The sequence below is a fragment of the Impatiens glandulifera genome, chromosome 1 (genome assembly GCF_907164915.1).
Source record: "Impatiens glandulifera chromosome 1, dImpGla2.1, whole genome shotgun sequence".
Classification (NCBI taxonomy): Eukaryota; Viridiplantae; Streptophyta; class Magnoliopsida; order Ericales; family Balsaminaceae; genus Impatiens; species Impatiens glandulifera.
Window position 1 is genome coordinate 135,281,898 of NC_061862.1, and position 64,121 is coordinate 135,346,018.

The 64,121-nt window shown below is 36.1% G+C and overlaps 1 protein-coding gene and 1 non-coding gene across 3 annotated transcripts; both read left to right on the forward strand.

Moving 5' to 3' along the window:
• The first annotated feature begins 36,375 nt into the window (after positions 1-36,375).
• On the forward strand, positions 36,376-42,233 carry LOC124919854 (bZIP transcription factor 18). Of its 2 annotated transcripts, XM_047460212.1 has the most exons (5): positions 36,376-36,966; positions 37,936-38,068; positions 40,786-40,870; positions 41,394-41,814; positions 41,970-42,233. In XM_047460212.1, exons 1-4 carry the CDS (start codon positions 36,515-36,517, stop codon positions 41,801-41,803), a joined length of 1,080 nt encoding a protein of 359 aa, XP_047316168.1. In that variant the 5' UTR covers positions 36,376-36,514; the 3' UTR covers positions 41,804-41,814; positions 41,970-42,233. The 2 variants fall into 2 exon arrangements, with proteins under 2 accessions (XP_047316168.1, XP_047316167.1); XM_047460211.1 differs by having other exon boundaries at positions 41,394-42,233.
• A 549-nt stretch (positions 42,234-42,782) lies between these two features.
• TRNAN-GUU lies at positions 42,783-42,856 on the forward strand. Its single transcript has one exon. It is a non-coding gene; the product is annotated as a tRNA-Asn (tRNA).
• The last annotated feature ends 21,265 nt before the right edge of the window (positions 42,857-64,121 follow it).

The window sequence follows — 64,121 nt, forward strand, 5'->3', positions numbered from 1 at the left end:
GGAAGAAATAAAGTGTTCACATTAGGAATCGCTATTCAATGAACATTGCTTCGCTCACTTAACTCCCTATTCACTGTAAATATATAATGTCTTTAACTAACATGTAAATCCACTTACTAATTCATTTAAACCATTTATTCCTTCTTTAAAACTATTTATATATAATATAAATGATAAAATAATACAGAATAAAATATATTAATTATTTTACTGTCTATATAATTATATATTATATAAATATATATAACAACATATTTATAAATTTATTTGTGATATATTTAAATTAATTTGTATGAATAATTTTATAATTTATATAATTATATATATATATATATATATATATATATATATATATATATAACCACGTATTAAAAAAATTCTGTGTAAGATATTTAAATAAATTTATAAAATAAAATATTTTAAAATTTATTTGTAAGATATTTAAAGGAATTTATTTCAATTGTTTTATATAATTATACATTAAATATATATATATATATATATATATATATATATATATATATATATATATATATATATATATATAACAATATATTCAAAAATATCTGTAATATATTTAAATGAATTGGTAAAACAAAATATTTTAAAATTTATTTGTAAGATATTTAAATAAATTTATTTTAATTATTTTATATTTTATATAATTATATATTAAATATATATAAACGTTAATGTAAAACTATTAACACATTTATGTAAAAATATTTATATGTTTATGTAAAAGTATTTATGCCTTCATGTAAGCCTGTAAGAGAATAAAAAATGAAACAAGCTACCCAGTGAGACTTGTTTCACTAAATATTTACAACACTCAAAGAGTTTAATTATTTTATATTTATATAATTATATATTAAATATATATAAACGTTCATGTAAAATCACTAACACATTTATGTAAAAACATTTATACCTTAATGTAAACATTGCAAGAGAATAAAAAAAAGATGAAACAAACGCTACCTTGTGAGACTTGTTTCACTAGGTATTTACAGTACTTAAAGAAGTGAAACAAACGCTACCTGATAAGGTTTGCTTCACTAGGTATTTACATCGCTCAAATGAGTGAAACAAGCGCTACCTGATGATATTTGCTTAACTAGATATTTACAACGCTCAAATGAGTTAAACAAACGCTTCCTGATGAGACTTGCTTCACTAAGTATTTACAATACCGATAGGAGTGAAGCAAACTTCACTAAGTATTTACATTAATCAATCATTCATTTGTGCTTCCTTCACTTTTATTTACATTGTTATTAAAAGTGAAACTAGATTCACTGAAGTAATAATTTAAATAAATAGAAAATTTTATATTGCACTCCCACTATTACTTTCTCTCTCATCGATTTTTCAAACCCTAACATGAATTTTCTCCGCTACAATCTTCTCACAAAAATGACATTTAATGGGGGTGACGTCAAAGGTTCTTTGTTGTATTTGGGATGATGTTAATGCTACATTGGATCTCTTAAAGTGTGTTGCGATTTGTTGTTATACATATACAATTTCTTTGTTATAAATAGTCTGTCGAGTTTTTATTTTCTTTTTGCAGATTCGTGTTAACTAGATCTGCAAAAGAGTGTTCATCTTCTTTTCTGTTTTTAATCGTCTTCTCAAAGTTTCCGGATAAAGCCGTCTGTTAACTAAGTACAACCCTAAACGATCTTCTCGTATTTCTTAACATATACATTGTCGATTTTCTTTAACAACTATTGTGAGATCAGAGTATGCAGATTTTGTTCTTTAACAAGTGTGCAGTTTACAGCGATGATAAAGCTAGGTAATCAAACCCTCTTATGGCCACATTTTAAAAAACATGCACATTCTCATATTCAACAAGAATCGTGTTAGAATCAAGATCGTCGGCATGTCTAACACATTCGACACAATCAGTACGGTCGCGTGATTTGGTTAATTTAATATTTAGTTACGGGAAATATGGTCGAAGTAAAGATCGTCGGCACGTTTGGCATGTTCAGCACGACCAGCACATCTGACACGTTCGGCACATCGGGGAAAATACTCTAGTGCGGTCGAATGACATCCTGCTGTACCCCCATCCCCGTTCGTTGTCTTGCCTTCGTCTTGCCCTTAGTGTTATGTAAGTGCATGTACAAATCTTTGGGGTGCAGGCCTGAACTCCGACTGCCCTTCCTAGAGACACGAATCTCGCCTGCTGCAGTTGGTCGAGTTCCGTTTCAGGTGTTGACATCTTGGTGCAGGTGCTAGAGTAGTCCCTCGTTGAATAGGTGCATGCGCAGTTCATTCCTGATGTTTGTTGTTTGCTACAGGTTGTAGGTTATGCGGCTATTGTGTATTGTACAGGTTGTAGGCTTTGTTGTGCAGTCGCAGTTCACCCTTGCTGTTTGTGGTCCGTTGTAGGTGCTAGTTATTCGTCTGCTTGTGGAAGCGCCTGTTATTGTACTGTGTAAGACTGTGCAGGTGTAGTTGCTAGTTCTTGTGCAGGTTACAGGTCATGCGGCTGTTGGTATTGTGCAGGCCGCAGACTTTCTGGTGCAGGTGCAAGTCTACTCGTAATCTGATTTTATCTGTAATTTGTGGTCGGTTGCCTCACTGTCGTGTTGGTACCTTTTTTTTTGTAAATCACACACTTATATGATTTAAATCAATGTTTTTTAATCAAGAAATTGTCACACAATTCTTTTACAAATTTTTTTTGTTATACTTATCATACAATGAATAAGATAATTATATTATAAATATTTAATTGAATAAAACATAATTTCTATACAAGAGATTATAATGTTTATTCATTTATAAATCACTCTTCACATAATCTCTACATAAGAAATTAAAAATATTTAATCAATTAAAATATTTATTTCGACACTTCATTTCTATAAAAGAAATTAAAATATTTAATTAAATAAATATTCACCGTATCACATGATTTCTACAAAAGAAATCATAATGTTTCAAGCATCTTTAACCGAAGTCGCTTAAACATTTATTTTCGGTTGCACATTTGTATCCCATAATATCAGCACGTTTGCTACATTATTCTCAAATCAAACAAGACTTTTCTTGTAATTATTTGATTTCAAAATATCAAATTAAGTAAGTCTTAATGATACAGTTGAACAATGTATATCAAATATATTATATTAAACCAAAATTAATATATATCCATATATATTATATATTATTGCTTCTTTAATTTTAGTCACCACTACAAAACAACTATATATATAATATATATAGTGAATAGCTTGAAAACATAATCAAATAAATAATATGTCATATATTATTAAACAAATATATATATAATTTCATTTATCATTAAAAATACGTTTAAAAAATACATGATAATTAATTAGAATATTAATTATTACACTTAATTAGAATTTTGACCATTTATCTTTAATCAAATGGAAAACTAACTAATTATATAAATAAGTATTCATGTCATCAATTATTAGTTTCTTAATTAATTAGATGATCTTTAACATCCTATAACAAATCTTTTAAAATAAAATAGATAGAAGATAAATCTTTATTTATATATGTATATAAATTTTTAAATGATCATACTTATTATGAATGAACATGAATCATCCTATTATTAGCTAATATGCATGATTTATATTAATAATCACTTAGCTACATAATCAAATTAAATATAACTACAAATATATTTCATGTCTTAATCGAAGCACTTACATTGCCATGTTTTGAACAATAATCGACGTGAAGCGATTATGCATGCTCAAAATAAATCTGGGTAGATTGTTCTCACCGAGATAATTCTCGCGAAGACAATTTCAACTAACATAGTCGTGTCTCTTTAAATGTATGATTAGAATAAGTTCTAACACAAATAACTTATTTAATCTCATTATATAGATGACTTCATTTTCTGTCATGATTAATCACATAATTTTATAGAAGAAATTAAAATGTTTCAAAATATTAATACAACATCATTTTGACAAATTAAATTTCTATATAAGAAATCGTTAGGATCCCCAATTCATTTCATAATTTTTTTTTACATAAAATTTATAATGATGTCAACAATAATGATTAATGTCATTTTGACAAATCAGATTTCTTAAAAGAAGTCGTTATCGATCTCATTAATCTCATAATTTTCTACACAAGAATTAGAATGATTTTCACATCAATGACTTCATTTTAAGGAGTCTAATTTCTATAAAGAAATTATTGACTACCCCATTCATCTCCAACATCAATGACTAAAGTCATTTTAACTAGTCTAATTTCTATCAAAAAATTATTGACTATCCATTCATCTCATAATTTCTACATAAGAAATTGGAATGGTTTCAACATTCATAATGACTAAAGTCATTTTTAACTAGTATGATTTATACCAAAAAATCATTGACTATCCATTCATCTTATAATTTCTACACAAGAAATTAGAATAGTTTAACGTAAATGACTAATGTCATTTTATCACGTCTGAATTCTACAAAAGAAATCAACGTAAATGACTAATTTTATTTTATCACGTCCGATTTTTACAAAAGAAAACATCTCATCAACTAGATTCAAACAATGGATCTCCCTTCCGCCACGCACCATTACATCTGAACTTTGAACCACTGCGCCAATGCGCCATTTCATTGTTGTACCGTTTTTATGACCTTTTGTTTTCTTTTCGAAAACAACATATACTTCATATTTGACTAGACTCTATCAACAAATGAATATATACACATTTAAAACGATAACTTATTACCAGAATAAAATGGAATATATAAAATAATGTATAAATAAATATATCAATCTTTTTATTTATTAAATCATCATACCATATTCTTATTAATTATATCGCTTAATTAATTTAAAAAGATATATATTATAATTAAAATTGAAACCATATGTTTCAATTATAATTAATTTTAACACCATAAATTTTATAAAAATTGAAAGCTAACATATTAGTTACTTTCTTATTTTCATTCATTATTATTAATAATTTTAATAACCAAACAAATATTTAAATAATACTAGAACAAATTAAATTATTGTGTTCTAATTTATTTTCTATAAAACATTTGTATAATGAATATACAAATTAATGTTTCTTGAGAAAAATTTTATATCGAAATATATTAGCTTATAAAACTAAGCTTTAGCAGCATAAGAACATATGTGTTAATAATCAAACATATTTATATGCAATAAAGACTTATCTTTATTTGTTGATTCCTTAAGATGAATCTTTTTCATTTTTCGAAATGAACATCATCTCTTTCGCAACACCGCGACACGTATTTCTGAAACATCAAAGACAAAAAAAATATTCGATGGCCCAAGCTCTTAAATAGCTTAGCACAAAGAAAATCTGTTTTAAGATTGTTAGTATTCTTGTCTTGAAATAATAGAAAATATGTATAAAATGGTGTTACAAATAAATAAAAATAAAATAAGATATACAAAGAACGAAATCACCGATTGAGATGTTGATTCGAGGCATGTGCTTAGAAAATTTCCCTTAAAACAGTTCCACCGTCTCCCGTTTGTACTGAAGCTTATCGTAAATGGCTGTCTCTCAGGATACAACGAATCTAGTAGTGATTCAGCACCAGAATCACTACACAACGAACTTGACCAACGTACCTAAACTATCATCGGGATCAAAGCAAAATTGTGTAAAACCACAATTAAAATGATCAATGGAAGGTTTTTCTGAAAAACTAAGAAGTAGCTAGCTTCTTGTGATGTTGAAAATAAAAACTAATAAAGTTCATTTAGGGTGATTGAATGATAAAAAGCTATGTAATTCTGCAATTGTTATTGTCTCTTCGACAACATTTGATCAATTGAGATATTATATAAAGATAAATTAGTCAATCAACATAATGACAAATTTTTTAACGTAGGAATAAAATCATTTAATGCAATCAATTACATATAATTTAACGTAGGAATAAAATCATTTAATTCAATCAATTGCATTTACATTAATTATATTTGAAAGGTTTCAACGTATACATAATGACAACTCATTCAATTAATATTTAATCCAAATATATTAATTTATTTTTATGCAATAAAATGTATTTTACAAATAAATTAAACCCCACTTGGATTAATGGAAAAATTATTTTGTTATTTTTCCATTGTGGACAAATACACTAACTCGATTTTATTCACCCTTTCAATTTTATATTTGAATTATCATTTCCATTCATATAATGGAAATCATCTACATAGTCTAAATTCCAACAACTCCGACTGCCCTTCCTAGAGACACGAATCTCGCCTGTTGTAGTTGGTCGAGTTCCGTTTCAGGTGTTGACATCTTGGTGCAAGTGCTAGAGTAGTTCCTCGTTGAATAGGTGCATGCGTAGTTCATTCCTGATGTTTGTTGTTTGCTGCATGTTGTAGGTTATGCGGCTATTGTATATTGTGCAGGTTGTAGGCTTTGCTGGTGTAGTCGTAGTTCACCCTTACTGTTTATGGTCCGTTGCAGGTGCTTGTTATTCATCTGCTTGTGGAAGCACCTGTTGTTGTACTGTATAAGACTGTGCTAGAGTAGTCCCTCGTTGATTGAATACTGTAGTCAGAGGTTGTGCGGTTGCTAGCATTTTATGCAAGCTGTAAGTTCCTACTAGTGCAGGTGCAGGTTTACTAGTCTTCTAAGTATAGTTAGTTGTGCAGGTCCGGTATCATCCTTGTTGGACATAGTCTATACTTCGATGTTGGTAAAACAAAATGGCCGTCGACTTGACATGGGTTACTCCTCCGAGTCTGACATAGCTCTTGCGTAACGTCCTGAAACTAGGTCACGTACAAAGTAGCGACATGTGATTGGATCACGTGAAGTGACCATAGATAAATATTTGTGTTCTATGGAATACGATAAGCTTGAAACCTTTAACAAGATAAGACAAGAAATGTTTTGTTTGTATGCACATAATCCCTAATCCGCACTAGATGCTCAATTTACCCATTCATAATATATAAGATGTAAACAAAGATGAGTAACATAGGAATGAGTTATTTATTAAAATCCTAAATTTTTGGATAAAGTCACAAACACCCCTCTTACTCTCAGTACAAGTTTTGCTCTCAAGTACGATAAGGTTTAAATAGAGAGATATATTCTTGCATTGTTCCGAGTGGGTAGGATCTCCTCATGCCTTTTTCATCTTTCTTGGCGTTCTTCCGAGCAAGTCTCATATCTCTTTTTCATGTCTCGAGATTTTCCATTGCTATTGTTAATTTTTTGGCTTTCATGGTCTCGAGTTTCCCCTAGATGCTCAAATTCCGTCTACGTTCTTTGATGGTACTTTTCTTGATCATTATTACGTAAAGAATTTGAGTAATAAAGACACAAAGAAAAAAACTAGTTAGAATAGATTCTTCTTTTAGCTTCTCAAGGTTTACTCGATTTTCCTCCTTTAAAATTCCTGAATTTTAGCCTGAACATTTTAAAATTGTATACCTGTTCATATCCTTTTTTTTTAATTTTGAGTGTATAAACTAAGCGCCTAGATATATCTATGGCCCAATTATCATAAATTAGGGAGGCTCGAACTTTGGACATTTTTATTATATGGGGCTCGAACTTTGATTTGAGCAATTTGGGGCTTGTGGCTTTTTATTAAACGTCCGTTTTATCTGTATTTTTATTTGAAGTGGCATTTTGTTTTTTAAATTATATGACAACGGTCATTTTTTAATAACAAATGTGAAAATTTAGCAATCTTTCTACCCAAACTAAGAAATAAGAAATTTGAGAAGATTTGATGCTGTAAGCCATCGATTTTACATATGTAGAATGAGAGGGGTAATGAAGAAAGGGAATGTGAAATCATCTAACCTTGACAAAAAGATAAAGTTGTTAAAGCCTAGGTGATCATCATGAAAACTTATACTGATCGGATGAATAAAAACCATATGAAGGAGATGAGTAATTTAGATGATAAGATATCTTGAACGTATATGTGAGGAAAGGGAGAAAGAAGTAGGCAATTATAAGTGCCTCTGTAAGAGATAAACAATAATAGTTGCCTTTTCATCTTTCGGCGAACTTTTCGTCGGCCCTCCGGCGAATTTTCCTACGTTGACATCAAAATATTTTCTGACAGAAATGTAGATCTCCTCTCCATCTTCATCCTCCCAAAAAATCAGCCAATTCCGACCTTTGCTCGAATCTGTTTTTTAGCCATTTCATAGTGAGAGAGAAAAACAAAAATAGTTGTCTTTTCATCTTCCGACGAAAAGCTCGTCAGCCCTCCGACGACTTTTCCTACGTTGACATCAAAATATTTTCCTACAAAAATGTAGATCTCTTCTCCATCTTCATCCTCCCAAAAAATCAGCAAATTCCGACATTTGCTTGAATATACTTTTTATCCATTTCTATCATTATTGTTGTCGCTCACGGCTAGTCACCACGGATCATCCCAGTCGCCTTGTCTACGTTCCTGCTTCTCTTATGGTTGGCACTCGTCAACCCAATATCCCAATCCGGACAAGGGGAAGCTCAAAGACTCTCTCGGCTGAATTTGCGAAAACCACTAAAGATGGGAAGGATAAACATGCTGAAAAACCAAAATTCAGCGCAGCAGCACAAGAAATTTTGGATCCTGTTAGTATGGATCATCTCTCTACCATTAGAGCCCAAGGTGTTGATACCTTAGGTAACGATTCCGCTGAACAAGGTACCGACAGGGTTGGTAACTCTCTAGATAACTCTAATTTACATAGTACCAAACAAAACAATGATGGGCTTGATACAATTCCGTGTAGGGATGACTCGTCCAGAGAAAGACATTAATAAGGTTCATGATAAGCAAAATTTAGAGGAAGAAAAGGATGCTGGAATCGGCCTCATGGCTGAAGTGCTTACTAACTTAATGAATCTTGTTTAATCAGCCAACGCAAACCAAAACCTAACTGATGATAGGTTGAATTCGGACCCCCTTCAAACTGTTACCCATGTCACAACACTTGGTGGTAAACTTGATCCTATTGGCACCCGAAGATTAGAAATTAGCAATCCCAGTCATGCTAAAGCTGACAGCAATGCACCAGAGCCAATGGTTGAGACGCGTTCTAAACAGCCAATAATTGGATCATGGATCGCAACTTAATTGCTAATCTTCCAGGCCTTAGAAACCAAATAAAAATTCCTCATCCAATTCCAAAAACAAGATCTCGTAATGAGCAAGGAGAGAAGCTCACAAATCACCGTCCAGTTTAATGTTCACTATCTCCAAGATTGGAACCTCCTCATTAAGAGAGAATATGACGAGATTGTCTCATAGTCCGTCAAGATCATGAAAGAATTAGGAAAATGCGCAACAACCAAGGTCTACCCCATTCGTGCAACCCCTATCCATACTTGGCAAAAAGGCAATGTGTGGCAAGGACTCTCCAACCCTAACAAGGGTAAACTCTACATTGACAACTCCCTTTCCAAAGTTACCACCCTTAGCCACCATTTCCATTTCGAACTCCCCTCTGAGATCGAAGAAGAATGCATCCGGGCATGGGATTCTGTTGTGGTGGGTCACTTCGTCGAGGGTACTACAACTCCATTTAAAGCGGTTAAAGACCATCTCTTTGGCCTTTGGGAGAAGGAAGGACTCGAACGGCTCATGCTCAACGACTTTGGATACTATTTCCTCCACTTCCATAATGGCAACGAAACTAAGAAGATCCTTGATAGCGGTTTCTGCTTCATAGCTAACCAATGCTTCAAAATGTGTAAGTGGAAGGAAGATATGGTCCTAAATAAGAAGCCCCAAAAACTTGAGCAAATTTGGTTAATTCTTCAGAACATACCCCCACACTTATGCAACGCTAAGGCAATTAGCTACTTCGCAAGCCTCATTGGAAAACCTCTCAGACTCGACACCGATATCGAAGGAGACAATAGAGCATCTACTGCTAGAGTCAACATTGAGATCCACCCATAATGCACCCTTCCTAAGGAATTGGAACTCGTGGATAGATTGGGAAACATCTATCTTATTGGAGTCAGCTACGAGTGGTTGCCTCTTAGATGCATCAACTGCAAAACCTTCATGCACTCAATCCTCAAATGCCCAAAAAAAACATTCCACAAATCTCAATGCTGACACAACTAAGTTGGATAATGTCGAAGTCATAAAACAGAACAACCAGGAGGAAGATGATACTCTAAGTAAAGGAACCAAAAAACAAATATTTATCTTGAAAAGGTTCGATCGAGATAGTAATGACATTGGGGCTACTAAAGTAGGAAACAAAGAAGCGATAATGATAGTCTGGACAATGACGCTACCCAATTATCCGAAACTCAAAAGGAACATGATAAGACAGGAATGACCCTTGGGGTGGGCGTGAATGCTAATGAGAAAATCGACAAGACCCAACATGAGCTAATTGAACCAAGGAGTGACAAAGGTAGTGACAATATTGATGATACAATGGAAACCACGGTAGTCAAGCATGTTACTAACTCTCACGACAAGAATAATGGTAGTGGATTGGATAATGAGTCAAACAAAAGAGCCGATGATCAAACTAACAACCTCAATGAACATAATGACGAGTAGGACAATGAATGCGGTGAAGCTCACCCTAAAAACCCAACAGTTAAAGAAGAAAGCACTGAGGACGATGAGCCATCACCGCATCTCGGAGAACCACGCAACACCACCGACACAACAGCCTCAAAATCCAATGGTCCTAAAATAGAGGGTTGTAGTACTGATCCCCTACCATTACCGAAGCAAACTCATCATAATAGAAAACATCACGGGTTGAGAAGAAGGACAAAAGGAAGAAAACTTGAAGCAAGAAATGAGAGGATAGTTAGAAACCTGACTTAAACAACCTTTAATGATCATCACAACCTGGAACATTAGAGGTTTCAACGACCCGCTCAAGAGCAAAGAAATCAGGAGAGTCATTGAAAAAGAGCAAATCACAATTATTGGAATTTTGAGACCAAAGTCAAGATTAGTAATGTTCAGAACATTGGTTCACGATGCTTCGCGGACGGTTGGAAATTCATTCACAGCTCCAACAATAGATTTAGTCGAATTTGGGTCAGCTGGGATTCCAACATGGTAGATGTAAAAGAAACCTATAACAGTCCCCAAGTCATCATGGTCGAAGTCAAACGCAAGAAAACGCTCAGCCTTCTCAACATTGCGGTCGTATACGGTGACAATTCAGATAGTAGTAGAAGAGCGCTCTAGAACAGCCTTAAAACCACATCGATGACAACAAACCTTAGACTATTTTGGGCGATTTCAAAGTCACTAGACATGTCAACAAAAGACTCCTGATTTCTGAGCTCTCTCGGAGTATGCTCGACTTTAACAACTATATTCGCGATTTAGGTTGCATAGAACCAGCCTGCTCTAGAAATTTCTTCAACTGGTCATCCATGTGTGGTAACAACCACGTGAGAAAGAGCCGAATCGATAGGGGGATAATCAATAAAAATTGGGCCATCAAATTCCCACATTCAAGTTCTCAGTCCTGGTATCTCCGACCACTGCCCCATCATGCTTTCCTGAGATAGAAAGGAAAGAACCAAACGTCCCTTCAAGTTCTTCAATTTCTGGATGAAAAATAACGATTTGAGTGATATTATCAAAAACGTTTGGACCGAACTGATTCAGGGTACAAAAATGTACCAAGTCATCCAAAAGCTTGCCCTCCTAAAAACTAAACTCCAAAAACTTGACAGGAAACAGTACAGTAATATCTCACGCCGAGTCCTTAAATCCAAGTCAAAGTTGGAAGCCATCCAGAACAGCCACCTCCGCCACAACAGTACGAGCCAAGGGTACGACGAATAAAAAGAGGCCCTCACATAATTCCGCAATCTCAGCTCCTATGAGGAAAGTTTTGTCTACCAAAAATCTAGGTAAATTGGCTCACGCTTGGCGACAAGAACACAACCTTCTTCTACCGGAAATGCTCTACTAGAAACTTCTGTAACAGTGCCATTTGTCTCGAGCGGAGTGACGGAAGCACAACCTAGGGGCAGAAACAAGTGCACTTGGAGGCAATCAACTTTTATCGTGGCCTCATCGGTATCATAAAGGATCCCTCAAATTACTTGAGCTTCCTTTACTAGTTTTTGACTCAATCAATTTGAGCACCATTCACGATTTCTTAACCGCCTCTGGTTTCCCTTGTATCTTTATTGAATGGATTATGCAGTGTGTCTTGACCCCCCCACTTCATTGTGAGCGTGAACGATATCCATGATGAGTTTTTCAAAGGGGAAAACAGGGTTAGACAAGGGGATTCTCTTTCTTCCTATATTTTCATTCTTATTATGGAGGTCTTTGAGTGCATTGTTAAAATGCTCCTAAAGTACCGACCTTTCACTCACCACCCTTATTACAAACAAAAATCTATCACTCATATATGTTTTACAGACGATCTCTTCATCCTAGCTGACGATGACTTTGTTAGAACTATCAAGAAGGCTCTCACCATTTTTTCAAGTGTTACAGGTCTCAGAATTAATTAGGGAAAAAGCCTTGCTTTCTATGGCAGCGTCAAGGAGGAAACCAAAGCCAGCATATTTGGGATCATGGGCATTGAAGAAGGATCGTTCCCCGTCCGATACTTAGGCATCCCGCTCTCCTCTAAACAACTCCAGATCTCGCATTGTCGACCTCTAATTAAAAAGGTAAAAAATGTTATTCTAGGATGGGCTACTAAAAGACTTTCTTATGCAGGTCGCATTGAGCTGGTCACTAGAGTCGTTATGGGTATTATCGGATATTGAGCGCAGCAGATCGTCCTCCCGAAAAAAGTCATGAAAGAATTGGATCAGCTTATGAGGAATTTCATTTGGGGGACTCAAGGGCATGGTGGGAAAAAGATCAAATGGACGGACACATGCAAGCCCAAAAATGAAGGAGGAATCAACATCAAGGATAGTGTCTCCTAGAACAAAACTCTCATCTACATGCACTTTTGGTCGTTGGAAAAGAAATAGGATTCGCTTTGGGTCAGATGGGTACACTTGAGGTTCATCAGAAAAGACATCAGCATTTGGACATGCAAGATCAGAATGGATATGGCGTGGTCCCTTAAAAAATTCTAAAGCTTAGACACAACGTGGGCAAGATGATCAACATTCAAATTAGAAACGGTAATGACACTCTGTTCTGGCATGACCCCTGGTTCGAAAACAGACCCATCCTTCATAACAGTGTCTTCTCCATTACTCATATCAAGTGAGAATGTCAATTGGCCACAGTTCAACAAGTCAAAAGCGGCGATTGGAGCAACCTTCTAAGCACTATTTAGAAGGTGCGAGAATCATTGACACACTTTCATCTTATTATCTGAATAACCATGAGGGTTCTCGTGTTTGGAGTGTCGAGAACAATGGTAGGTTCAACTCAGGGTCTGCTTGAGATTGTGTTCGTGATCATGGGGATATTGTCCCATGGTCCCACTTAGTGTGGTCTACCAAAGTGTTCCCAAACAACAATTCATTTTATGGCTCACCTTCCATGAGAGACTCAATACCCGTGATCGGATAAAGAAGTACATGAGCATCCCAGATCCTAATTGCCTTCTTTGTTCGGAAAATGAGGAGTCCATTGAACACCTCCTTGGGAACTGCCCTTTTGCCTTATTACTTTTGCGCAGATTCTCCGCATCAATGAGCCTTCTCAGCTTCCCAAACGAATGGACCGACATCAAGGACCTCACCATCATCAATACCAAGAGAAATGACTTCAACTCTAATACCTTCAAGTGCCTTTTCATCAACATTGTTTATCACATTTGGATGGAGAGGAATGCTAGAGCCTTCTCAGGTGTCCGCAACAATGCGAATACAGTCTGGAACAATATTATCACTAATGGCAACTCTCTCATCCAAACATGGAGACGTATTCCCACAGACGAGAAGAATTGGTTAATTTGTAAAAACTGGAACATCGCTTAAGAGAAAGTCACCATGACCACTGATTTCATTGCACTTTAGTTCTCAATTCTCATTTGTCATCTTCTATATCTCTTTTTTTGTACCTCATTCAGTTTGTTTTTACTCTGATTTCCTTTAAACTCATGTAACTCCTTTTCCTTTTTATGGATTTTATTATATTGGCGCTACATCGTCTTTTAAAAAAAAAAAAAAAAAAAAAGTGTCTATGTAATGGAGTATTATCTAAAGAGAGAGTATACAAGATAGCGGTGCGCTTGTATCATCTTGTGTTGCTACTACTGATGGTGAGAGAGATTCAATTGCGCGCTATAAGAAGGAGGAGGTGAATGAATGGAAATAGGCTTTCTTTCATCGCCATAAATGACGGGATTTTCAGAGATTTTGAAGGAGCAGATTCTAGAGGTTCTCTACCGTTTTGTGTTCTAGGGTTTATGCTTATGATTGAGTTTAATTAAGTTTATCTCATGGGATTAACTATATATTCAAAAATAGAAAGTTATGGTACAATCGCTGAAGAATTTTTTTTAATATTATCCTCCAAGCAAACGGGCTAGATTTAATTCATTGATGACCTTCAAACGAGAGAGAATATCAGATTAAGAGAGAAGAAGAGAGGATTCTTGAAAATTTCTTTTTCCTTTCCACCTGTATTATTAAAAAATTATAGTTGTCAAATTCTCGGTCGCAGCATGCAGAAACGTCGATCCTTGGTCTTCAGCAGCGGTACTAAGTGGAATAGACAACATCGGTCCCAACTGCACATTAGGTTCAAATTCTCAGTCGTAGGTGAACATCAGCGTCGGTCTTCGGACCCTAGCGTGCATCAGCATCGGTCCTTGGCTCATTGAGCGCAGCAGATGTCGGTCTCAATCTTCAGCAATAGTAGGTGCGAGTTCTCGGTCTTAGGGTGCAAGAATCTTTGATCCTCGATCCTCGTGTGCAACAAGCTTTGGACCTCGAGTTCAACAAGCTTCGGTTCTCAGGTGCAGAAAAGCATTGGTCCTTGATCCACGGGTGTAGTAAGAGTCAGTCCTCGGGTACAACAAGCTTCGGCCCTCGAGTACAGCAAGTTTCGGTCCTCGATCCTCGGGACCGAAACTTGCTGTACTCGAGGGCCGAAGCTTGTTGTGGTGTGGTTCTCCTAAGAGTTATCAGTGGTATCTGATAACTCTTAGGAGAACCACACCTTAAAAGCTAGCTGATAAGGTGGGAGAGCCTAAGAGTTATTAAACCAAACCCAGAATCACTCTACATTGCCGCCCGACATCCACGCGGCCAAGGTCACGGCAATCTTCCCCGATTCCGCCCTCCCCGCGCTTCGTCGCACCAACGGTTCAATGTAGAGACCTGCTCTGATACCACTGATAACTCTTAGGAGAACCACACCTTAAAAGCTAGCTGATAAGGTGGGAGAGCCTAAGAGTTATTAAACCAAACCCAGAATCACTCTACATTGCCGATGTTGTGAATCTAATATTCACAACAATGATGATTCTATTTCCAAAGATGAGGATGCTATTTCCAAACAGGAGGATTCTATTTCCAAAGATGAGGATGCTATTTCCAAACAGGAGGATTCTATTTCCAAAATTACTGAGGGTTGAAATAGACGTAGTTATATCTTTTAAGGGTTATTTTATAATTTGTTAGTCTATAAATAAGGATAGAATTGTAAGGAGAGGGATATATTTTGGTATTCTAAATTGTTATACTTTCTCTTTCTAATTACCAGAGCCGTCGCTCCTGGTAACCCTAACCCTAATAAACTCCCAATTTCTATTCAGTCTGTTCTTCTATTCATTCTGTTCCTTTTATCAATCTATTCTTCTATTCAATCTGTTCTTCTACCTATTCTGTTCTCATTCTGTTCTTTTACTCGTTCTGTTCTTCTTTATCTATTCTACGAAACTATTATTGTGAGATTTATATCGTGATTGACAGTAAGGTCACGACAAGTGGTATCAGAGCTTACGATCCTCGGACTTCCGCTGAGAATGGTGAATTCACGTAACAAAAGTAATGAAGAGATGATCCAGAATCTGACTGAACGCATCGAGACGATGGAATCACAGATTAATGATAAGTTCCAGTTACTGCAGTTGGAGAATCTCAAAATTAATCAGAATATTGAAGCGAATCAGATAGAAACTGCTCGTAACTTTGAGATTATGCAGAAAGATAACGCTGAAAAATTTGAATATATGATAAGGCTGTTGGAATCCAAGAATTCCAACACAAATAATAAATCAACCGAAGACCAAGGAGGAGGTTCAAATACACCTCCACTACAGCCGAGATCTGGATATGGAACAACCCCGTATGAGAGAGATGGGATTTACAGAAGGCCAGACAAACAGCCGGTCGGACAAAATTTCAGAACAACTGGGACCCCTATCAGTAATCAGAAGCAAACGACAGGTCCTAATTCGATACGGACGGCGGGGGGTATGTCTATTAAGCAACCACGGATGGATCTGGACAAATTTGATGGTTCAAACCCTAGGGGATGGATCAGAAGAGTCAATAAGTTTTTTGATCACTTCACCATGCCTGAAGAAGAAAAGGTAAGCTACGTGTCTTATTTTCTTTCTGGTGAGGCTGATGTATGGTTCTACGATTATCTGATAGATCATCCATTACCAAATTGGGAAGAATTCTCTGAAGAGGTGTTATTAGCATTTCAAGAAGAGGGACACCAAGATGTGATAATAGAATTTAATCAGTTGAGACAGATAGGGACTTTGAAAGACTATATCTATCAATGGCGAGAGCTAAGAGCATTAGTTGCAGCTAAATGTTTTCCACAGAACGACGAATACTATGTGAAGAGTTTCATGGGAGGCTTACGACCTGAATTGAGAGAGGTTTTAAAGATGGCAGGACCAGTGACATTAGATCAGGCAATAAAACTAGTTAAGGTGAAGGACGAATTTCTCGAACCTCTTGGTAAGGAAAAGAAAATGTTCTCCAAATTGTCAACTCAGACCTCAGATGAAACACAACCAAAACCACCATGGAGTAATAACCAACAAGAAATGAGAGAAAAACGTGCTAAAGGTATTTGTTTCAAGTGTGACGGAAAATATTCTAAAGATCACGTTTGCCCCAATCGTCATCAGTTATTCAATATTGAAGTAATGGAAGACGAGATAGATGACTGGTTTAAAGCTAAAGAGGAGTCCAAAGCCAAATATATTTATGATGACTGTCTTAAGGCTAAAGAGGGGGCTAGAGTCGAAGGAGTTAACGACGGGGGTTCGATTTCAATGCACGCTCTTAATGGGAGTGCTAATAATGCTACGCTCAAGATTCTTGGGCAGCTCAAGAAAAGGAAAATCACTATATTAATTGATAGTGGCAGTACGCATTCGTTTATTGATGAGGGTACTGCATCTCAGTTGGGTTGTGTTCTAAAGGAAACAATACCTATGGGGGTGACTATTGCAGGCGGAGGCAGAATATTTAGTCGATTCTTATGCACAAATTTGGCTTGGAAAATGCAGAGTCATGGTTTTCTACTAGACTTCCGAACGATCAAATTGGGAGGTTATGATATGGTTTTGGGAGTTGATTGGATGACTAAATATGGACCAGTGAGCCTTGATTTCGAGGCGAGAGTTATGAAAGTTAGGTTATCGGGTGAGAAGATTCGACTGTCGGGTGATAAAGAGGGTAGTTCCTTTTATTTAATGACAGGGGACGACGTAGCTCGTAATGTGAAGAAGGGTGACGAATGTTTTGGGGGTCAACTATTTTTTATGGATGCTGAGTCTACAACTCTGTTATCAGCCCAAATTCCTAAATTCTGTAAACAGTTTCCGATGCAGAAGCCACGTTCGAAAAGGGCAAGGAAGTTCTTAAGGGGAAGGGGATGTTGTGAATCTAATATTCACAACAATGATGATTCTATTTCCAAAGATGAGGATGCTATTTCCAAACAGGAGGATTCTATTTCCAAAGATGAGGATGCTATTTCCAAACAGGAGGATTCTATTTCCAAAATTACTGAGGGTTGAAATAGACGTAGTTATATCTTTTAAGGGTTATTTTATAATTTGTTAGTCTATAAATAAGGATAGAATTGTAAGGAGAGGGATATATTTTGGTATTCTAAATTGTTATACTTTCTCTTTCTAATTACCAGAGCCGTCGCTCCTGGTAACCCTAACCCTAATAAACTCCCAATTTCTATTCAGTCTGTTCTTCTATTCATTCTGTTCCTTTTATCAATCTATTCTTCTATTCAATCTGTTCTTCTACCTATTCTGTTCTCATTCTGTTCTTTTACTCGTTCTGTTCTTCTTTATCTATTCTACGAAACTATTATTGTGAGATTTATATCGTGATTGACAGTAAGGTCACGACACAAGTTTCGGTCCTCGATCCTCGGGTGTGGTAAGCATCGGTCCTCGGTCCTTAGTTGTAGCAAGCTTTGGTCATCGGTCCTCGATCCTCGATCCTTGGGTGTAAAAAGCATCGGTCATCGGTTTTGTGTGCAGAAGAACTCGTCGGTCAGCTAGCATCCGTGTGCTCTCTATGGTGTCTATTTCTCGTTTAGAGGCGCTGCTACAACAAAAGGTTTGATGTTTTTTGACTTGATCCTAATCTAACTAATTTTTGGTGATCCAAATGGATCCCAAATTGCATACAAATTTCCAAAATTTTCAGAATTTCCAGAATGGTTATTAACACGTAAATAAACATTTATATGAACAAAAAAAATCTTGATTCAAACAATTATAAAATTAAATCAAATAGATCAAATGAAGGCATATTATATATATATATATATATATATATATATATATATATATATATATATATATATATATATATATATATATATATATATATATATATATATATATATATATATATATATATATATATATATATATATATATATATATATATATATATATATATATATATATATATATATATATTTTTGGTTGAATTTTAAGGTTCTTGGAAAAATTCTTGGTCAAGGATTTGTATTCTAACATTAAACCATAATCTCCCCCAAACTAAAGCGTTCAAAGCGCTTATTATTCGCATTTAGTTCAGGGAGATCCAAGTTTAAATCAATAACACATGTTCTTGATCGAGAGCCAAATGGCCAATTCTTTAGCCGAATTTTGGTTTTAGAAAAGTTTTTACCCTTTTATTTACATTGAACTTTTGGGGTTTTTTAGTTATGTTTTATTTTAATTACATATTAAGTTATGTTATTATTATTTACATATTGCAGAAAGTTAAAGACCTTGGTTAATAATCATACATACAATCACATTACATAATAGAAAAAGAAAAAAATACTTTTATTATGTAAAAGACAAAAGTAAGAGGGGGAACTCAAGAAATTTACAAAAGTGGTTTCTAATTAGTGGTTTCTTAGGACATTTTAAAGAGGGGCAACCTAGGGGCATTGGCCATAAAAAAACGGATCATTGTGCAAAACATTTAGATTTAGATCCCAAAACGGATTATTTAGATTTGTATCCCAAAACATTTTATAACTTAAGAATTTGGCAACATTTGAATTAACCACCGAATTAGAACTTTTGTTTAAAAGAGTCATGGTATCTTCAAAGATTTAAAACTGTAGAGATATATATAAAATAAATAAAATAAGTTTAAGGTCTTAAATCAAAATCAAGAATTAGTCTAGGGACTTATTTATCGGTCTTCTTTAGATTAACTTTGAAATGAGCTAGTGTTCATGTATTAAAAAAGTTGACTTATTGAATACATTAATAGGGGTAGTTTGGGGATATGTATAGATAGTTCAACTTCAAATTTTATTCTATTTTATTTGCTAATCATTTCAATTTCAAATGGATGGATAACTGAAAACTTGTTTATTAGTTTATATGAGTATCAAATGAGTTTATATAAGTTTTGCTTATTTTAAGATTTCCTTATTATAAGCAAGTCCCCACCTTACATGTGAATCATTAATAATTCATGTTTATTTTATATATTTTATTCCACACATTAAATTTAAGGCTCAATTCTTAGATTGGGACCCCGGAAAAATTAAAATTTTTAAATTTTTGTTTCTATCTTTCGAGTTTTTTTAATCTACAAAATTGAAGTTGACATAGGTTTTTTTTTTTTTTTTTTTTTGAGAAAACGACTTAGCGTCATTTCATTAAAAATTCCCAAAAACGGGAAAAAAAAAACACGAGTTTAAGAGATCATTCTAGACAGACCTAGAATGATTTTGAAGTCGTAACATTCTGAATAAAAGCTAAAAACGTAAATGAATTATCTGTTTACAATGCTTTCAATTCTAGTGAGTTTAAAAAACGGTAAATTCCAGTTCCTGCAGATATTCCAGTTTTGCTCCGTGCTTGGAATTCCTCTCCACGTTCCCGCGAGGGCGCTGCAATCCGATACAATATCTTTCCATAACTCGTCAATGCTCCTGCGGGTTCTGTCATATACCCTTGCATTCCGTTCTTGCCAAATGTTATACACCACTGCTCCAAAGCCGCACTTGAACACGCTTGTTGCAAATCTATTTCCCTTGACTTTGAGTAGTGCCGCTTCTTTGATTTCATTCCATTCGCTCGGGAAACTGATCAGCTCCAGGCTTTTATAGAATCTGTCCCAAAGCTCCGAAGCAATACAACAGCTCCCGAATAGGTGATCTATGGTTTCTTCATTTCCTATGCATAGAAGACAGCTCGCGTCCGGGATGCTCATATACTTACTGATACGATCACGTGTGTTGAGTCTTTCCCAGAAGGCGAGCCATAGGATGAACTGGTGTCGAGGGATAATCTTCGTTGACCATACAAGAGGAGCCCATTCTACTTTCTGCGCTTTTTCCCGGATTACCTCCCATATTTTCTTCAATACCAGCTTCCCATTGTCCTCAGCTTTCCATTCATGAATATCCGGTCTGTCGTGTAGTTGTATGTTACTTATATGATCAAGTATCCTCTTTCCTTCTGGAATTCTTCTCAAGAGCAAGTTCCAATTCCCGTATTTGATGTCTCTGATTTTCGCTTTTGCGCAGTCCCTTCTGATACGAGTATTTTGAAACTGCTCCTTGTCGATGATGGGCTGGTTTTCAAACCAAGGGTCGTGCCAGAATAGAGTGCCTTTCCCGTCCCCTAGTCGGATGTCATAAAGATCTGCAATATCGCTTCTTAGTTTAAGAATCTTTTTTAGAGACCAACTCATACCTTCGTGAATTTTGCAGGTCCAAATGCTGGTTTCGTGTTTCATAAATCTCGTATGCACCCATTTGATCCATAGTGACTCCTGATTGCTCTCCAAAGCCCACAGATGCTTGAAGGTTAGAGCCTTGTTCCACTCGATACAGTTCTTCAAGTCGATGCCTCCCTCGTCCTTCGGTTTGCAGAGAGCGGTCCATTTGACTTTTTTTCCTCCTCTTCCACTATTACCCCAGATAAAGTTTCTCATCAGTGTGTCGAGTTCCTTCATTACCTTCTTCGGAATGACCATTTGCTGCGCCCAATAGCCAACTATGCACATAACCACGGTTTTGATAAGTTCGATCCTCCCTACATAAGAAAGTTTTTTCGCTGCCCAGCCAGATATCGTGTTTTTTACCTTTTCAATCAGCGGCTTGCAGTGTGAGATCTCGATCTGCTTTGCAGTTAACGGAATTCCTATGTACCTTATGGGAAATCTGCCTTCCTTGATGTCCATGATGTTGAAGATGTCCTGTTTTGTTTCGTCCTTCACGCCTCCATAAAATGCCACACTTTTGCTTTCATTAATAGTTAAACCTGTTACCTCAGAAAAGAACGTTAGTGCAGCCCTAATAGTTTTAATGGAATCAACGTCCGCGTGCGCTAGAATGAACAAATCGTCAGCAAAGCATAAATGTGTTACCTCCTCTACCTCACAGAATGGGTGAAAGATGTATGGACGATTCTTTCGGAACATCGCGAAGATGCTCTCAAAGATCGCCATGATAGCTACGAAAAGGTAAGAAGAGAGGGGGTCCCCTTGCCTTACCCCATTTTCACCCTTGAAATAGCCTCTATGGACTCCATTGACGCTAACAACAAAGCAGGATGATGAAACGCATTGCATAATCCAATCGATAAAAATCATAGGAAAAGCAGAAACAACCAGAAAGTCTCGAATGGCTTCCCATCTAACAGAGTCAAAAGATTTCTTGATATCTATTTTGAAAGCCACTCTCGGGAATATTTTCTTTTTCCCGTAGCCTTTTAATAGGCTCTGCATGAGAAAAATATTATGAGAGATTGTCCTACCGGGGATGAATGCAGATTGATTAAGATTTATTATTTTTCCTATAACATTTTTAAAACGTTTAGAAATGATTTTGGAAATTATTTTATAAATCACATTGCAGCAGGAAATTGGTCTGAAATCTTGTACTTTCTCAGGTACCGCAGTTTTGGGGATCAAGGTTAGGACCGCTGTATTCCATTGCTTTAACATCTTCCTGTTTTTGAAAAACTCCAGAACCCCATCAGTAACATCTTTACCCACAACCGACCAATTATCTTTGAAGAACTGTGCATTAAACCCATCAGGACCCGGACTTTTATTCCCATCAATACTAAACAGAGCTTCTTTAACCTCAACCTTCGTGACCACCCTTATCAACTCGCGACTATCTTCTGCAGAGATTTTCCTATCAATAATTTGATACAAGGTATTCAGGTGACTTTGATGCTGCTTTCTTGTACCCATAAGCTGCTTATAGAAATCAATAGCCAGATCTTGGACACCCTTTTGACCCTGAACATATTCACCATCATCATTCTTCAGCCTGTACACATTGTTTCTCATGTTTCTAGCCTTGCATTTTCTGTAGAAGAAAGCTGTGTTTTTGTCACCCAACGAAAGCCAGCTCTGTCTTGATTTCTGTCTAACAAAATTCTCTTCAAGCAGACTCAGCTTCCTGAAGTTTTCAAGCGCATATCATTCTGTTTCATTGAGTTGTTCATCACTATCATCCCTTAATAACTTTTTCTGAACCTCTTCCAGTTCTTCTCTAGCAGCCAGAACTCTATTAGAGATATTGCTGAACTTCTTCTTGTCAAAGCTTTGGAGATGATTCTTCAAGAGCTTAAGCTTCTCAGAAACCCTGTACATGTTGGAACCTCTGACATCTGTTGACCATACACTTTCGAGGATACCCTTGAATTTATCGTTATCCATCCAAAAATTGAAAAATTTAAAGGGCCTTTTGAACATTTCTTCCTTTTCCCAGAACAATTTAATCGGGCAGTGATCAGATATACCCGGATTCAAAACATGAAGTTGACTTCTCGGAAATTGGTTAATCCAGTTCTCATTTACCAGACATCTGTCAATTCTACTTTTTCTAATTTGTTCATTCCCTCTCGTAGAAGACCAAGTGCAGAAGTTCCCAGAATTGGTAGGCTCGATACAACCCATATCTCTGATGCAGTCATTAAATTCAATCATATCCCGAGTAATTTCAGATTCTGGGCTACGATCAGATTCGTTTCTAGTTACGTTGTAATCACCGAGGACAGCCCAAGATTTATCAATACCGATCCAGTTTCTAAGACAATTCCAAAGGAGTCTTCTTTCCGTGCTTGAGTTGCTACCATAGATAATAGCAAGATTAAACACGATTCTTGTGATTCTGTCTTTGACCTCCACCAGGATTGCTTGATCATTCAAAAAAAGAGTCATCACCTCAACAACTTTGTTATCCCAAATAACCCAGATTCTGCCCGTTTTGTCATTTGAGTTATGAATGATTTCCCAGCTACTATCAATACACAGTTTGCTAACCTTCTCAACGTTCCGACTTTTGACTTTTGTCTCAAGAATACCCATAATAGTGATCTTCTGATTCTCAATGATCCTCCTGATTTCTTTACATTTTAGAGGGTCATTGAGTCCCCTTATGTTCCATGTCACTATATTCATGAATGAATATAAGTGTTGGGTTCCTGACTTTCCAGACTGTCCTGGACCTCTTCATCAGAGAAATCATAAGCATCACTTGCCTCACTATCCTCAATGGCTACAGTTTGATTACATGGAATACTATTGCCATTGAGTGAGGGTTGCCTTATGTAGATCTCATCTTCTCCCGTGATAGATTTAGTAGCTTCTGGATCCAGGATCTTTCTGCTTTGTCTTCGATTTTCATCTTGTTCTGCTTTAGTAGATCTTTTCTGACTTTGAACCTCTTCACTACTAGATTCATGTTTGTTATCGGTTTTTATTCGCCCTACTTCGGAATTAAGGCTCACTGCCTTATTCAAGACCAAATCGTCTTCTTCTGCACTTGATCTTTTGATTTCACAAAACCCAAGATTTCCCAGTCCATTTTCAAGAGCTTCTTTATTACTTATTCCAAGATTCTCCTGTTCATCATCTCGAAAGGTGGCTCTGAGCCCAAGGGTCATGTCATTTCGAATTTTGATGACATTGTTTTTTAGGTTCCTGCTTGCATTCCTAGAACTGTGAAGAGTAGACTCACGGCCTATTGGAGTGTCTTCAGATCCAATTTTGCTTGTTTCATATGGGCCAAGTATTCCCCGTCCCATAGATCTTTGAATTTCAGAAACTTTGGAACTAGGACATGTAGTTACATCAAGACCAGTTCTTTGATCAGTATTGGGATTAGTGGAGTTAGAACCAACAATAGTATCATCCACAATAATAGGACTTGTGCCAGTATTAGGACCAATATAGCCGGGATTAGCAATGGTTGCACATTTTTCATCAGGACCTGTAGTAGCAAGTCCGGTAGCTTGAGTAGTTTCATGATCAACAAGTCCAAGACCAGACTTAATTTGGTCAATATGGCTAGCAACAGTAGCTTTATGAGAAGCTCTAGGACCAGTGTGTCTATGTACAGCTTTATCAGGACCGATACCCTGGCCAGGACTGACATTTTGAATAGGACCTATTCTTGAGAAAACAGAATCCTTAGGACCGGTGCCCTGAACATGACCAATATGATCAACGTTAGTAGGGCCAGCTTGTACCCTTACCCACTTCATTCTTTTTCCTATCTTCTTCCTTACCCTTATCTGTTCTTGCTTTTGGTTGCCCATCTTATCATCCTTAGTGCGCTCATTGCTGTTAAGTTCAGACCTGTTCACATTTCTCTCAACCTGAGCCTGGTTAGAGTCATTGATATCGCTTACTTGAGTGTTGTTATTGGCCTTCAATTTTAGATTATTATTGACTGGACATTTATTCGTAGCGTGTGTGAAAGTGCTACACCATATACATCGATTTGGTTTCCATTCGTATTGTACTCCAATGTCAAATAAATTTCCCAGTCTATCTTTAAGTTCAAGCTTGATTGGAAGAGAGCTACTTGGATGGATTTCGACACTAACTCTGGCCACAGATGCACGCCCATAACCTTCCATTGCTGGGTCAAACATAAGTGGTTTGCCTATAATGCTTGAAATATAGGCCAGGCCCATCGGGTTGCACATGTGTGGTGGAACATTCTTGAGATTTACCCAGATTTGTTCAAGTTCAGGCGGTCTATGATTAGTATTAAGTTCCTCGCTCCACTTGTACAACTTGAATCTTTTTCCCCTGATAAAAGTATATTCGCTCTCTATGATCGACTTTATTTCGCTTCCATTCCTGAAGGATAGAAAGTAGAATCTGTGATCATTGATTGTGATCCTCTCTAGACCAGAGGATTCCCACTGACCCATCAACGTTCTTTTAACCTCAGCAAATGGTGCTTTCATGTTGCCCATAAAATGTCAAACTATGACAAAGTCCCATGCCTTGACACATTTTTCTTCAATTTCGGGTGGGAGCTCAAATCGGTGAGGATGATCAAGTGTAATTACCTTTGGGAATAAGGTGTCTATTTGGAATTTTCCCTTTTCTGGATCGCTCATGGCATTTCCATTCCACACCTTTCCTTCTTGCCAAGTTTTATTTGGGTTGCTCATGATAGTGTACACCTTTATTTTATTACATTTCGAAATTTCCTTCATGGCGTCAACCGTCCACTTGATCACTTCATCATATTAGTCTTTGTTGAAGAGATTCCAATTCTTTAGATAGTGAGTTTTGAACTGAGCATTCAACTGATCATTTCTTTCTTGGGGCATCGTAATCTCTTGTTTATTAATTTGGAAAAATAGCTTCTTCATCTGGTTTCTCAGTCCTGCCAAATTTGCTATTTCGTTTTTCCTCATTGACCACGTTGGACCAGCAGTAAGATCCTTGTTATCAGCCTGAGTATTTTCTTTGCCAGGAATTGCAGCAGTAGGAGGAGCTGAGGAGGTGACTGTTTCAGGGATGCTATCTTTCCTGACTTGTTTGTTCTTTTCGGCCCATCTAACCCTTATATTTCTCACAAAACCGTTGTCTTCAATTGTTCCGATCTTCTTTAGAATATCCCCTTTAGTGCTCTTCTCTTGTGTATCAGTTTTCCTCTTTTGAATACTATCAATTGGCATTTCAGGATCCAGATTAACGAGTGGAGAAAACGCACCCAGGTTCAATATCTCAGGGTTAGCCTCGGGTGTCACAGTTTCCTTGGGATTTACTTCAAAATTCTTCTTAGAACTTGAGTTATTTGCCTTCATGTTTTTCCTTTCTTTGATTTTCGATTCATTCTTACCCTTCTTAGCTGTTTTAGAATTATTCGATCTAGTTTCTTGATCGATCTTTTCAATTTCAGCACTTGTTTTGGAAGAATTATGTCTCTTTGCTTTTGGTTTGATCTTTATTGCCGATATCTTCTTCATGGATTTATGATATTCGAGGTCGCATATTATTGTTTCATCATAGTCAGTGCTATCGTCTGATTCCAAATCAACATCTATGCTTTGGTTCTTTTGATTCGACCGGTGGCTCATAGCTTTGTTAGTAGATTTATTATCTTGGCGATTAGGACCGGTAGAAGGTGGATATGTGATGTCAGGACCGGCATTTAAAGATATAGGACCGACATTAGAAGAGTTAGGACTGACATTAGAAGATCTAGGACTAGCATTAGAAGAGCTAGGACCAGCATTTGAAGAGCTATGACCGACGTTTGAAGAGCTAGGACCGGCATTTGAAGAGATATGACCAATGCCATGAGTAGTTTTAGTGTATCCAGGACCGGCGTGTTCAGGATCAATGACTTGAATATTCATGTTATCCACCCTTGTTAGACCCAACTTTTTTGCAACCAAATTATCTTTTTCAGACCCAGCCAAGCGAAAACCGTTGGCTAACCCCATATTAGACCCGGCCAAGCGAAAACCGTTGGCTAACCCCTCATCAAACGCGGCCAAGCGAAAACCGTTGGCTAATTCTTCTAGTTTCATACATTCTTCACCTCTTATACCCTGACTTAAATTCTGACCCAACTTATTTGTAGCTTCCATGAGATCCATACCCAGACCCAGATTGTCATTCATGATGTCATCAATCAACGAATCAATATAATTTCCAGTCAAGCTTTCACCATTGGCTATACCAATCAAGTTCAGTTCATCATCCTTTATATCTGTATTATTAGGCTTTTCTAATTTAGCTGAATTTATTTCCATGAATAGCTCTAACTCAGATCCAATTTTTTCAGTGTTTCCAGATTCTGTTAGACTATGTCCTTTAATAGTTTCAGCTAGATGTGCAGGCTGTTTAGAAGATCCTGCAATTTTAGTCTCAGTTTCAGAATCCTGGGCGCATTTAGTGTCTTCTGTCCAACCTTTTTCAAACCTAGTACATAGTCTGGATATCTGACTTTCCATTTGATCCTTAGCAGGACAGGTAGACTTAGCATTCTGATCATTAATGGAACCCGAGACTTTTAGATTTGCAAGATTTCTCATTGTAGAACAAGACTCTGAAATTATATCCTTCTTTGGACCTAATGGACTCTGAGCAGCTGATATCTCCAACCCTGTAGAGGCAATTTCAAAATGATCTATTTTGCCTAGTTTAGCATCCTCTTTAGTAGGACCGATAAAATTTGTTTTCTGATCTTTCTCTGCACCTGAATTACCTAAACTGTCATGTTTTCCTGCTTCTGAAACTGACCCCGACCTTGTAATATTTTTTGAACCTATTAATTCTCGATCAACAGTCTTATTCAGCTCTATCATACTTACCTCAATAGGAACACCAGTACCAAATTCAGTAGGATCATTCAAAACAGACATAAATCTCAACATAATGTTTTCACCCGATTCAGAAACAGACCCCAATTTTGAGCTTTCAATAGGACCCAATAAACCTGTACAATTTATGTCATTTTCCTGCATTATCTTAGAGCCTTTTTGACAGATTATCTCCAACATTGGGACTGAATTTTCAGCACAAGCGACCCGATTGTCATCAATTTTAACAAGACAAGATTTCAAATCCAATTTCCCAACAGAATGACCGGTCAGGTCTAGGGTACCAACCAGCGACTCTAACGGTCCATTCTGTGCAGCAAGTCCAGTAACAACAGAATTTTTTGGAATTAAATTCCTATCATTTCTATATGCAGTACTGTCTTTTCCTATCAATTCAATCCTATCATTTCTATTATGAACATGCATATTGTTACAGTATGAATCCCCAATAGAACTATTCTCATGTAATTCATCAGCATGTGGAAAAGAACTCATACCCGATGATGTATTTGGCATAGAATCAATAGGCGCAACTTCTCCGTTGTTTAGGACTTCATCCATGATTTCTGGCTTCTGCTTCCTGGGATTGTTAAGAGACTTGCGAGTTCGTCTATCAGACCTAGCCTTGCTGCTTGTCGACGGCCCCTTCAGCACCTTCTTAGGATCATCAGGGCGGACTTGAAGGACGCCCCTTGCCCGAGTAACTACACTGGACGGGCGCGTACCAGTCATTGGAAAGATCAAGCGCAAACTGCCTAATCTTCAAAGGAGCCACAGAGGTTGGAATTCTGCAGCAAAGGGTGGGCGCAAACAGCACGATTGGAAACCAATCGCACCGGAACAGGGGCTTGAAAATAATTGCTCAAACAAGAAAGGGTTTAAGCAATTTTGGAACGGTCTGTAGCTACGAAAGCTTCCTCCAGACCGAACACTTGATTCAAACGGCGATAAAGAAGTTCAATGGAGACCTACCCGCGCCTCGCGGTGTGGTTTGATGTCCCGACCGAGGTCCGAACTAATCTGTAAACGAAAAGTGAGAAGAGGAGGGCGACCGACGCCGATTTGACGTCAAGTCTCTGCAGAAGGGGGTTTGACGAAATGTTCCGGTAAACGGTAAGAGAAGATGACCGCGACCGTTCCTTGCACAACAGAACACGTTCCAGAGGGCGCACGACAACCGATCGAAGGTGCTGGAGGATGGCGGCTGACTTCCAATGTAGAAGCGCGGTCGCGGCAAGAATCCGTGTCGTTTGTGTTGTTCGTGCCGATCGTGCCGAATGTGCCGATCGTGCCGATTGTGCCGATCATGCCGAAAACGACATAAATATCCGATCTAGAAACTATAATCGTGATTTCTCCCGATTCCTCTGTTCAAATTGAAATTCCTTCGGTCAGATTGTAGGGGGGAAAGAGACGCACCTACTGGAGAAATTTGAGATCATTCCGACGTCAAAAGCTTCGGCGGCGTTGATGTGCCGGTCGTGCCCGATGTGAGAAAAAAATCTCCAGAGAAAATTTCTCTCTCTAAGTGCGTTTTTTTGACATAGGGTTAAAGTTATATAAAACGAGATTTTATTTTAACGATTTCAAACACCATTAACTTATTATCTACTTATTATTTACGTGATATTTATAAATAAATAAAATATAAATGTCATTATTTTAATTACCGAAATGAAGTGAAGTGAGAGTTTTGACTACCGAATTTTAAAAAATCGGAAGTCAAAACCTTTAATTCGAAATCCTCGGAGGCTACTTCAAGGGTGAAAACGGTGTGAGGCAAAGAAATCTCTTATCATCTTATCTTTTTGTCGTCATCATGGCGATCTTTGAGTGCGTCTTTACGACGTTCCAAAAGAATCGACCATACATCTTCCACCCATTATGTGAGGAAGAGATCACCCATTTATGTTTTGCTGACGATTTGTTCATTTTTGCGCATACTGACGTAGATTCTATAAAAACTGTAATAGCTGCACTAACATTTTTTTTTCCTGAGATTACAGGTTTGACTATCAACGAGAACAAGAGCTTGTCTTTCTATAGAGGAGTAAAAGAGGAAATGAAAACAAGAAGGAAGTTTCCCGGTAAGATACATAGGCATACCACTCACGGCAAAATAGATTCAAATCTCGCACTGCAGATCACTAATCGAGAAAGTGAATAACTCAATTTCTGACTGGGCAGCAAAGAAACTTACATACGCTGGAAGAATTGAGCTAGTGAAAAGCGTGGTAATGGAATCATCGTTTACTGGTCGCAGCAACTTGTGCTCCTGAAGAAGGTAATGAAAAAACTTGATGCGCTAATGAGATTTATTTGGGGAAGCAGCGAAAGATGCGAAAAAAAGGTTAAGTGGACCGCAACTTTGCAAACCAAAGGAAGAAGTCGTCACAGGGCTTAAGAACTGTGTTGAATGGAATAAAGCGTTGACATATAAGCACATATGAGTCATCGAGAGCAAACAAGAATCACTTTGGATCAAGTGGGTCCACACCCGATTTATGAAACACGAATCAAGTGTTAGGACATCCAAAATAAGCGAAGGTATGGGATGGTCGTTAAAGAAAATCTTTAAGCTAAGAAACAATATAGCATGACTTTTTGACATTAGCTGGGGAGACGACATAAACACATTGTTTTGACATGATCCCTAGTATGAGGACCAACCGCTAATCAATAAAGAGAAATTCAGAAACATGAGGATCAAACAGGACTGCCTAGCTGCCAAGGTCAAAGACATTAAAGACAAGCTATGGAATTCGCTCCTTAGACGAATACCGGTGGGGCGACGCATTCTCGAACATATCAGTAACACCCAATTGAACGAAAAAACAGACATACACCAATGGAAAGTCGAGGAAAATGGGAAGATGATTTCAAGCAAAGTGTGGAACACCATCCGAGAGAAGGAGCAAACAATAGATTGGGCTAATCTGGTATGGTTGTCAAAGGTTATCCTGAGACACCAATTCATCTTATGACTTGCATTTCGAGAAAGGCTAAATATGAGAGATCGCATGAGGAAGTACATGAAAATTCCGGATTCAAGCTGTCTGTTGTGTGAAGGGAATGAATAAACAACTCATCATCTCTTCGGGAACTGTTCATTTTCCTCGAAACTTTGGAATAAATTTGCAAAAAATATGGAGATGACCAGATTCCTGGGAGACTGGAAAGAAATCAAGGAAGTGGCTGTGAAGAAAGCGAAGGGCACAAAGTTTAAGTCAAAGTTTTTCAAATGCGGATTCGGCTCAACAGTTTATAAGATCTGGCGGGAGAGAAACACGAGAGCATTCTCGAGGAATCGAAGAAGTCTGGAGCAGACCTGGGATGATATTGTAACTAACTGTAGCGCGAACATCTAGACATGGAGAAAAGCCCTGAAAACGAACATAATTGGAACCTTTGTGGTAACTGGAAGGTATCATATCATGAAGTCACCAAAGATGCTATTTTTTTAGCGAGATAAATGCAATTTAAACTTGTTTGTAATTATGATGATTGTTTGTAGTTAATTTGTTTTTAGGCCATAACGAACTTAATTTTCATAGGCTTGTCTATGAAAATACATAAACTCATTTGATTTTTTTTTTCCGTTTTTGAGAATTTTTAATGAAACGACGTTAAGTCGTTTTTCAAAAAAAATAAAATAAAATTAATGACATTATATTTTATTTATAAATGTCACGTACATAATAAGATAACGATATTTGAAACGTTAAGACGTTTTTGTATAACTTTAACAATAAAAAATTTCAAATGGTAAGGTTTAAAAAAGATGTTCAAAATTTTCAGCCCTAATTTGACAATTTGACCTTAAATTTAATGTATATTTATTTTTATTTATAACAATTAAATCGAATTCATTGTCATTTTTTTCCATTCAATAGATCATTTTAAAATCATACACGATCGACTCATATTAATTAGGATGATAAACCACACAGAAAATTGATAAAAGTGAACTTATTAAAGATAGACCAAAACAACTATAAACTGTTGGAACCGAGTTGATGTTTTAATGATAAAAAATGACGATTTAATCTACAGGTAGTATATTTATATATTTTGACATAAATAGAATAACCTTGACATTTTTCAAACTAGGGTTGGAGTGTTTTTTCATTTACTAATATCATATTAGTTTGAATTTTGACACCAATATAACTATTAATGTCCTTTTATGCTTAATTATTTTTGTTAGAACTTATTTTCATTTGATTAATAATATAATTTGTTTTATTTTAAAAATTAAAGAGATATTTTAGTTTGAAATTTAATAATTTAAAAAACAAACTTACTAAGAATTTTTTGAAATTAATTTTAGATATAATAAGATATATGAGATATGATTTTCATGCCTTAATTTATTATTTTTTTAAAGAGAAACAATTTTAATATTACATAGACGAGGTAAAGATCATAACAACTAAGGTGAAACATTCAGTCAAACAAATATGTTATACAAGTCATGATTTTATTTTATTGTTTAACCTTTGATTTATTTTGCGTACCTTATAATGGTCAGTTGAATGTTTTGAAAAAAAGATACAATGATTGTGATGAATATTTTCTATAATATCGACTGAATTAGAATATCGGTTAACGATAATAAATCCGTTAGTTTATGTCTTTTATCCCTAAGTTATTATATACTAAGTTTAATATATGTAGAATAATTAATTAATGGTAAGTTTAAATAGTTTTTTTTCTTCTAAAACTATAAAACTATTTAAACTTGTAATATTTTTGTCCATTTTCTTTTAAATTTTTATTGTTAACTATGAATTTCATATCAAATTAAACTAAGCATAAGCATTATCATGATAAAATTGTTTAAATATAATGTTGTGATTTTCTTAAATGAATAGATTTTTTTCTTTTTAAAATAAATATATAATTAAATAAAGTTGCCACAAATTGGATTTTATATCAAACTAAAACAGACTACCTATTAAGTGGAAACAATCAATATATCATATTCTGAAATGTAATTAACAAAACTCTTGTTTCATTAATTTCACATTGAGAGAGTGTCTTTCAACATTGAATGATATATCCTAACTTATAACTACTTAAACTCTCTGTTATATATATATATATTCCACACTGGGGTACAAGATTTAAGGTTTTTTGGACTTTTGCTACATTAATTTGGGTGGTTTGGGATGGTTTAAGATCCGAGATTGATTCCGAAGTTGGATTGGAATGATATTTTGACGAGTCACACATATTGCAGTTCCTTACAAGTTTCCTGGATTTGAGTATTATTGGAGCGACGGTTCATTGAAAAATGTAAGTTGTTCAATAATAACAATAAAAATAACAATAAAAGAAGAAAGAGTAATAAAAGCTAGCCACAACTAAAAAAAAATATAATGTCACACTGCACATCTAGCATGAGTTGAAGAATCTCTATAAGACTTAAATAATAATAAACCTAAACTTATACATTAGTTCTGATTGGGGTTTTTAAAAAACATAAAGAGAGAAAAAAATAATGATTAGTGATGATTTTGAAGAGGTGATGATTATTTTTGGTAAAAAGACTTAAAAGGTATTGATATATATATGAATAAAATAAAAAATAATAATTTAAAATAAAAGGTAATTTAGTATTTTGGTTAATGAAATGAGTGATGTGATTATTGAGAAGTGATTGATTGAAAAATTGATTTTGGATTAGTTTTTTAAAAAATCAAAAGGAACCAGCCTTAATATGATAATGATATTGCTTATTTTTGTCTTTTAAAAATTTTCTTCATACAAAAATGTTTTCTTAATTCAGATCATGCTAGATTTTAAATAATTTCTTAATAATTTTTTTTTTAACTTATAAAAATAAAATTTAGCGGATAATTAATCAGTTTACGGTTAACACGAGTACTTAGGTATTTTTAATTTACACTTTTTTTCAATTATTTCAATGTAAATATTCTCAATTTACTCTTTTTCAATGTATAAATCATTAAAAAAAAGATAAAAGGAAACAACACACAAAACAAATTAGATTTAACTATTTTAATTTTTTTCATATATAATTAACAAAAGGGTGATTTTGTCCTTTTCAAACTGAAAAAGAAAATGTATATGCTTTTTAAAGAAAGTGTTTGTGGATTATTGGACTCTGCAATAGGAAATTATCTGTTTTAAAATGGTTTTCCCCTTTAAAAATGAAATCATGACGATTCTTTCAAAATAAAAAATAAAATACATGGTTTTAAAAGGAAAGTGTTTGTTTTAAGCATTTGCTTTTATACTAGAAGTTTCTAATAGGATAGGTTGATTGCACTTCTTTAATTTTGGTTACAAAAATTGTTTTACTTCATTTTATTTTAAAACAATTCAAATTACTTCACCACTTGAATATATATTTATATTAAAGTACATAATTTGATATTAATTTTAAAAGTTTAAAAATCAAAAGAAAATTATCTTTGATGAAAGTTTTAAAAACAAACACAATACTAATATATATATATATATATATATATATATATATATATATATATATATATATATATATATATATATATATATATATATATATATATATATATATATAATATAATATAATGATGCTTAATTTTTAAAGTGTCCGGATTGCCGGCTCGAGAACTGTGGTTAATTTGGATATATGTGAGAGTAAATGGATACTTGAGATGGATTGTGAGTTGACATGCCCATAAACTTAAAACGGTTAAAAATAAAATTAAAAATGTTATAAGTATGGTTCGAACTTGCAACCTAACAAAACAAGTAAAATCTTTTGACCAACTAGGCTAATAACTATATTAAATTCAACCCAAAATTTGATAAACGTGTGATGTTTTAACAATATAAGTTCAACTTTTTAACTAACTAATATATATATATATATATATATATATATATATATATATATATATATATATATATATATATATATATATATATAATGATGCTTAATTTTTAAAGTGTCCAGATTGCCGGGTCGAAAACTGTGGTTAATTTGGATATATGTGAGAGTAAATTGATACTTGAGTCAGATCGTGGGTTGACCCGCCCATAAAAATTTCATTGTAATATTTTTTTCACGGTTTTATATTATTACTCGTGCAAATGCACGTGATACACGTTAGTTATATAAATCTTAGTTAATGTTGTGATTATATAGTTCAAAAGTATCTTGGACACATCTTAAAACAAATGTTAATTTGAAAGTATTAATTAACCTAATAAATATTAGAATTATTATAAAATTAATTACTTTTTACTTCTGTTTGAATTGATTGTCCATCTTAAATTTTTAGTTATATATTTTGTTTTGATGATATATATCATGACATGCTCTTGTATTATTTTTGTTTGCGCGTTTCAATAGGTTCATGCGAGTTAAATGTGGATTAATAAAAATTAATTTATCATTTAAATTAGTTTAATAAATGAAATTACTTACCTCACAACATTTGTCAACATACCGATCAAAATTCAAACAATTTCACAAACTTTATCAAGTTAAAAGAGACATGTGATTGTTATAAGAAGTGAAGAATGAGTTACACAATGTAAACTAGTGAAATATAAAACATGAGCTAGAAAGAATGTATTCTAACTTCAAATTCAACTTCACATACAATATAAATAAAAGTAAACATTGTAGTTTGAAGTAAACGAGAAGATTGCAAATAACTAAAATGATTGTAGTTTCATGGATTATTTGAAGGAAAATGCAATATCACTAAATTTGTTTTGAAAACCCTACATCCAAACCGAGTTCAAATGTAGCACAAGATGGGGCAATTAAAATTATCTGTTGTTACGAGTTCTCTTTTTATAGGGAGGGGCAAAACAGTAATATATATATTTTTTTTTACTGTTTTGCCCCTCTCTACAAGAGATGAATTCGTAACAGAGAATCCTAATTGTTGGGTAGGGTGCTCACCAGAGAAAAAAACTTTGAAAATGAAAAAAATTTGAATCGATATAACGGTAGAACGATTCAAATAAATTTAAATGATCTTATTTAATAAAAAATAGTAGGTTTAATTTTTCATTTTAAAATCAAATTTGTCTTTATCTATTACTTTTTTTTTTTAATTTTGAAATTGCATATTTTAAATTAAAAAAATGTATTAAATGAGTTTATACTAATTTGAGTAAAGTGTTACCTAATTTAGTGAAAGAGGTTTGAGAGACCAATCTTGATGGGTGATGGACCCAATCCAAGTCCACATATCCATTTAAGGTTGGACCGGAGTCTATCTTGTCAACATATCAATATTCAATTACATTTCCCAAAATACCCTTCCAAACAAGAGAGAGAAAACTCCCTCCCTCCCTCTGAATTTCCCTCCCCTTCTCTCTCTCTCCCATCAACGTTCCCATGTGACTGAAGAGTGGAAAAGCAGAGACTCCCAATAACACTCAGAAGAAAGATTTCAAGAGAGAAGAGAGATATAGAGAGAGAATCTGTACTTGGTGTGACTTCGCAATGCAAGATCCATCAAATTCTAGCTCAATTCCTCACAATGCTCAGAAACCACCGGCCAACGCGGCATTCAGGGGATCACATCACCGACGGGCCCACTCAGAGATGCATTTCCGTCTTCCAGACGACCTAGATCTCGTCTCCGACCCCTTTAACGGAAGTGCTGGAAGTTTTGACGAGATCGGGTCGGAGGACGATATCTTCTGCACCTATATGGACATAGAAAAGCTCGGATCCGGCTCGGCTGACGGCGGTGATTGCCGGATCGAAAATGCCGTCGGAGGAGGATTTTCTGCTGATGTTTGTGACGGAGAAAAGAATGTTAGGCCACGCCATCGACATAGTAATTCAGTTGATAGCTCTAGTCTGATGGGAGAAGGTATAGAGGCTAAGAAGGCAATGGCTCCTGATAAACTCGCTGAGTTGTGGACCCTAGATCCCAAGAGAGCCAAAAGGTATAATTTAAACTTCCATTGACATTCATTACTGACTAGATTGAACTGAGAAAGAGAGAGAGATGAGAGTTCCGTGTGATGATTACTAACTAGATTGAAGTGACTGAAGTTAGTTTGGAATTGGAAATCCATCTTTAAGTTTATCCCATTGACTTCCAATCTAGTATGGAGATTTACTTTTTAGTAATTCAGTCTTGATCTAAGAACATTGCAAAATGAATCTGAATTATAATGCTGTCTTGATGAAGTTGTTTCATGCTCGTTTTTAGATCTCTGTCTTAGTCATATCCCTTTTGCTTAATTGGGGAGGAACATAAGTTTCACATGAGAACTCTTGATCTCTTGATGTTGAACTCTTGTAATGATGTATCTGTCATTGAATGTTGTAGAATCTTGTTCACCGGTTAGGAAAGATACTTTAGGAAATAACAGTTAAGTTAGTTATAGGAAAGGGCAAGTCATTGACTTTCCTATTTAGGCTGTTGGATGTTTGATCCTCTTATTATTGTATAAGCAAATGCGAGAGAATGGTTGGGAAAGAAAGGGGGCGTTATGGAAACACGACTTCTTTCGATCAAAGTGAATTGAATCTCTTGGAGAGCTAAGTGTTTGCAGTTATATATCTAATGTGGTAAGAGACTGAGGTTTGAGGTTCGAGGTTCGAGGTTCGAGGTTCGATCGATCCTCACTGAAAGCGCTTTGACTGAAGTGGGGGTCGTAATCCTCCTTGAATAAAAGGAAATTGTGAAGTTTTACCATGTCAATTTTTGAGACTTGACTAACAAATGCCTATTGATATGAAGAATCTCATTCTAGATTTTCATGGTTTTTTTTTGTCTGTTTTCATTTTCACTACTTAGTAACTTCAAACAGTATTAATATTTGCTAATATCTGTTTACAATAGCTGAATAAGATCAGGAACAAAGCTTTCGTCCTTTAATAATCTGGTACTTAATTATGTCATACAGGATTCTGGCTAATCGAGAGTCTGCTGCTCGTTCGAAAGAGAGGAAAGCTCGGTATATGTCTGAACTTGAGCGAAAAGTTCTGGCGCTTCAAACAGAAGCAACTACTCTTTCTGCACAACTTACACTTTTCCAGGTAATTCCTTTTTCGAAAGTCTTCATTTAATTTTATTGAAACTAAATAAAGTAAACAATTATTCTATGTCCTAATTTATAACCTTTATTAGAGATGTCAATGAGTAACCATAAATCATACCTTCCAATCTTAGCTGGTAGGTGAAATTTGGTTCTGGAACTAGGAGCAAAATTAGCCTGGTTTATACATATATATATTTTCATAAAATCATAATGTCTAAAGATGTAACTTATCAATCTTCTCAACCTTCTATTTATTATTCTTTTTGTTTTGGAGAGAAAAAGTTCGTTAGGAAAGTTTTATTAATGGAAGCGTACAAAATAACTCTACCAGATAAAAAAACTCCCAAACTACCTAAAAAGACTTTATTATACTAGGAAAATATCTCCTTTGAATATATCAGGATTTAAGCAAAGAGAGAAAAAGAAAAAAGAGAAGAACAAAGAAAATGTCATTTATGATTTATCCCTAAATTCTTGATTAAGTTCTTTACCACCTGCATACGAACACCGTGATCCACTTCTGATTTCCCGCAAAATACCTTTATTAGGAAATGACGTTGAACCCTCTCTTTATTCTATCAAACACAAACTAATTATTCCTCTCTTTCCCTGGTTACAGACCCTTATCTCTCAAACTCATAATTAACCCAACATAGTCATTTCTCACTATTCTCTCTTTTGTCAACCCATAAAATAAACTATGACCATTTTATTTTCCTTTTAGTTGTGCCAAATTTCTGGTACTCTTTGAGTAACGGATATTTGCGGTTCAGGGATGAGATTGAGTGAAGACATCCCTGTCAGGGTCAATGGTTTTGCAAATTGGGGCTGGGTAGTTGTAGACAATAATCTTAATTGATTGTAAATTGATAATGGGTAATTAAATAGATTGATTGATTGATTGATTGATTGAGATAATCAATTCCTACTTTAGGGATTTTAGTATTTATATATGTACTCAAAAGTGTAAAAAGTGATGAATCAATAAATGATACGCATAGAATCTTTTTGAAAATTCATGGTATCTTGTACAATTTGTCAGAACTGGTAGCTTTCGCATATTAGGATCCATAGGAATTCAAAATTAAGGACTTGAGACACTTCAAAGTACTTCTTGGGATAGAAGTAGTGTTAAGATCCAAATCAATATCAGTATCAACACAATTACGTATTAGATTGATTGTAAGATATTAGGATACTCAATTCCTAATTTAGAGATTCTAGCATGTATATATAATATATGTACTCAAAGTGATGGAGCAATGATACTCAGACAATTTCTTTCTCAAAAACTCAATTTCATTGTATTTTCTTTTTACATTCTTCAAATATATTGGTCTTATACTTCAAATAAAATCATAAGAATATATAATCCAATAAATCAATGCCATAAATTATTACCTATATACTTTAAGTAATCAATATTTACAGTATTAATGGAGATCTGTGTTGATTAAGATTGATATGGAAACATTTGTAAAGATTTTTTTAAAAAAAGAGCATGTGATATTTATACTATAGAAAAGTAATAATCTTAGACTTAACAATATTTAATCTATTTAGAAATAGCAACTGGTTCTGAAAACATGATTACAAATTTAATGTGGCTTTGATGATTGAGTTGTTTAGTAACAACGTTCTAACAACTTATGTTTTTTTAAATTAAAATCCATATGATATAAATGAGAGTCGTTTAATTCTACCGACAAAAACAAACCACTTATAATTTTTTAATAGTATAGACCATTGTAGTTACATTTTTGTTACGTTAATGTTGGCTAATTAGAACCACTAACCAACCATTCAAACAACTTGTGATTGAAAGTCTTAGAAAACCGATTAAGTTGATTTGGATGAACTTTTTGTTAAAATAAAACTGATATAACCAAACTGTTTACACCTTTTTCTTAAATGGTCATGAAGACTCGAATAACAATGAGTCTTGCATCCTAAGCTAAACAAGCTTAACCTCTTACACCTATAAATCACTTTATTCAATGTAAAAATGGTATATAGTCTAATAACATTATTTATCTAAATATTTATTGAAAAAAATATTATTACAAAACCACTTGATATTATAAGAAAAATACACTTCTTCCCAAGACACAAAACATATGTGAGTTATAATTTGAATTTTCTAAGGAATTCACATTGTATTTCCACTCTTTCCATATCTGCTCCCCATTGAACAAACATTTATTTGATTTACGTTACATTTATCTCTATTCTTTAGCAATAAATAAACAATTTTTTATTATTATGTGTACAAAAATTATCTAATGAAAAATATATAATTTTTTTAGATAATTTTTTTAAATCACATTAGGTGAATTTAGAATTTTGTTCCTTTGCTTATGTTCTCTGTTCTTCTTTTTCCCTTTTGTTTCTTTTGCTTGTATCCTGTGAGGTGTGAAAGCTCAATTTCTGTTCACTCCTTTCTTTGAAATAAAGTGATGACTTTAATTTTTTTAGTTTATCTTCATAAGAAATTTCATATACTATTGTGAGGTTTGTCCACTGTCCTTTTATCTTTCCAGTAATCTCTCTTAATCCATAGTTTCAAGATTAAAAATGAGTTCTATCTAATCCAAATTTGACAAGTACACATTCTCACATTTATCTTCTTCTTCTTCTTCTTCTTCTTCTTCTTCTCCTCTTACTATATTTCTTCTTCTTCTCCTCTTACTATATTGAGTTGTGTTTGATTTACAGAGAGATACCACAGGCCTGTCTGGTGAAAACACTGAGCTGAAGCTTCGATTACAAGCTATGGAACAACAAGCTCAACTACGCGATGGTATTATTTCAACTTTCTAAAAACTTTGAGTGTACCTTCTGCACTACACACTGTCCATTGTCATGTTCCACATATTCTATTTACATGTTCTCTATAATTAAAAAAAATTGCAAAATTACCCACTTTGGTAGACATGTTTTTGTAGATATTTCAAAATTTAAATTAGTTCATTTTAGCTGCTATATGGAGCTTGTTTGATCTTGGGTTATTTCAAAACAACCATTTATCATATCACATATCCTTTCAACAATCAAATCACTTAATTCATCAAACAAAATACACTAACTGTATTGTTTTTATATAAATTTTAAGGGTAATTAGTATTTTTCTCCTTAGACTTTGACTCAATTCTCAGATTGCTCCTTAACATACTTTTTGTCCGATTTTGCTCCACATACTATCAAATAAGTCTGAAATACATCCCTCACTAATTTTAAAAGTTAACACCATTAGTTAAATATATTTTCAATACATTTAGTATTGAACAATTGAACACTTAATATTGGTTTTGTATAAACGACAGCTCTGAGCGAGGCGCTAAAGCAAGAAGTGGAAAGGCTGAGACTTGCGACTGGAGATATGTCTTCTTCATCGTCGTCAGATACATATAATCTAGGAATGCACCACATGCCCTATTCCCAATACTCTTCCTTCTTTCAGCAGCAGCAGCAACATGGACCTAACGATATGCAAATGCAACAGCAGCAATTTCACGCGGCTAATATCATTTCCCAGCAGCAACAACAACATCAACACTCAATGATGTTATCTTCTTCTTCTTCCCAGCAGCAGCAGCAGCCACAGGCCTTCTCAGACATGTTACAGGGCCTCAACATAAATTCAAGAGGAGGAGGAGGAGGAGGCGGTTCTCATCTTGTGAAATCTGAAGGTCCTTCAATCTCTGCTGGAAGTGAAAGCAGCAGCTCACTTTGACATGGTAAAAGGTAGTTTAATTCAACTATCTTTGCCTTTTGTTGAATTTGTTTGTTCATAGGCTCTGACTGACATCTATTTAGTCTTCATCTTACCCTTCCTTAATTTATTTATTTTATTTATTTGTTATTGGTACGCCCTTCTTTTCCTTTTTTTTCTTTGACAGGTTCGATTTGTTGTTGTTGTGGTCTTTTTATCTCGTTTTTCTGTGGTGGTGTTGTGTTCTGTTTGAAGGGGGCGAGTGGAAATGTTGCATGTCTTGTGCAATGTCGGTGTTGTTGTTGTTTTTTTTTTCTTCTTTTTAATTCTTAGGTATTGTTATTGTATTTGGAGGAGAATTAAATTCTTTTGTTTTTACACGTTTCTAAGAACTGTATTCTGTTTCTGATTCATAAATTAATGGTCTTTTTACAAATATTATTAAGATTAATTCGATTTCTTAGAATGTAGAGACTTTAGTGTTTTTTATAATTATCCTTGGTGACTGTTGTGTGATTCATTTAGTCATGAATATTCAGTAAGGTTTGTAGGATACTAATGAATTTCTTTAGATTTTTTTTTTTTGATAAATGATCAGTTTTTAATGATGCTGGGATAGTGAAAAAGTTATTAAAATAGAGTTCTAAAAACCAATAAATCAATAAACTTCTCAGGGTATTATTATTATTATTGAAGGAACTTCTAAAAATCTAGCTTGGTCTTTCATTTATGTATTTATGTTTTAGGTTTGTTCTGAAAATTTCAACATAAAAATTGTTAATTCATTTCATTTGCATTGTCCCATTCAACTTAAATGTCCCTAATCCTTAATTAATATATTTTTTTTTAATTTTAAAAGTTAATATGTTTTAAGAATTCTTAGTGTGCTTTTATGTGTGCACCAACTATATTACAAGGATTTGTACAGCATTAATACTTTTGTAGAAGTCTTACAACATGAATTTGAATTGAAAACAAAAAAATTAAATTATATTAATAAGCTGGAATAGCTCAGTTGGTTAGAGCGTGTGGCTGTTAACCACAAGGTCGGAGGTTCAAGCCCTCCTTCTAGCGTTTTTTATGACACGTCTACGACTTGTTTGGATGAGTTGGATTTTTTTTGATAAACTAATTTTTTTCGAAATAATTATTTTTGTAATAATTTTAAACCAACAGCCGTTATAATTTACTTAGTTTATGTATATTTGATCGAACAAATTAGGTGACTCATATAATTTTATCTTATTATATTCCAATAGATGAAAGATTAAAAAAAGACAGATTATTATTAATTGCATATCAATGTATATAAGTATTCATTGATGTCATTATTCCAGCATAATTTATCTCCAAAGTCAACATCGAACACTTTGAACAACTTATTTATGTCGTTTGAATAAAAATGACAAAAATTATGATGTATTCTCCAAAATGTTTAGGCGAAAACGCCAATTGAATTCCATTCCTTCCGTCAATGTGTGGAGACCAAGGTCATCATTACCTTATTGACATTTTACTTACAATTTGCTGGATCGTGAATGAGGTTGCTAATGATATGTATCTCGCCGTGAATACCGAAAGAGATTGTAAGTAGACTTTGAATGATAAGCATGAAGAGAATAAATGAAAAACTAAAAAGGCCGGAATGTTTTGGATTCATTAGACTTATTTGATGTGAAAATAATTAATACCGATAACCCAATAAAAACAATTTCTAAAGTTTTAATCAATATTTGACTTCTTCACAAATATACATGCATATAAATACTTTTTTTTATTAACAATTATTATACTTTTAATATCATTTTAAGACCTCCATTATTATTAGGATTATTTGAATATTGTACTTTTGGTATAATTTTTAAACCATGCATTAAATATTAAAGTGTTATTAATGGTCATTTTGGAAGATCCCAAGCCTCGACCAAGAGCTCCTCGATCCGGACCAAGGGTCTTTTGACCTCGACCAATAAAAACGAGCCTCAGGCTTAGGACTCTGATCCTTAGGTCTGTTTAATTTCCCTTTTAAAAATTTAAAATTATTTTTGTAATTTTAAGACTTCAAATCATTTTCTAAAAATACTTAAAAATTAAAAAATGCTTTTAAAATATTTTTGGGGGTATTTCCACAAATATTATGACCGAAAGAATAATCGGTTAAAAATCAAACGTTATACAACCGCTTTTTAAAAGTCAACTTTTCCAAGTATCACCAAACTACGAACTAAAAAAAACTCTGGTCAATATGTTTGTATATGTATGTCAATTTACATAAAATTTTAAATTAATTATGTTAAATTATTTTAAACGAAAGGATTTTTAAATTGTGATTTGGTTAACATAAATTCCTAGATTATTTAAAATTGAACCCCTAAGTTAATTATTTTTAATTAATTTTAAAAGCGATAAGAAATCAATGAAATCTTTTAAAAATAATATTTTATTTTAAAAAGAAAATTCCTAACAAGCAAACCGATGTTAAATTTCTCGAATTTCGAGCTTTTCACGGAAACCAACACAAGGTGTTTTCCCGGGGGTAACAAACGTAAAAACAAATTTCTTAAATGGTGACTTGGAAGAAGAAATTTATATTGATCAACCTGAAGGGTTTTCTTCTAAAGGACAAGAAAATAAAGTCTGTATATTGGTTAAGTCTTTGTATGACTTAAAACAAGCTTCAAAATAATGGCATGAAAAATTTGTTCATGCTATGATCTCAAGTGGATTAAAGATCAATGAATGTGACAGATCTATTTATATTAAAGACACAAAAAATAGTTTCGTCATTTTATGTCTTTATGTATATTACATACTTATCACTGGAAGTAACGATAAAATGGTTGGAAGTAACGATAAAATGGTTAAATCCATTAAAGATATGTTAAATTCAAAATTTGACATGAAAGATACGATATTGTTTAATGTGATTCTTGGAATCAAAGTGATTAGAACATCAGAATAGATAGTTCTAAGTCAATTGCATTATGTGGATAAGATCCTTTAAAATTTAACAAGGATGATTCTACATTGGCTAAGCCTCCGATAGATATGAGTCAACATCTATCTAAAAATCGTGGAGAAAGTGTTTCTAAATTAGAATATTCTTAAATAATTAGGAGTCTAATGCACATAATGAGTTGTACAAGACCAGACAAAGGCTATGCAATAAGCAAACTAAGTAGATACACGAGTAGTTCGAGTAATAAACATTGGAAAGACATTGTACAATTACTTAGGTATTTGAGAAATACTTGTGATTATGGTCTGCACTACACGAGACATCCTGTTGTTATCGAAGAGTACACTGATGCTAATTGGATTTATGAAAGACTCTAAGTCAACAAGTGAATATATATTTACACTTGGAGGTGTATTTATATCTTAAAAATCTTCTAAACAAATTGTTATTGCTAGATCTACGATGGAATATGAATTTATAGCTCTTCACATGTGTGGTGAAGAAGTTAAATGGCTATGTATATTCTTAGAAGATATTCCAATGTGGTCTAGACCTCCTCAAGGTATTATGACTCTTAGAAGAATATACATAGCCAAGCTAAATGTGGTCTACGATGTAATTGTCTAATGATATTATGTCTACGGCGTATATGTCTAGACTTACCATTATATATATGACTCTTAACTCGTCCGATCATAGATTGACTATCACAATGAATATAAATTGCTAGTACGGGCTATAAATTTATTCCTATACCTCCTCAAGTTTGCAATTTCTACAAGTATGCAATTCTACACATATATACTAAGCTTCGTAGTCAATGTATAAAGGCCGAAGAATGATGATGGTGAATATGTTTAGGGTCAAAAGGGTGTACAGGATTTGGCTATCGATTTCTATAAGCAACTTATGGGTATAAGAAAACAACATCAAAGTCACTTGAATACCTTGTATCAGATCATTGATAGGAAAATATCTACAGAAGATAGTCGCGAGCTGATAAGGGTGGTCACGATGGTTGAGGTTAAAGAGGCTTTGTTTAGTATTGATGGGAATAAAAGCCCGGGTCCTGATGGGTTTAATGCACAGTTCTTCAAAGACAATTGGTCGGTTGTGGATAAAGACATTACTGATGCAGTTCTGTCATTTTTCAAAAATAGGAAGATGTTAAAGCAATGGAATACAACGGTCCTAACCTTGATCCCCAAAAATATGGTACCCGAGAAAGTACAAGATTTCAGACCAATTTCCTGCTGCAATGTAATTTATAAAATAATTTCAAAAATAATTTCTAAATGATTTAAAAATGTCATAGGAAAAATTATAAATCTTAACCAATCTGCATTCATCCCTAGTAGGACAATCTCTCATAATATTCTTCTCATGCAGAGCCTTTTAAAAGGCTATGGGAAAAAGAAAATATCCCCGAGAGTGGCTTTCAAAATAGATATCAAGAAAGCTTTCGACTCTGTTAGATGGGAAGCCATTCAGGACTTTCTGGTTGTTTATGTTTTTCCTATGATTTTTATTGATTGGATTATGCAGTGTGTTTCATCATCCTACTTTGTTGTTTGTGTCAATGGAGTCCACATAGGCTATTTCAAGGGGGAAACGGGGTAAGGCAAGGGACCCCCTCTCTTCTTACCTTTTTGTAGCTATCATGACGATCTTTGAGAGCATCTTCGCGATATTCCGAAAGAATAGTCCATACATTTTTCACCCATTCTGTGAGGTAGAGGAGGTAACCTATTTATGCTTTGTTGACGATTTGTTCATTATAGCGCACACAGACATTGATTCCATTAAAACTGTTAGGATTGCACTAACATTCTTTTCTGAGGTTACAGGTTTAACTATTAATGAAAGTAAAAGTGTGGCGTTTTATGGAGGCGTGAATGACGAAACAAAGAAGAACATCTTCAACATCATGGGCATCAAGGAAGACAGCTTTCCCATAAGGTACTTAGGAATTTCGTTAACCGCGAAGCAAATCGAGATCTCACACTGCAAGCCACTGAATGAAAAGGTAAAAAACATGATATCTGGCTGGGCAACGAAAAAACTTTCTTATGTAAGGAGGATCGAACTTATCAAAACCGTGGTCATGGGCATAGTTGGCTACTGGGCGTAGTAGATGGTCATTCCGAAAAAGGTAATGAAGGAACTCGACACGCTGATGAGGAAATTTATCTGGGGCAGTAGCGGAAAAGGAGGAAAGGAAGTCAAATGGACCGCTCTTTGCAAACCGAAGGACGAGGGAGGCATCGACTTGAAGAACTGTATCGAGTGGAATAAAGCTCTCAACTTCAAACATATGTGGGCTTTGGAGCGCAATCAGAAGTCACTATGGATCAAATGGGTGCATACGAGATTTTTGAAATACGAAACCAGCATCTGGACCTGCAAAATTCATGAAGGTATGAGCTAGTCTCTGAAAAAAATTCTTAAACTAAGAAGTGATATTACAGATCTTTATGACATCCGGCTAGGGGACGGGAAAAACATTTTATTCTGGCATGACCCCTAGTTCAAAAATAAGTATACCATCCACAAGGAGGAGTTTCAAAATACCCGTATCCGAAGAGACTGTGTAGAAGCGAAAATCAGAGACATTAAAGACGCGAATTGGGTCTCACTCCTAAGAAGAAATCCATAAAGATAGAGGATACTTGATCATATAAGTAACATACAACTACACGACAGACCGAATATTCATGAATGGAAAGTTGAGGACAATGGGAAGCTGATATCGTAGAAAATATGGGAGGTAACCTAGGAAAAAGCGCAGAAAGTAGAATGGGCTCCTATTGTATGGTCAACGAAGATTATTCCTCGATATCAGTTCATCCTATGGATCGCCTTCTAGGAAAGACTCAGCACTCGTGATCGTATCAGCAAGTATATGGGAATCCCGGACGCGAGCTGTCTTCTATGTAGAGGAAATCAAGAAATTATAGATCACCTATTCGGGAGTTGTTGTATTGTTTTGGTGCTTTGGGACAAATTCTATAAAAGTCTGGAGCTGATCAGTTTCTTGAGCGAATGGAATGAAATCAAAGAAGCGGCACTACTCAAAGCCAAGAGAAATATATTTGCAATAAACGTGTTCAAGTGCGGCTTTGGAGCAATCGTGTATAACATTTGACAAGAACGGAATGCAAGAGTATATGGCAGAACCCGCAGGAGCGTTGAAGAGTTATAGAAATATATTGTATCGGATTGTAGCGACCTCGTGGGAACGTGGAGAAGAATTCCAAGCACAAAGTAGAACTGGAATATTTGCAAGAACTGGAATTTACCGTTTTTAAACTCACTAGAATTGAAAGCATTTAAATCAGATAATTCATTTACGTTTTTATCTTTTTAGCTTTTATTTAGAATGTTACGACTTCAAGATCATTCTAGGCCTGTCTAGAATGATCTCTTACACTCGTGGTTTTTGGGAATTTTTAATGAAATGATGCTAAGTCGTTTTTCCAAAAAAAAGTTTCATAGGCCTCAAACCTCGATACTCAAGGTTGATGATCATTTCAAAATCTCAGAGACATGTGAATTTATAACCTCGATACCCAAGCATACCGATACCCAAGGTTTATATATATATTAGATGTAATATTAAATATAAATATAAAAATTATTAAGATATGTGAATTTATAACAAAAAAATTTGTTTATATATATAAAAATAAAATAAATATGTAATATTTAATATTAAACTAAATTAATATAAATAATTTTTTTTAGATGATAAATGATAAGAATATATATATATATATATATATATATATATATATATATATATATATATATATATATATATATATATATATATATATATATATATATATATATATATATATATATATATATATATATATATATATGGATAAAGAAACAAAATTAATGAAGAAATAGAGAATAAGAGAGAGGAGAGAGAAAATTCTTATGGATTATACTCGACAACGTTAATTATTGTGGTGCCTTGTTGCCTTGTTGAGTTTTAAAGAATATCGATGAAATACGTAATATATTGTTGCAACTGTTTAAAACGGTTAAATTATGAAAAGAAAGGTAAAATAGTGAACAACGGGTTGTTGAAACATAACATAATACAAATTCAATTATTGAAAACATGATATTAATAGAAAAAGTGAGTAGATTATACTGAGACAAGAAGAGTTGTAGCAATTGAATTTCAACTCTCCTCTCTTTAATTAGACCTTGTTGATCTAAGATTATTTATAGGAATCTATTTTAATTAGACCTTGTTAATCTATGATTATTTATAGTATTGATCTAAGATTATTTATATGAACTCTCTTTTAATTAGACCCTGTTAATCTAGGATTATTTATAGGAAAAAAATAGTTAGGTGAAAAAGATGAAAAATCTAGTTGGTTGAATTACAACTATACAGACATATGCTAAATTCAATTAATGAGAATTCTTTAGGTTAATTATTTTAAAGTTAAATTTTATAATACGATAACTGAAACCTTAAATTAATATTTAATAATAAACTCAATTAATATAGATATTTTTTTTAATGAGAATTCAACAAGTTTATTTTATTTGAAGTTAAATTTTATAATTAAAATTTGGTAAATAAATATATGTTAAATTGGTGATTTTTAAGAAATAAATTTTATATTTAATGTATAACTCAATTATTATGATGTTTAGAAATAATTGAAATTTTATCAGTGTTTAGTTATTTTATTAATAATAAAATAAAATATTTAAACACATATTTTACTTTTTAATCATTAGTATGATGGGTGAATATAAAAAATTACAAACTTTAAAAATTAAAAATCTACTTGATCAAACAAATAAAGGCAAACCAAATAAATTCAAACACGATCAAATAAGGTCTGGAAGGATGGAATTTGAGTATAACAAAAAGGATTTTGGACGGTGAGAAGATATAAAGATTTCAGAGATATAATAAATATTTGTACTTCGAAATTTCTACCCTAAGGATTTCTTGGTTTTTTTGGAAAACAACGCACACCATTCTTTATACTAGTAGTTTTAAATATACTAGTAGGATACCCTACGTTGTACAAGTAAAATATAAATAATTTTTTTATAAAATATTTAATTAAATTAAAGAGAATATATTTGTTAGATAAAATCAGACCGGTTCAAATAAACCTAACCTAAATAAACTTTCCATGCAGGAACAAGGAATCGGACCGGACAAACAAAAGAACCGGCTAAAGAAAACTAACCGGTCAAGTTAGTAAACCGACCAAGAATACTTGGAACGTGACCGCACAAAGAAAGGATCGGCCAAAGCTTAAAACCGGAATCATAAAACAGCCGATCAACTACAAGGCAGAGGAATAACCGGAAGAAGTCCGGTTATATCACCCATACCGGAAGCAATCCGGTTAAGTCAAATGACCGACAAGTACAAGAAGACAATTCGGGTATCTGTTGAGAATGATACCAAAGGAACAGACTGAACACTTCCATATCCATACAAGTCTGAGGAAAGTCTGCAGGCTGCAGAAGACAGTACTACCGGATCTTTCCACTTCGGGATAAGTCAGAAAGAAGATCTTCCAAGTACAGACAACTGTCCAACAGACAGTGCCTACATTGAGTAAAAGACAAACCTAGCAGGTCTGTCTTACATACCGGAAGAACAGACTGCCAAGTCTAAGGTTGACCATCAGGTCTTAGGAAACGACCGCAGATCTGAATCTCTAAATCACTGAACATCTGCACCCCTGCTCAACCAATCAGATTCAAGGCAGTAAAATATGACCGTTGGCATATTTCACCTATAAAAGGGGCAGTTGAAGAAGAGTAAATGCGGAACAAGTGTGACACACAGCAAGCATTCAATTTACAAGTGAAAACAGTGTGCTCTCTCTAGAAAGCCTAGTGTTAAAGTTGAAGTGGTTAATTTACAATTACGGTACAAATTGTAAGAGTGTTATCGAGTAGGAAATAAGTCTCGATCGGATTGTATTTGTATTCCTTAGTGAATATCCTTCTCGCGGTTTCGAGAGGAAGAAGGGGTGACCCACCATTCTTCAAACCTTCATCATCCGAAACCGGCCTTGCCTATTATACAAGTGTGCTGCTTCAACCTGAAAGCAAACCCCTTCCGCACTTGAACCTAGTTCAAGGGTTTGTGACAGGTTGTGTAGTATTGAAACCCCGGTATTAATCTCTAACCGGATTAACCACCACCCTTCGAGTGAGAACCGCTAACCGGTCCAACCCCCGATCCTCCAGCGGCTACCTAGATCCTAACAATTGGTATCAGAGCAGGTAGTTTCAATACTCAAGCAAGCATGTTTCAGGATAGGCCTCCAATGCTAGAAGGTGATGACTTTGCCAACTGGAAGGCACGCATGCATCTGCACTTAATCACCTTGGATGATGAAATGGAGTCCGTTCTGACCAAAGGACCGATATTCATTGATAAGGACATAAAGGAATGGACGGCTGAAGATAGAAGAAGAAACAACCTGGATAATCATGCTAGAAACCGGATCTCCAACAGTGTGGACAGAAACACATACTGCAAGATCAGAGACTGCAAAACCGCGAAGGAGACATGGAACACGGTTATCCAGATCTTTGAGGGAAATGAAAGAACAAAGGAGAACAAGATAATGGTGGCTACACAGAAGTTTGAAAGCATCAAAATGAAACCAGGAGAAACTATGAAGGAATACAATTACCGGTTCACTGGTGTGTTGGATGAGTTAGCAACTCTGGGCAAGAGGTATGACAACAAAGAGGTCATTATGAAAGCTTTGAGATCTCTTCCAAGTACTTGGGACATAAAAACAATGGTAATGAGGGAATCAAAGAGCCTACGTAAGATGAAACTACACGATGTATTTGAAGATCTTAAGGCATATGAGTTCGAAATGAGATCTAGGACTGAAGAAGAAGTCTCGGCCTCAACATCAACCAGAGCACTAATCACATCTACAGAACCAGTTGCACCGGCACCGGCACCGGCCCCTGCATCCGTACCGATCAGAACCGCCGAACAGTTCACCGAGGATGCCATGGAAATGCTTGCACAAAAGTTTGGGAGGTTCATGAAAAGAAGCCAACCGACAAACAACTACTATGGTGATAAATCCAATGTAAGATGTTATAACTGTAACTGTTTGGGACATTTTAAGTGGGAATGCAGGAAACCGAGGAGGGATACCCAGAAACCGGATTATCAAAATGACCGAAACAATTATCAACAAACCGGTGAAGGAAGTGAGGTACCGAAAGCACTGATAGCCGACGATGGAGGAAGTCTATGGGCTCACAGTGACAGTGATGATGAACTCACGTGTCTCATGGCAAATGAAGAACAGGTATTTGACTCTCCTTGTGAGGAATTTACTAAAGATGAATTATACAATGCATTGAATGACATGGTAGAAGAATATAGGAACCTACTAGCCATGCTACCTAAGCACCTCAACATTAGAACCGATCCCATAGCACCCTTTCCGACAGAACCAGAGGTACTCATTATAACCGAACCGGAGGTCGTACAACCTGATGATACCCATACTTTAGAGACCGAGTTAGATCCTAAGACCGAACAATCCAGTGAACCGACTAGAGAATTAACCGAGGAAGAAAATGCCCGACTTCAATATAAGATGGCCCCATATAAGAGATCTAGTGATATAGTAAAGAAAATGTGTAGTCATTACAGACATCCTCGTTGCAAGCTTGGCCTAGGATACACTGAGGATAGCTCCAAAGACCGAAAACCCGTAGAGAAAAGGTCTACAAGAGGTAACCTTCCCTTTATAAGATTTCTTAAAAGCTCCTGGACCGCTGAAGAAGAGGAGACCGCATACTATAGGGAAGAAAAGCTAAAATACGACTATGTTGGTCCAACCGAATCTGAGAAATGGCTTGACCCTGTAAAAAGAAAAGCCGAAATCCTCAAACATATGAAAGCCTTTCCTGAACCGCATAGGTCAAACCAAAGATCACCAAACCGAAGAACATCACCACAAGTTAAGACCTATGTAGAAAAACCGAGATACATGAGACCGAGTGCCAAAAGGACAGTTAAAACCCTAGCAAAGAAGACTGTCCGGTTTATCAAGGTTTGGGTACCGAAGGGACTAATCGCATGCGGACCCAAGTAAATGTGGGTACCAAATAGTTGTAAATATGTACATTTTGCAGGATCTAAAGAAACGGCTAGGAAACTCCGAATGGTTCTTGGACAGCGGCTGCTCCAGGCACATGACCGGAAACAGCAATATGCTAACCGATATCAGAACAGTAACCGGTGCTCTAATCACCTTCGGTGACAACTCAAAAGGTAAAACTGTGGGCAAGGGTAAGATTGTCCATGGTAACCTAACCATTGATAATGTACTTCTAGTTGAAAACCTACGCTTTAACCTGCTCAGCATTAGTCAGATGTGTGATGCTGGATACACGGTAGAATTTCTAAAACATGCATGCTTAGTTAAGAACTCTCAAGGCATCGTATTACTGACCGGAAATAGGATAGGTAACATTTACAAGGTAGACTGGAAAACTAGAGTAGAATATCCTATATGCATGATAGCTAAGACCGACCAAACCTGGCTGTGGCATAAGAGACTAAACCATCTAAACATGAAAACTTTAAACTACATTCGCGGTAAAAAGCTAGTTGAGGGCATTCCTGATATAGTATTTAATCAAGATAAGGTTTGCTCAGCATGTCAAATGGGTAAACAAACTAGGTCAACCTTTAAGAGTAAAGGAAACATCCAATCTAGCCGATGCTTAGATCTTCTTCACATGGATTTATTTGGACCGATTCAGGTTATTAGCCTAGGAGGTATGCTCTACACCATGGTAGTTATCGATGATTATTCTAGATTTACATGGGTAATATTTTTACCATCTAAACGTGAAACCGTATCAAACCTGATTACACTTCTTAAGCGCCTGCAAAATGAAAAATCAACTCGCATTAATAGCATTCGAAGTGATCGAGGTACCGAATTTACCAATAGTACATTAACTGCATACCTTGATGAATCCGGCATTAGACACGAGTTGTCTAGTGCTAAGACTCCTCAACAAAATGGCCTGGCCGAGAGAAGAAACCAGACTCTCAAGGAAGCCGCACGGTCCATGATAGCCGACTCCGGCATTGCTTAGAAATTTTGGGCTGAGGCTATCAACACTGCATGTTATACACAAAACCGGTCTTTAATAAACAGATTTCACAACAAAACACCGTATGAGGTTTATTTTAACAGGGTTCCCAAACTTAAGTACCTCAGGATTTTCGGTTGTAAGTGTTATATACATATAAATGGTAAGACCCAACTCACTGCTTTTGATGCAAAAACCGATACCGGGATCATGCTAGGATACTCAGCAGTAAGTAAAGCATATAGAGTATATAATAATAGAACTGCAACCATGGAGGAAACAATTCACGTTGTTTTCGATGAATCGGTTGAAAGCAATACTGCTTCATGCTTCGATCTACACAACAGATTGGAAAATAACAATATCCATTCTGACAGTGAAGATGAGACTCCGGTCTTCAGGCGGTTTGTCCATGACCAAATGGGTAACATTGAAACTCAGCCGGATCAAGCTGTTCCACAACAGGAAGCTGACACTTCGGTCCAATCCGAGGAAGTCGGTCGGTCTGACAATCTTGTTCAGCCTACCGACATGTCTAGCCTTGATCAAGTAAACGGCAATTTGGTAGACATCCCTGAACTGAATCTCAGAAGAAACAGTAAACATCCTCCTAAGCAAATCATAGGTGACTCTTCAGAACCTGTTCGAACTAGGGGTCAACTTCTGGAAGGATACTTTAATTCCGCTTTTATATATCCCAGATTGAACCGAAAAGAATAGATGAAGCATTGTCAGATCCGGATTGGATCTTGGGAATGCAAGAAGAGCTAAACCAGTTCGAGAGTAGTAAAGTCTGGTACCTAGTCCCAAGACCGAAGGATCAATCGGTCATAGGAACAAGATGGGTATTTAGAAACAAACTCAATGAGGACGGTTTGGTCACGAGGAACAAAGCCAGATTAGTGGCTCAAGGTTACAAACAGGAAGAAGACATTGATTTTGAAGAGTCATTTGCCCATGTAGCTAGGATTGAAGCCATTAGGATTTTTCTAGCCTTTGCTGCTTTCAAAAACTTTAAGGTTTTTCAAATGGACGTTAAAAGTGCATTCTTGAACGGTGACCTACGAGAAGAGGTGTATGTTGAACAACCACCCGGTTTCAAGAGTGCTGCATTCCCAAACCATGTATACCAATTAAATAAGGCTTTATACGGTCTAAAACAAGCACCTAGAGCCTGGTATGATACACTAACCGCATTTCTATTACAACATGATTTCACCATCGGTTCGGTGGATAAAACATTGTTTAAATTTGAAAAGAAGGAACATATCCTACTTGTTCAAATCTATGTAGATGATATCATTTTCGGTTCCACTGATCCTAAGCTATGTGATAAATTTTCAAAAATGATGACTGACAAGTTTGAAATGAGTATGATGGGAGAATTAAGTTTTTTCCTAGGTCTTCAGGTTAAACAACTCAAAGAAGGAACATTCATTAGCCAACCTAAGTACACCAAAGAGCTACTAAAGAAGTTCGGGATGGACACTTGCTCCTCGGCGACTACTTCAATGAGCTCATCGATTAAACTGGACAGAGATGATGAGGGCCAATCGGTAGACCAGATTGCATATCGGGGGATGATCGGCTCTCTCCTATACTTGACAGCGAGTAGACCGGATATTCTATTTGCAGTCGGTGTGTGTGGGAGATTCCAAGCAAATCCAAAACAATCCCACTACACAGCCGCAAAGAGGATACTGAAGTATCTAAAGGGCATACCTGACGTCGGTCTGTGGTATCCAAAGGACTCATCTTTTAATCTAACAAGTTACTCAGATGCAGACTATGCAGGATGTAAGATCGACAGAAAAAGTACCAGCGGAACATGTCAGTTCTTAGGTGACCGACTCGTCTCATGGCATAGCAAGAAACAGACATCAGTAGCCACATCTACTGCAGAAGCTGAATACCTGGCGGCCGGAAGTTGCTGCTCACAATTACTCTGGATACAATAACAGCTGAGGGACTTCGGTGTCATAGCCTAAGAGTCCCCGATCTTCTGTGACAACACGAGTGCCATAGCAATAACTTACAATCTGGTTCTTCACTCTAGGACCAAGCATATCGACATACGGCACCACTTCATCAGGGAACATGTCACGCTGAAGCATATCCGACTGGAATACGTATCGACTGACCAACAAGTAGTCGATATCTTCATGAAGCCTCTACAGGAAGCTAAGTTCTCTCAATTCAGACTTACTCTCGGTTTAACCGACATTAGTCAGATCCTTCCTAAGGATGTTTAAAGGGAAACCGATTCGGACAGATAAAATCGGTAGTTCCTCCTCAACTGTTGGACTTCAAATTTCCAAGTTACCTATGAAAGAACCGCCCAGTTCATCAGATAGAGTAAACCGACCGACTACTTGGTGTATGCACCAAATAACCGCATCGGGATGAACAATTGATGACTGACCGGTTCGGAAGTAAGTCATCCTAGATTATTTGAATTCCAAACATAAATGGAATAATTATCAGTGTTTAAAGATATCTGTTCTGAAACATTGCCCTTTCAAAGTAAACTGGTCACACCTAAAAAGACCTGAAGATCTGTTGATATCTTTCACAGTCCAGGTCTATGACCAACACCCTAGACTGCAAACATACCTATTTCATGCAATACATATTTATCCTGCAGTTAATAGATATTATCTCATGAAATACCTGGACAATAGGATAATCCCCAAACTAGTATTTAAGTGAATCAAACATTCACCAAAACATTCACAAGACAAAAGATCATCCTCTCACTAAGGCAAAAATGTCTTAGTTCCCCAACATCCTTCAGGTTGATTTTCAATCCTGCTCAAGCACAGAACACTATGAAGTGTACAAGATAATCAAATCCCTGGAAGACACCGGTCTTCGGTACTTCCTGGACGACAAACACATCATCTATCCTGAATCCATTCTAGAGTTCTTCTACCACGCCAGAGTATTCATAGGGACCCCCCACTTTGAAACTCACATTCAATCTAAAGTGGGAGGTATCATCTTTGACTTCACCGAGAGGGACTTCGCGCGGTGCTTTAGCCTGCCAAAGCACGGGTTGACAGATCTAGATGTTCCAGCCGACATAAAGGCCGAAATCTCCATCGCCCTCGCACGGTCTGACGAACCGGTTGAGGATCACGGTACAAAATCGCACTTGAGAGCTGAATATCAGCTCCTCAATGATGTGATCGGGAGGAGCATCTTCGGGAAAGATGTCACAAATACCTACAGTACCTCGAACTTCAACATGATGGCGGCTATAATCACCGGTACACCGGTGAACTGGTCCAGGGTGTTGTTTGACGTTCTCATCTAGATGGTTGGCATCCGATCAGTCGGTCTCATCCCCCAACTAAGCTTCCTTCTTGTGGAGCTTGGTGTTCCAACCTGTCCCGGAGAAGGTCTGAACCAAGCCCAAGTGCTGACTAAAGAAGTAACCGACTCCTTTTATGAGCGGTTCGAGAGAGCTTGGAGGAGAAGAAACCGCCGCAATAACCGCAACGGTGTCGTCAACTCTCATGAACACTAAGTCACTCCTTCCTGCACCCGGTCGTTTTGCCTCATGCACCGGATGCATCCTTATCCAACCTATCTTTGATCGTTTCGGCTTAATCTATGTCTTCTTCGGTTTCACTGATGTTCTGTTTGATTCTATGCTGTCTTCGTTATTACTCATGCCTTTTTCGGCACTATCTATGTTTCTTTCGGTCTCTTTTGATTAATTTCGGTTATGTTCTCGCAATTAATGAAAAAGGAATCCTTAATTAATGAGATAACCCCCAACCACCTAAACATTTAATATCCAACTAACTTGGTTACTTCTCAACTAATACCTACCTCGGGCTCCGCAATCTGTCTCTTCCCCATGCACCTTGGAAACATAAAGATTCTTTTGTCTAATAAAACAAAACTCACAATCAATGGTTATGTTTTCCCTCCAAAACCGATCCTATATAAGGAGCCATCTTCTAATCAATTTTCCACATCCTAAAGCATAAAACACTTCTGAAATCCTTTGAATTCCATCTCTCTCAATACCATAATCATGCCAAGCCGAACTTTGGGAAATTTTTTAAGTATCGATTTCGATTCATGTATGGAGGAATGGGATGGGCTGCACGCAAAGAAACTCATGTTCGAATCTCTCATTCTTATCGGCCTTCGACCGTTCCTCGAAGAATCCGGTCCGATTCTGACTAAGGACGTTAAAGCGTTCTTCAGAAGCACCTGCATCAGGGGCAATTACATTGTCTCTACGGTAAGGGACCACACTTTCTGGCTCGATGAAGCCGACTTTGCCTCACTATTCAACCTGCCCACAGAGGGGTTCTCTGATTTTCCACCTCTGGAAGGACTTGACGAATTCTATTATGCACTCGTCTTTTCTAGAACCATGGAACCGGTGGAAGACCATGGGCCCAAAAATCTTTTGGGGAGACACGCTCAACTTCTTCTTGAGATCGTCACTCGGTCTATACTTTGTCAGTCCCCTAATCAGCGGTACTCAAAGAACACCTACAACATGATGACCAACATCTTTAGCAAAAAGGCCATCAACTGGTCCACGATCATCTTCCAACGTCTGAAATCCATGGTCATAACCAAGAAAGGTCTTGGTTTTGCACCTCACATCAGCAAACTAATTCTCACATACCGGCCAGAGTTTGGGCCGGGCATACCGGCCGCCTCTTCAAACATCCTTAACAAGGATTCGGTGGAGGAAAGGATTTCCAGAATGTTTCTTCCATAGACTGTACTTTTCCATTATTTATGTATGCTTATCTCAATACCGATTTATCTGTCGGTCTTCTTTCTGCAATGTTTCTTAAATACAATCTCATTTCAGTTTAAATGACCGAGTTTTCTTAACATCTAAAATATCTAAGTAACCGATTAACATTATCAAAAACAACCGCGTTCCTATCCGGTTTCAAAACCGCCTAAACTCAAAAGATTGGAAAAACTCTGCTCACTCTACATAACCGGTTAAATTTAGAAACCGCACCATCAACCGGTCTCAAAAAGAAGAGTGCGTCATCAATGGCGTAAGCAAAAGTTTTGGAGGGAAATTTCCCGCCCAAAACTCCCGCCCCCCTAGTTTACCGCCCACGGATTGGCGGCTTTTCTCTCCCGCCCATGGTTTGCCGCTCCTTTCAACTTGGAGGGAAAACTCCCGCCGAATGTTGATGGGACGGTTGGGCTTCCAAACCGCATCTATAAAAGGGACTCTCGGTCATTTTATTTCATTCTCACGCGAATCTGCTTTCTCTCTCTAAGCTCTCTAACTCTCTGAAGCGGTTATTTCTCAAACTCTCTAAGATGGGGCGCAACTCGGCTTTGTTTAAGCACCTAACTCAGGTGGATTTCGAGGAAATCCGACTGAAAGGTACGTCCGAGGCAAAGGAGGTTATTGACCGGGTAGTCAAAACCGGTCTGGAATATTTTCTTGGCGGTCCTCATGTTCTCTACAAAGATGCGGTCAAGGAATTCTTCAACACCGCAACTATCTCTGATGACAAAATCACCGCAACTGTATGCGGTACTGACATAGAGCTCACAGAGGCATCGGTGGCAGAGAGCCCGCGCGTTCCAACAACCGGCCAGGATGCAACGGCGGACATCGAGATTAAGACTTTTGAGGCGGCATGCCAGATACTCTCGGCAACTAAGAAGCCGATAAAAGTATCCGGTAACACATCAACGCTGAAACCGGAGTATATCCCAATCTGTGACATCTTCGCAAGGGCGATTCTGGCAAGGGGAGGAAACTATAGCAGCTTAACAAAGGACAAAATCAGGATGCTGGTCGGCCTGATAGAGGGAACAAAGGTCAACTGGGCAAAAACGGTGTTCAACAACTTAATGGATATGGTGAAACCGGACTCAAACCGGTCATGGGGATACGCCGTTCCTCTCGGTAAGATCTTCCTTCACCACAATCTCAACATCGGTCCCGGCGTCATCGTCGCAAATAGAAGCCTCATCAGATCGAAACAATTCTTAGAAAGGAAGCAGCCGGCCCCCGGTTCCACAGGTGGCCGAAAGAAGAAAGCCGACAAGAAAGCGGCCCCGACAAAAGAAAAGGCCGAAAGCAAAGGAAAAGAGAAAGTAACTTTCTCGGAACCACCGCAGCCAACGGAGGATGAAGAGTCGGCTTCCAATTCTAACAGAACCGATACAGAAAAGACCGATGATGAAAGATCGGCCAATGAAGAAGAGCATTCGGGCCAGAGCCCCAATAATGCCGGACCTGACGCTAACCCTGAGACCACCGAGGGTAGTGAAGAGGGTGGTGAAGATGTCGGTGATGAAGACGGCGACAAAGATAATGAGGAGGCCGAAGAAGCAGAGGCCGATAAGATATCTCTGAAACTCCTTCAGGGCGCCAAAAAACGAGCCGAGTCGATTGAGGAGTTATACCTGGAATGGCACGAGCACCGGTTCGGCAAACCGTATAGGCAAATCCTACCGGGCTACACAGACATAGAATGCATCCAAAGACTGAAGGAAGTGGAGGACTTGATCATGCATCTCACAAAATCCAACACAATTGAAGAGGTATTACACCGAACCTACCTCTTAAAACCACAGGTACAACTACGGAAGCTAACCACACGCATCCGGAAGATTACGGAGGAGTTCGAAGAGGTGGGACCGGAAGACACCTTAACACCGCGGGTGTTAGAAAGGCTTGAAAAAGCCAAAGGAGACCTCATTCAAGAAATTGACCGGCTGGAGGCAATATACAGTCAAAGAGAAATACCGGTCTATACTGCTCCCCGGATCGAAACGAGTCCGGATCACTGTCCAACACCTCCAAGGGAGAATGCGGCATCAAAAGAATCCGATGAAAGAGCGGATCCTAATCTCACCGGGCAATCCCCTCCTCCACAACCGGAAGTCTCCGAATCAGACTTCACAAAGGAATTGGTTAAGGGCCGTCTTCAAAGGTTTGAAGACTCAACAGCAGAACGGATTGATAGCCGTATTCAAGAGTTCGAAGACTCCGCGGTTCAGCCATTCAAGGAGAGATTCCAAAGAATCGTTTGCTCGGCACTCAAGTTCGCCGACACCACAAGGTATCTCTTGAACAAAACTTAGGACCGGATCTCAGAAATCGACGAAGATCAACAGGAAGAGGCGGCTCTGCGTAGTAAATATTTTAAGCGAACCGTAATTTTGGAGGATACGACCTCCGAGTTAAAGGAAGACTTTGGCCGGCTTGAAAGAGAGACCGATCAACGATTGACGGAGGTTGCTGAGGACCTGGTCGGCACAACACTCGGACGGGTCTCCGAACTCGAGAAGAAAAATGAGGGTCTCGAGGCCGAACTCAAGGCGCTTTCCGAACAAGTTGCCGAACTACTGAATGCTAAGACGAACGCGGACGCCGCGGCGGTAGAGGCTGATGCCCGAGCGGCTAAGAAGGTCCAGGATGAGCTGGACGCCGAAGCAAGTAAAGAAAAGAGGTACCGCGACCGTCGCAACTTACCGCAGAGGAAGAGGAAGCCGAGCGGATTCGAAGGTCAGAGGCCAAGTTCCCGGGACTTACAAAGAAAGCAGCCGCTCAAGCTGCGAAGGATAATGCGCGGTTGGAAAGGAAAAAACGGAGGCTGAAAAGTTTCGTAGAAGACAACAAGAAGAAAAAAGGCGGCCTCCTCCGTTTCAGCGCCGAAAAAGCGAAAGAGGGAACCCTCAAAGAAAGTTCAAATAGCCGACCTGCTCAATGAGGTCACTGAAACGGTCATTTCGAGTATACCGCAGCAGGCTGCTGAAGTCGAAGAAGAGGTTGAAGAACAACTGCAGCCCCGGTCTACAAGACAACGAGTTTCCGAACTGGCCAGTCGACCGCAACCGGAGAAGAAAAAGCGGAACATATATGACTTCTCGGACTCGGAATAGGGGCCCTCTTTCCTTTACTTGTCTTAGTATCTTTATATATTATGTTATTTTCGGTTATCTATCTTATATATAAAGCTATTTTTGAAACCAGCCATCTTTTGCATCTCTACTTAGTTTTGATAATTTTAAATAAAATAATCAAAAAGGGAGAAATTGATGAGATAAAAGATAAGACTTTTCCAAAATTTTTCTCAAAATTTTTCGAAAAATTCTCATAAGTCAGTTTCAAAAATCCGGACAAACAAAACAGCCGGCCTACGGTTGCAAACTTACATGATTTTGATAATTTTAAATAAAATAATCAAAAAGGGAGAAATTGTTAGATAAAATCAGACCGGTTCAAATAAACCTAACCTAAATAAACTTTCCATGCAGGAACAAGGAATCGGACCGGACAAACAAAAGAACCAGCTAAAGAAAACTAACCGGTCAAGTTAGTAAACCGACCAAGAATACTTGGAACGTGACCGCACAAAGAAAGGATCGGCCAAAGCTTAAAACCGGAATCATAAAACAGCCGATCAGCTACAAGGCAGAGGAATAACCGGAAGAAGTCCGGTTATATCACCCATACCGGAAGCAATCCGGTTAAGTCAAATGACCGACCAGTACAAGAAGACAATTCGGGTATCTGTTGAGAATGATACCAAAAGAACAGACTGAACACTTCCATATCCATACAAGTCTGAGGAAAGTCTGCAGGCTGCAGAAGACAGTACTACCGGATCTTTCCACTTCGGGATAAGTCAGAAAGAAGATCTTCCAAGTACAGACATCTGTCCAACAGACAGTGCCTACATTGAGTAAAAGACAAACCTAGCAGGTCTGTCTTACATACCGGAAGAACATACTGCCAAGTCTAAGGTTGACCATCAGGTCTGAGGAAACGACCGCAGATCTGAATCTCTAAATCACTGAACATCTGCACCCCTGCTCAACCAATCAGATTCAAGGCAGTAAAATATGACCGTTGGCATATTTCACCTATAAAAGGGGCAGTTGAAGAAGAGTAAATGCGGAACAAGTGTGACACACAACAAGCATTCAATTTACAAGTGAAAATAGTGTGCTCTCTCTAGAAAGCCTAGTGTTAAAGTTGAAGTGGTTAATTTACAATTACGGTACAAATTGTAAGAGTGTTATCGAGCATGAAATAAGTCTCGATCGGATTGTATTTGTATTCCTTAGTGAATATCCTTCTCGCGGTTTCGAGAGGAAGGGGTGACGTAGGAGTTTTATCTCCGAACATCCATAACATCGGTCTTGTTATTTACTTTCTGCCGGCTCCATTGTCTAACCGACTTACACTAACTTAACTACACTGCTCTAAACTGACTCTATATTATCCATACCGAACCACCAGGTTACCGAAACCGACCCACCATTCTTCAAACCTTCATCATCCGAAACCGGCCTTGCCTATTATACAAGTGTGCTGCTTCAACCTGAAAGCAAACCCCTTCCGCACTTAAACCTAGTTCAAGGGTTTGTGACAGGTTGTGTAGTATTGAAACCACGGTGTTAATCTCTAACCGGATTAACCACCACCATTCGAGTGAGAACCGCTAACCGGTCCAACCCCCGGTCCTCCAGCGGCTACCTAGATCCTAACAATATTTATATGAAGAGAAAATAATATATATATATATATAATTAGAGGAAAATAATAAAAAATTATTTATAAGTAATTGTTTTATAATATAAGTAAATTGTATAAAATATTAATACATTAATTATATATATATATATATTTTGAAATAATTGTCAAAATAATCTTGAATTTTTTATGTTTATATTTTTATTAAAAGACATGATATAACTAAATAAAAAACGATTAAAGAACAACTATTAGAGAAGTCTATTTATTTTAAAAATATATCTTTAAATATTGAACCTACAAAGAATTTATTGATAAACATATTTTTAAATGTTCCCTATAATTTTTTTTTTTTTGTATAAACATATATGGTCAATATAAACCAAAGAAAAAAAATGTACATATCCCCCCTCCCAAAATAAAGATTTAATAAAAATTAAACCCATAAAAGAGAAAAAACAAACTATTAAATTATGGAAAACCAGATCTAAAATGTTAAAATTCTTTTAACAATGGTTACAAGAACATACACTTAAAATAAAATATATATATTCATTTTATTATATATAAAATAGACATTAAATTATAACGCTTTACATAAAAGTTATGCAAAATATAAAAGTTTAGAGGTAACCACCAAAATGCTAGAGTCTTATTCTCATGTGAAATATCTCCATATATATATATTTTTTTATTTCTATCCATCTAGTTTCCTCATTAACGAGTGT

What these genes read in the sequence shown, in the direction of transcription:
- LOC124919854 (XM_047460211.1), top strand. Translation starts at nt 36,515, where the DNA reads ATGCAAGATCCATCAAATTCTAGCTCAATTCCTCACAATGCTCAGAAA. An exon ending in GATCCCAAGAGAGCCAAAAG is followed by an intron (nt 36,967 to 37,935) that starts GTATAATTTAAA and finishes TATGTCATACAG; the next exon opens with GATTCTGGCTAATCGAGAGT. An exon ending in CACAACTTACACTTTTCCAG is followed by an intron (nt 38,069 to 40,785) that starts GTAATTCCTTTT and finishes TTTGATTTACAG; the next exon opens with AGAGATACCACAGGCCTGTC.